This window comes from Rosa chinensis, chromosome 4 (assembly GCF_002994745.2).
Source record: "Rosa chinensis cultivar Old Blush chromosome 4, RchiOBHm-V2, whole genome shotgun sequence".
In the NCBI taxonomy this organism is placed as follows: domain Eukaryota; kingdom Viridiplantae; phylum Streptophyta; class Magnoliopsida; order Rosales; family Rosaceae; genus Rosa; species Rosa chinensis.
In genome coordinates this window covers 28,456,292-28,528,380 of record NC_037091.1, presented here as the reverse complement: position 1 = coordinate 28,528,380, position 72,089 = coordinate 28,456,292, and the positions used below count along the sequence as shown (strand labels likewise).

Sequence of the window (72,089 nt, the reverse complement as noted above, 5' to 3'; positions counted from 1 at the left end):
ATGAAATTGGACGACTTTTGAAGATACACCACAAGTTATTTACAGCACACCAACATCACAACAAAATTCTTCATTCGAATTAGATGATGATGTTGAACCTATCATCACAAGTTTCACCCATTCTCCACCAACAACTTCTCCATCTGAAAATCCTAGGCCAATTGGGCGAAATGCAGCAAGAAGAAGACTTGCCAAGAGAAAAGAAGCCGAAAGTAACATTGGAGAAGAAATGGTGGCACACCTAAATCAACTAAGAGAAGATCTCTAGAAATCAAAGGAGGAAAGAGCAAGAAGAGATCAACTCAAGAAAGAGAGAAGAGAACGTGATAGGGAAGAAACTATTTTAGTAATGCAAACCATCAATTTTACTCCTTTGAGTAAAGAGTATTATGACGGAAAGAAAAGGGAGATAATGGAGAAAATTCGGCGCTGTGAGTTGTTTCAGTCATCCGGTTCGACGTCGAATGAGTACCGCCCGGAAATGTCATTCAATGACTCGGATGAGTAATTAATGTTGCCCAAATAAATTGTTATAATCTATTAAAATTTCCTTGTAACTTTTATTTATTATGAATAAATTTTGCTTGTAACTTTTATCTTTTCTTACTTTGTCATGAATAAAATAAATATTAAAAATATGATTCCAGTTTTATTTCATTTCAAAATTAGCTAAAAATATTTTTAATTATCTTTAAAAAAAATACAACCGAAATTTTTTTTTTTATCATATAAATTATTTCAATTACTATAAGTCAATTGACTTTAAAAAAAAAGAAGTACATATATATATATATATATAACCAATCCAAAATGTTAAAATTGTTTTAGGGAATCAGAAATTGAGAGATAATTGCTGTGTATTCTCATTGATAATAGGGGCCTCTTTATATAGAGGATTACAATACATAGAGTCTGAATCATACAAGGAAAGATAATCATACAATGAATGGATATCTCTAAGATATTCTCCGAGATTCTCTCTAATTAAAACTCTATTACCACTAGGTCAAGTAACCTAGAGTTTGGGCTAAACACAAATAGAGATATCCTTAAACACTCTCCTTTGTGTTGTCCAAACTCGGTGCTTCTCTCGTTGCCTTGTTAAAAACCTTGCCGAGTAACAAAAACCCAGTGGGACAAAAATAACCTCGGTCGAAGGGGAAAAAGAGCACAACACACCCTTCACGATTCGAGACGAACATGTAGACATCTCCCCCTGATGTCTGTGCCGCCCCCTGATGACTACGATCATGGGAGTTTACATAATTTCCACAAGCCAATTCTTACCACATGTTTCTCGAACGTGAATTTCGGCAATGACTTAGTAACAAGTCTGCCTCATTGTCCTCAGATTGAACCTAATTCACTTTGATCTTGAGGAACTTTTCTTGTTGCTGATTATGCTTGGTGTTATAGCTTTTGATGTAGCCTTGCCTCATTTGTTCAAAACAAGCAGCATTATCCTAAATGCTCGTAGGCTCATCTGTAGTAGACTTCAAACCACAATTGTTCGAACATGCGTAATTATGGAACCAATCCATATACATTCACGAACCACTTTGTGAAGAGCAATGATCTCTGCATTGTTCGAAGATATAGCGACTAGGGTCTATTTTGTAGACCTCCAAGATGTCACGGTCTTTTCCCATGGTGAACACTTGACCGGATTGGTAATGACTTTTGTGTGGGTCAGAGAGATACCCAACATCAGCAAAACCTTCCAAAACACATGTCGTTTTGGGATGGGTATAGTGGACGCAGGCCAGTGTTGGCGGCGTACTTGGTGTGTGACGGGTCCGAATCCATCATCTCTTTGTAGGGATAGAATAAGCCCATATCAATCATACATCTCAAGTCTCGAAAGATATCTTTTATACCAGTTCAATGGCGTCGCGTTGGTGCAGAGCTATATCTAGCTAACAAGTTCATTGTAAACGAGATGTCCGGTCTTGTGCAGTTAGCTAAGTACAATAATGCACCTATTGTACTCAAGTAAGGCACTTCTGCTTCTAGCACATCTTCATTATCATCCTTCGAATGAAGAGGATTCTTTTCAGGAGCAAGACTACAAACGATCAAGGGGGTGCTTGAAGGTTTGACCTTGTCAAATGCCCAAGCATCTATCAACACGATGCTCAAGTTCCAAACCGAGACATAATCGTGTTCTCCCAAAATCCTTCATCTCAAACTCGGATTTCAAGTGTTTAGCGGTTTCCCTTAACTCTTTAAGAGCTTTTAATAAAGATCATGTCCAACATGAACCGCATAGAATCCAAAACTTGTTATAGAAACGCGTGGGCGTATCCCTTCCCAATCAAGTAGTCACTTTAGTCAGCGTTTCAATCTTATTGTAAATGCGCCCTGTGGTCTAGAGCCTCTTGATTTGGGTAAATAAAGTTCACTATGAACCTTCATGTATATTTCGTATCTAGATCCCCATAGAGATACGTAGTGACCACTTTTGTAAGCTGCATGTTCAGTTATTTGGAAACTACCAAACTGACAAGGTAGTGGAGTGCAATGACATCCATTACGAGAGAATATGTCTCATCGTAGTTGATTCCAGGGCGTTTTGTGAGAAGCCTTGCGCCATAAGGCAAGATTGCCATCTCTTTTTCTCATCACGCTTTCTAACGAAGACGCATTAGTCAATAGGTTTTATGTCAGGAGGTGTTGGCATTACTGGCTCAGAAAACCTTCCTCTTCGTTAGAAAATTCATCTTAACCTGGATCGCAGCTTTCCATTTAGGCCAAATTTCTCTACGTTGGCATTCATTCATCAACAGAGCGTGGTTCAATATCATTAGACTCAATAAACTCATGCGCAATGAAATGCGCAACTACATCATCAATTATGATGGAGTTTCTATCCCACGTCTCATGTACACTAGTATAAGTTTCATAGAGCTCTATATTCTCAGGAATAGGTTTTGACGTTGAGACGTCCCCCAACGATAACGATAACTTGGAAGATTCTCATGAGACGGATTTTGAGTGTCGATGATTCAAGGATTGGTTTGTGCCAATGTATCCTTCGAACATACGGGCCTCCCATGCATCATAGCTGGGGCCATGGCCTATAACGCCAGAGTGCCACTCTCTTTGGCGTTGGTGATGCAGCTCAAAAGCAAGCGCATAATTTAACCCTGAAATTATCGTTAGTAGTATAAGCAAATAGGGATCGTTCTATTCCGGGGATTGAGGGTACACCTGTAATTGCAAAAACAATTAATTAATTAGTAAAAGTAAAAAGTATTATTTACAAAAAGAATATATACAAATAACGAAATAAAAGGGGGGTTTAAGAATTATAAAATCAAAAGTTAAAGTAAATCAAATAAAGAAAACGTAAAAACATATATACAAGGGTGGAACGCAAGGAACAAAGATCAAAACCAATTCCATGTAATCAAATTCGATTCAAACCCTATAATTGTTCATCTAAGTCATGAGGAAGGAGTTGATCATGTGAAACATTCGAAAGCAAATGATTTCCCATATTTTACTTTTCAATGCTAATTAACCTAAGCGAAAGCACCTAGATCAATCCTATCAAACATGCATTCAAGCACTAGAAAGTTAGTTAATCATAACATGTTTAACGCATTCCACATAGAGAAAGGCTATCAACTCAAGTGTACAACTTAGTTATGGAAAAGTCCACCTAATTGCAATCCTCTTCAATTAAATTCGATTCTTGTCCAGAACCTTTACTACTTTTGATTCAAGTTACACAAAGCAAAAAGTTGATTCATGTTCTTAAACCTAGCACCAATTACATGCAAATCCTATAAGTGTCGACCCAAATAAGATAAACATATAAAAGTTTTCTGTAAAGCAAATTTAATCGAACAAACTCACATAAGCAACTTAGAATCTCAATTATAGAATTCGAAAACTTTATTTAAACATAGAAATTGGGCTTAAACTTTGCCCTAAACGTTATTGTTAACTAGAAACAAGTTCATACGAAATCAAACAAGGAAACCAAAAAGGTTACAAGGAAAAGGAACGAATTACACCGTGAGTGGAGATGGAGATGGAGATGGAGAGCTAGATGGTTGGATCTTGAATCTTGGAAGCAAGCCTTCAAGGTGGATGATGGAGGATATGATCTTCACGGCTCATTCTTCTTCTTCCTCTCCTTGCTTGAAAACGCAGAGCTTTGCAACTAGAGAATGGAGAGAATTTTTCTGAATGAAGAGGTGTTGTGGTGTTGTTCTTCTGTTTGATGGTGTGTTGGTGTGTAGAGAATGCTCCTATTTATAGGAGGATGGAAACTTAGTCTCCAAGTCTTCAAGATTGATCCACACAACATTAGCCAATCAGAGAACGCCACGTCAGCTCTACTATGTCATCCAACCAATAAGAAACCTCCAATTTAACACCTTGATTTAGGGAGATTATTTTTGAATTAATTGCATGATTATTTTCTGATTTATCTCCTCAAATAACTATCCAATCATGCCACATAGCTTCGACCAATCACAGAATGCCATGTCAGCTCTGCCATGTCACTCAACCAATCAAAAAGCTCCAAAATAAAACCATAATCTTTCCAAATATATTATTGCTGATTTTCCCAAGATTTAATCTGATTTTTCTCTTAATTTTCGGCCAAAATACTCTTGAGTGAAAATAGGAATGAATCTGGACTTGTTTTGGACTTTTTCTCCCTTAAATCTCTCCATGGCATCATTATCCTTGATCATCTCTTGATTTTTGACATTAACTCCATAATTTCCCATGGCAAAATCAGCTTTAATTCCCCATAATATCTCCCACGTCATCATGTGGTCTCCTCATGCCTTCAGGTTTCCTAGCCTCTTCAGGATTCCTGCGTTGACTTGGATTCCTAGTCGGACCAGGAAAACTCCATTTCTTCATTTCAGCTCATTTCTTCTCCATTTATTTCAATGTACCTATAAAATAAAAACTAAATTAAAAATGATTAAATAAAGGAAATAACTAAGAAAAATATGAGGAAATAATTATTAAAACGTCGCATAAATGTGAGGCCCTGATAGGAGCAAAAAGTGTGACGATATTATTGAATATGTGCCCCATTTTAGCCTTGTTTCTCCCTTAAGTTTAGTGTTTTTAGTCATTGAGTCGTTTTTAGAGTCTTGTTGAGTGTTTGGAGTGAAATAGGCGGAAAAAGTAAAATTCATGAAAAATCCTAGCTGGATCAGGATTCCTAACTGTCAACTGTTTTTGCGGTCTTTACATTTTATTTTCTCTAGAAAATTCTGATATTCTCCTGCTTGTTGTAGGAAACATTGCCTGGTTGAACTCTTGGAAACAGCAATGATGGAGTCATAAAATAAAGCATTAAGATATTTGACCAAGCAATGAAGAAGGGGAATAAAGGAGAAAGATGTTTTCAGTTGGGGAATAAAGGAGAAAGATGTTTTCAGTTGAAGAATAAAAGAGAAAGATGTTTCAACTGAAAAATAAATAAGAAAAAGATGTTTCAGCTTGGAAATTAAAGGAATTGCCCCATTATGAGAGGAGTTAAGGCCTTAAAGGAGAAAGATGTTTCAGCTGGAAAATTAAAGGAAATACGGTGCAATCTCATCCGTCCAATGATGAAGGGTATGATCGACAAAAGCCAACCAATGCTCCCCTATAAATAGACAACGTCCAGAACTGAATTTGCATCACTTCCCAGCTAAGATCATTCCAAGACTGCCCAATTCACTCCTTAAACTTCCATCTCCTACAAGACCGTGACCACCATCCATCCATCAATCTACGAAGCTCTTAGGCGCTGAGTCAAGGACGCTCCACCACCATAGTAGAGACAAGTTCATCACCTTGTTGCTAAGCCGCTGAGGAAAGCTTCAAAGTGTAACTATGACTCTACTTATAATTTTTGTTTCGGTTTTGTTTGTTTCAATTTGCGAGTTGTGTAATTGGAGACACGAAATTTTCAGAATATTTTTATTAATATTTTTGAGATTTTCAGTTTATTATTGAGTTAATTTCGAGAATTCTTTTATGATGCATGTTACAATCTTGTGCCCTTTTATGTGTTTTGGTAATTTTCAGAGTTAGGTTCATAAGTTTGCATGCTAGAATAACGGTGAGAGTTTTTGTGTGTTTGCTTAATTTGCCAAGAGTGATTGTTATTTGTTAAGGCGCTGAGTTAAACAAGTAGCAATTAGTTCTAAAAAAGTGGTAAAAACTATGTTCAATGGTTAAACGATTATGGAAATTACGTGTTAAATTCTATGTCTAATGGTTAATTTGCACGTGTGAGTTGATTCGAGGGTTAGATAATACTACTAGTTAAGAGAATTACGCTGAGTGTTTTCAAAAATTAGTAGTATTAGGCTTGGTAAGGACTTTTCCGATCCAATCCTACATTAGAACGAATCAGATAAATGGATTGATCCGCTGAGGCTTTTCATTTGAGCTCTTATCTAGGCATTTAAGATGGGCACATTTTTGTAGCATGTTGAAATGGATTTTCTGTTTTTACACTTAGTAATTTCTTAGTGGTATTGGTCAAGGTTAGGGAAGTCGATCATTGTAGATAATTTTATTTGTTTTGTATCTATTTTAAGTAGATTAGAAACCAAATTCAAAAACCCCCCATTTTATTCGTTTATTTGTTAATTGACCTTTTTGTGTAGGTGTACCCTACAATCCCCGGACTGAACGATCCCTGCTTATCCTATACTGACAACTACATTTTGCAGGGTTAAATTGTGAGGCTATTTCAGCCGCATCAATTTTTGGCGCCGTTGCCGGGGATATTATTGAATATTATTGAATAGTTGATAGGAGCAAAAAGTGTGACGATATTATTGAATATGTGCCCCATTTTAGCCTTGTTTCTCCCTTAAGTTTAGTGTTTTTAGTCATTGAGTCGTTTTTAGAGTCTTGTTGAGTGTTTGGAGTGAAATAGGCGGAAAAAGTAAAATTCATGAAAAATCCTAGCTGGATCAGGATTCCTAACTGTCAACTGTTTTTGCGGTCTTTACATTTTATTTTCTCTAGAAAATTCTGATATTCTCCTGCTTGTTGTAGGAAACATTGCCTGGTTGAACTCTTGGAAACAGCAATGATGGAGTCATAAAATAAAGCATTAAGATATTTGACCAAGCAATGAAGAAGGGGAATAAAGGAGAAAGATGTTTTCAGTTGGGGAATAAAGGAGAAAGATGTTTTCAGTTGAAGAATAAAAGAGAAAGATGTTTCAACTGAAAAATAAATAAGAAAAAGATGTTTCAGCTTGGAAATTAAAGGAATTGCCCCATTATGAGAGGAGTTAAGGCCTTAAAGGAGAAAGATGTTTCAGCTGGAAAATTAAAGGAAATACGGTGCAATCTCATCCGTCCAATGATGAAGGGTATGATCGACAAAAGCCAACCAATGCTCCCCTATAAATAGACAACGTCCAGAACTGAATTTGCATCACTTCCCAGCCAAGATCATTCCAAGACTGCCCAATTCACTCCTTAAACTTCCATCTCCTACAAGACCGTGACCACCATCCATCCATCAATCTACGAAGCTCTTAGGCGCTGAGTCAAGGACGCTCCACCACCATAGTAGAGACAAGTTCATCACCTTGTTGCTAAGCCGCTGAGGAAAGCTTCAAAGTGTAACTATGACTCTACTTATAATTTTTGTTTCGGTTTTGTTTGTTTCAATTTGCGAGTTGTGTAATTGGAGACACGAAATTTTCAGAATATTTTTATTAATATTTTTGAGATTTTCAGTTTATTATTGAGTTAATTTCGAGAATTCTTTTATGATGCATGTTACAATCTTGTGCCCTTTTATGTGTTTTGGTAATTTTCAGAGTTAGGTTCATAAGTTTGCATGCTAGAATAACGGTGAGAGTTTTTGTGTGTTTGCTTAATTTGCCAAGAGTGATTGTTATTTGTTAAGGCGCTGAGTTAAACAAGTAGCAATTAGTTCTAAAAAAGTGGTAAAAACTATGTTCAATGGTTAAACGATTATGAAAATTACGTGTTAAATTCTATGTCTAATGGTTAATTTGCACGTGTGAGTTGATTCGAGGGTTAGATAATACTACTAGTTAAGAGAATTACGCTGAGTGTTTTCAAAAATTAGTAGTATTAGGCTTGGTAAGGACTTTTCCGATCCAATCCTACATTAGAACGAATCAGATAAATGGATTGATCCGCTGAGGCTTTTCATTTGAGCTCTTATCTAGGCATTTAAGATGGGCACATTTTTGTAGCATGTTGAAATGGATTTTCTGTTTTTACACTTAGTAATTTCTTAGTGGTATTGGTCAAGGTTAGGGAAGTCGATCATTGTAGATAATTTTATTTGTTTTGTATCTATTTTAAGTAGATTAGAAACCAAATTCAAAAACCCCCCATTTTATTCGTTTATTTGTTAATTGACCTTTTTGTGTAGGTGTACCCTACAATCCCCGGACTGAACGATCCCTGCTTATCCTATACTGACAACTACATTTTGCAGGGTTAAATTGTGAGGCTATTTCAGCTGCATCAGGCCCCAGAAATTCGTAATTATTTTCCGAAGATTTTCCGGAATTAGTTTTATAACTATTGGACGGTTTCGTGACTCATGGATGGAGCGGAAGTGTTTCGGGCGAATAATTAATTGAAGAATATGGTTTTAGGGGGGTTGCCAAAGGTTGACTTTTTATTCGTTGGGATTCTCCAAAAACTTCCTTCACGAAAGTTGTAGAGCGCGTCGATACGAGTTCGTGGACATGTGGAACGCGAGAATCGGAGTTCGTATGAGGAAGTTATGGCTATTGGAAAAAGTTTCCATTTTAGTATATATAGGAAAAATCAGAAAATATTTTCATTTTCCTCATTTCCTTTTCCGGAAGCCATTTTTCTCTCTCTCTTCTCTCTCGTCCGCGCCCTCTGAGTCGAAGATTTTCGACTGACCCGACCCGAACCCGGCCGACCCGACCCGGATTTTCCGGCCAACTGCGGCGGTCTCTGGCCGTGAAACTTGGTCAGCAGGTTCGCCTCCTCCGTCTGGTCGTCCCTGTGGTGCCCTCTATTGCCGATTCATCTCCACGGCGGCGCTGCAAGGTGGTGCAGCCTTGTGTTTTCGGACCCGGCCGGAAAACTCAACTCCGGTGACCTCATGACTTCAGGCTTCTTGGGTTGAGTTCAGAACAAGCTCGCTGATCGATCCTTGGTGTTTGTTTCGACCGGTTTACGTGAAAATTCGATCAACTCAGTTGGGATTACTGTTCACGGCTTGTGAGGTAGTTTTCGACCCTTTATGCTTGTTTTCTGACTTCGAGCTAGTTATGAGTATTCACAAGCATGCTTAGATGAAGAACTTTGATGTTGGGAGTTTTGTGAAATATTGAGTTTTGGCCGGTGGCGGTGCGCCTCCGTCTGTGGCGGCGTTCCGGCGGTGTTCCGGCCACTTAAGGAACTGTTTTTGGTATTATATATGTTCTACTCGTTGATACGAGCGTTTCGATATATAATATGCAAATTTTGGAGTTCGTATGGAATTGTTATGATTTTTGCAGTTTCATACCGATCGATTTATTCTATCCGTGAGGATTTGAGCGTCCGATCGACTTGTGGTTTGGTCACATCGATCGTGGACGTATTCCAGAGACTTTGGAAGGTCTCGGATGTGGTTTTGCCTCGATTGGCGCCACTTTGGGGATTTTAGTTCAAAACAAGGGTTTCGAACTTAAATCAAATGTGAATCGTTACTGATTTTGATCATTGGTGATTAGGTGCTTCTAAAGGTGAATTGGACGAGTTGTTGGTGATAGTGTTAGTTCGGTTCTGTATAGAAGACGCAGCGGGAGTTTCGAGGTGAGTAATCTCACGAAGTTCATTTCACGAACGGGAATACCCTTATTGTTTTGAGAGTTATTTAGTTAACTGCAAACTATAGATGGTATTAATGACACTTTAGAGTAGATGATTACGTGTGTATATATATATATATTATGGGATGTATATATATACATACGTATTCATGTATTAGTAGATATATGTTTACGTGAAATATATATGTTTTGGGTGGTTTGTGGATTTGTGAAAACAATATGCATGAAATGATGCTTTTTATTGTTTTGGGGTGAGGCTTTTGGAAAACAAATGACTTGTGGAAATGATTGATTTCGATTTGTTTTGAAAAGCGTTGAGATTTGAGAAAAATGTTGAGATTTGGGTATGAAAACAATAGGCATGAATAGATGCTTTTTATTGTTTTGTGTTATGGCTTTTTCGGAAAACAATGATTATGGAAATGTTGATTTCGATTGTTTTCAAAAGCGTTGCGATTTGTGTAACATTTTGGGTCCTGTGCGACTCCTTTAATGTTTTGCTCCAAGGGACATTGCGGCCCGAGGATCGAAGGTCTGAGACCTTGGGCAGAATATCAGGTGACCACGTCTTTGGCCGGACGAGTGGTTACGTTTTTCAGTTAGAGCTCTAATCTGTCTGCCATATAGGTAATTCATGGGGTAACGGGAATTGGTTATTTACAACTCATGACATTACGTATTTTTAGGGAACAAGGTGTGAGTTGCTTCCTTATTAATGGTTTTTAAGGGGACAAGGTGTGAGTTGTTTTCCTTATTAACGTTTTGATAGAAATCAAGGTGTGAGTTGCTTTCTATGGTACGATTATGGTACATTTGATAGGAAACAAGGTGTGAGTTGTTTTCTATGTTTTATTGATAGAAATCAAGGTGTGAGTTGCTTTCTATGTTTTATTGATAGAATTCAAGTGCGGGTTGTTTTCTATGTTTCGTTTTAAAAGGAAACAAGGTGTGAGTTGCTTTCTTTTATTTCGATTTGAAAGGAAATTAAAGTGTGAGTTATTCTCCTTCATTTCGTGTTTTAAGGAATCAAAGCGTGAGTTGTTTTCCTTATTTTTGGCGTGAGTTGTGTGTGGTTTGAGTTACTCATACGGGCTTGCAAAAGCTTACCGGGTTTGTTGTGTGGCAACCCGGTGCACTATTCAAACGGTGTAGGGGTTAATCCTGCAGGTTAGGATAATCGGGGCTGAAGCTGAGGTAGCGCCTTTGCAGCTTTACGGTAGGAAGCCATTTTTGTAACTTTACCGTCGATAAGGACTTCTGTTGTATAGTTAACTCTGAGCTGTATTTACGTTTTATTTTGTTGTTGACAATTTAATTCGTATGCTTGTGTAATATAACTCTATGGACGAGTGTATATTAACTTTGAGGGTTCAGGGCATCAATATCTGTGTAAGTTAAAGGGAAAAAGATTCCAGGTATTTTGTATTGATGACTGGACGTTCACGCATATATAATTATGGGGTTATATATATCGATTTTCATGTGTGTAAAAATCAGGGGCGTGACAATAAAAATGCTCCTATCAGTTGGCGCCATGCCTAACTCTGTGTAGGGTGGCGTTACGTCCTCTCGTAGGGACGTCCTTCCTTGCAGGCATGTTTGCAGCATATTTGTGTGATCTCGTCACTTTAATAGGGATCAAGATGGGACATAGTGGGGACAGACCACAATAATTCCTATCGTTCCTGTTGAACATTTGTGTTCTTATCTCCCCCGAACGACGGGAAGACTGTTTCATCTTAGTGACATCCGCAAGTTTAGCAGTAAGGAGATCGCCTTACAAGGGCATTAAGTAGCGGACGATTGTGGGAGTCTCAAATCCAACTGAGTTACCCATTCGTCTGGAAGGACCTATCATAGTGTGCTGTGGCGGCGCAATGGACACATAAATGGCTCACTCAAATGTGCGTAAGTACAAACTACTTGTACCCAGTCACTAGCTGTAACGCAGGGGAACATTGAGTGGTGGTGGTCGTAGATGAATTAGCATAGCTGCATGCGATATTGCATTACCTCAAGCGGATATAAGGAGAGTGGTGCGCATTACCAATGTCCAAACTATCATCATAGTCGTTTCCGCGATACCAATTGGGTGTAGGGAATATGATGTCCAATATCAGTCCCAATGCAATAACCATCGAAAGTCTTCGATGTAAACTCTCCAGCATAGTCAAATCCAATTGACGGAATATGATGATTTGGGGAGTGAGTCCGTTGTCATATGATATGTACTAGGAGTGTAGCATAAGCAGCATTACAAGTGGAAAATGGCACGACACGTGACCAGCGTGTTTGCGTGTCAACCAACATCATGAGATATTTAAACGTCCGCAGGTTGGTTGAATCAGTCCATAGAATCCCCATGGATTTGATGTAAGAACAGAATGAGTATTTTCATATCCTTTGCGTAGGTCGGTCTCAGTCCTAAGTTCCCGAAGGAACTGGCTTTGCAAAATGAGCGAGAGGCTTTAGAAGCAACCAATGAGATTTTTGGTTGGGCCTGAGCAAAGGAACTCATCTCCATTCTCTACATGCGTTTTCGCATGGAATACGTTGGCTATTCATAGGGCAATTTGCCCTAAGAGCGTAGAAAAGCTCGTAATTAAAAAGGAGTCATAAAGAAGAGAACTCAACTTTTATTAATAAGCCAAACGGAATTACATCATCGCTTCTTTTAACCAAAGAAAATCTAATCCAATCACTACTAGAATTTTGTTCATAGACATCGGTTCTGGACCGATGTTAAACTAATTTTCAACCGGTGTCTTAGTGGGTGTAGAGAAAAGTATAGACATCAGTATAAGCACGGTTTCAACCGATGTCCCAGACAACAACCAACATCGGTTCTAAAAAAAAAATCGATGTATAATCGTTATAATCATCATATTTTTATATGTTAGGTATGTCTAATTCTTCATATTTTCACATTTTATGCTTAAAAAAGTATATGTCGAACAATACCTACTTGAACATTTGCATCGATTTCTATTCCAGAAGTGATGTCCAGTACACTTGTAGACATCAGTTCCCATGAGTATTGTTTGTTCGTGGCCATTTTTACATGTAGGTTGCCACATTATTTTCCTAGGAACGATGTCTGTATCTTTATTCTACATCGTTTTTTTATTCAGAAATGATGTTTCCTTTAAGACAGAACATCGTTTCCAATTAAGTAAACCGATGTTCAATGGTATTATGTACGTCGGCTATTTTTATTCAAACTGATGTGTTAGTTCATTGAAGACATCGTTTTTGCTTTCCAAAACCGATGTTCACCTTTTGACCACACATCGGTTTGCTCCATGGTAGGTGATTTGTATGTTCATAATAGATTACGGTTTGGTGATTAGAAATCGAGAAATCGATGTGCAGTAGTTTTGATTACATCGGTTTTGAGTTACAATTCGATATATTGATAATCATAGGACATCGATTTCATCTAGTTGTTGGAAAAAAAAATACATTTCTCATCACCCAAAAATTGGAGCTTTCCATTAATTTTCTTTCCAAATTCATGATTCGACATAATTCACAAAATAAAACCCAAAACCTACAAAGACTAGCTTAGAAACATATTAGCAACCAACTACAAAAGTACGTTCTACACCAAACTTTGCTTCAAAGCAAAAACTAGCCTTACTCAAAATCATGGAAGCCAAAAGTCTTACACCAAACTCTGTATATAATCAGCCACTTCAATGCACACCTCATCAATATCATTTTGGCTCTATGATTTGCGCGCCTTTACTGCCCACTAGAAATGTATAAAACAACATATAAGTCACAATCATTGGGTAAAATCCCACAGTTCACTCAAAGTAGGATAAAGTCTTACCTCTTTCCTTAAAACATGTGTTATCAATAAGGGACCCCATAAGTAATGTAACAAAATTCTTCAACCAGGGGTGCACAGATCTCCTCATATTTTCTGGAAATATAAAGTATTTTGTCAAAATCATGTGCCAAGTGTAAAAGAGAACAAAATATAAGATGAACAATGAATACATAAGTAATTTTAACACACTGCAAACAAAGAAGGATGTAAGTTCTTACGACCTTGTGATTAATTGTTTTCTTTGTTCTTTTTTCTTTCTCAGCCTTGTGCTTATACCAAACCCAAAGTCCAATCAACATCCCTTATTATTTTACTCAAATAGATATATCTCTCTCTAGAAGTCTATTAAAACCATAATTAAAATCTCCACCCCTCTTTTCACTTATGCACCTTGAAAGTATTTAATACAGTTGATCAGGATCACTGACCAGCAAATAAGTATATGGATATCAAATATATCGCAGTTGATCACAGTTGCTTAATTTCAATATTTCCACTTCAAGTGTACACACACATCTATCTTCTATTGACAAAACTTGAATGCTTAATATATGGCTGGGAGAAAATTACTGATTACTTGATTAGGGAACACAACATCTGCATGCACTAACCAAGTGATTCATTCCTCCTCATTATACCCATTCCAGATAATTTTCTAAAATAAATTATATGATATTAATATGATATTATGATATTACTTACTATAAAATTCTCAGATTCCTTGTTCTTCTGAGTCTCCAGCTTCTTCTGTAGCATGTTTACGATGGCCACATATATCAAACTCCATGAGCCTAAGAGCCACAGCAACTGTTGTAAGTGGTATCCATTGAAGCACAACAACGCTATCAGGAAAAGAAAAATTGCTAGTAACACGTACGTCCTTTTTCATTTGAGGAATATAGCAGCTCACCGGTAGTCTCAAAGTTTGAAGATAAATATTCTATCTTTATGGCACCGTCCAGCTATGCCAGAACCTGTAAAATATATATATATATATATATATATATATATATATAAAGAAAAGTAAATTACTTAAGGCACGCTGTACATGGCTCAAACTAGTACATGTTGTGCAAAAATAATTTCTGTAATTCATAATTAAGAAATAAAACTAGAAATCTGTTATTCTTTGACAGTTATTATGGTAGTTTTGTTGTCAAATGCCATGTGACGCTTATGCTGGTTAAGTGATTATAATGGCATTCCCAATACCAACACAGGGCACTTCCATCACCTAATTAAATGAAGGGATATGTGAACTGGACCAAATTGCAACAATTAATAAACTTTGAAACTACAGAAGTCCAAAGTGTAGGGTACTAAAAATATTACCCACGACTCTGATTAAATGAATCATCTTTAACAAGTTTACAGTAGCATTCTCAATTCCGAAGAAATTATTGTGTTTAAACATTAGTGGATGTAAACCTCCACTATGCATCGAGTCACTGACCTCTTAATGGTGCCTCTCTACATCTTATTTACACATGTTCCGAAAGAAAAAAGAAAAAGAAAAGAGTTTCATTAATAGTGAGCAATGCCAATATGTAACCAGGAGAAGGTCTTCAGCTGATGACGAGGAATGTAACTTTCTACCAAGATTTACGGTTCATGGAGGTCCAAAGAGGTTGAAGAGCTTCTAATGGAACAGAAACCTATCATATGGTGACAAAAATTATTATATATATATATATAAGTAGAACGAACTGCAGATTATGAAGCAAGAATGTCAAAAGCAGTTACCTCAGTCAAAGCTAATAGCACTTTCAGCAACTTGATCTTAAAGGGAGAAGAAGTTGAGCCACGTAAATTACAATCAGAATTCAACTTCAGTTTCTCTTTACACAGTACCTCATCAAGCTATCAACAAAGATCAATCACCTCCACAAGCCAGTCAACAAGTACTGCACGCATGCTCCGGTTAAGTCCTAGTATACTGATCATCAAAGTAACCTTACTACAAAACAAGAAGCCATATGCAACCATTTACAGTGTGCATCTTCCTCTATCAAAATGAACCAACACTAAGAAGAGTCATAAAGCAGATAATCCTTTATCCATAAGCAAATGATAATCAACAGTAACGTACCTTCGGGAAAAAAGAAGCCTTAAGAAAAGATTGGATAATGGGTTGACAAAATCAGGTAAAATAAGCTGATAAAGAACCAGTTGCAGGATTGCAACCCACAGGCTCTTTGTGATGCCCTCTTGATAGTGTCAAGCTACGGCATGCCCAACCTAGTTTTCAATCACAACACAAAGGACAAGTTTTATCGAATCCCCAACATATAACTAACACCTACACAGAACCAAAAAACTAAACAATAACTCATCATACCTCATGACCAATTATCATAGCTATATCGGCATATATCGCTTCTAAAATGCTTGAGCAACCCTATGAAGACCACAATCTTCCCACCCGGCAATCAAAACACATTGACATTCGGCGCATCCACCACCAAAATCTCCCAATCCAAATCAACCAAATACGAAGTGGCATCCTTAACACCACTATCCTTACCCTTCTTCCTACTATGCTCAATCCACTTATCATCAAGAATCTCATCCTCACGTGACCAATTCCCCTCCATTTTCCCCATCTCACCCTCCATCAATGACTGCACAGTCTTACTCCCCCAGCCTTCGAATTCCAGTCGACCTCTTCCGATGCATCCCCCATGTCAGTCCACTCCTGATCATGCCTCAACCCTCTCTTCAACGCATCAATAATATCCTTGGCAATCAGCCTAACCCTCACACTTTCCAGGTGTATAGGATGCCAAATCTTCCCCTTAAACTCGACTTTCAACTCCTCGAACTACTGCTCTCCGAGCAGATAAATCAAACAACTCACAGCTTAATCCCAAAATCTGCAGATTCAATTTCAAAAACTGAATACTTCATAATTGAAACGAAAAACCCAGCCCTCTCTATCCGTAAAGGAAGAACAACAACGAAGTGGAGCAGAGAAATTACCTGAAACGAAGGAGGAAACCAGAGGAGTAGAAGAAGCGGATCCCCCAGGGTTCCAAACTGTGACGTTTTTGGTAGTCAAGGTGGCGGCGGTGCTATCGGTGTCGGTGTTGCTGCAATCGGATAGAGGCTTCAGCTAATTTATAAATAGCCCACAGATCTATACAATAATTCCATGTAACTGACCTACCTGAGATGAGAAGCTGATTGATCTCGGTCGGAGGCAGAGAAAGGTGGGGACAGGGAGGGAGCTGAGGTTTCAACGACATTGTCGGGGTCTACGTTTCTTTGACTCTCCCGGTGCTTCAGATTTCGCCAGAGAATGGAGGAGGAATGATTGTTATGGTGAGAAGAAGGAGCTCGAGTTTGGGGAGGAGGAGCTCAAATCTGGGTTGAGAATTAAGGTCAAGACTGAGGTTAGGGTTTATGTTTCAGTTTTGGGTCGGGCGCTCTTTTTTTCTAAGTGTAAAAGTTTTAAGTTTTAGTCCCCGCTTCTTCATTTCACTTTAAAGACTTAGCGCTTTTTGCAAAAATAGGTTCCCGCAAATTTTCGAACTAAACTTTTAACACCGGTCATTTTAAGAACTGATGTTAATGACATACATTTAAATCGTTATTTTTCTAAAACGATATTAACTTACTTTTTTACATCATGTGCAAGTCTGACCGATTTAAATGATGTGATGTAAATGAACAGATTTCTAGTAGTGAATAAACTAGTTAATGCAAAACAATGGTAGTCGTCTAACTTCTTTCGGTAATTTCAATGTAAATGTGACCAGGTGAGTAGAGAGATGTCGGTGGAGCAAAGCTCGCTTAAGTACCATTTATCTCAAAACCTTTCTAGACATCACTTTTACATTGAGTACGCCTACTTTGAAGAAAGACTAATATCATTGGCATCTACTATAAAAGTAATATGGGAATAGCCTACATCTCTTGGAAAATAAAAACACTTAATCAAAATCGCCAATTTCTGGGTCTTGATCCTTGTAGTCTTCCACCATTAGATCGAGATCTCCATCTTAATCTTCTTGTTCCATGTAATTTGCTTCCCTTGCTTCACGATACGTCTTGTATGCATTTGCAACATTCTGGGGTGCTGTACATGCTTTGGCCCAATGTTCAGTTGATCCACATCGAAAACAAACATCATTATGGTCAGGCTCCCTTGATCGAGGCGCCATTGGGGCGCGATTTGGATGACCTATGCTCTTGGTGGCGTTACCACCATGGTCGGAGGCTCTGCCTCTCTCTCTCTCTTCACACGTTGACCTCCACGATTCCGTGCACTCCTCTCTTGGCGATTTCCTTCCTCTTTAGGGAGAACATATGGACCAGAATGTCCAGAATTGTCCCTACTCTTAGGGTTTCGCTCCTTGCGTCCTCCATTGGGGGCGCGACTATAGTTAGACTCCGAAATAGGCTTAGTTCCCACGGGTCTAGCATTATAGTTCTTCACAAGAATATTGTCGTGCTTTTCAGCTACGTTCATGGCGCCAATGAGCTCATGAAACCTTGTGATACGTACTGCATTTACATCAATATGATAATTCTTTGAAATCATCAGTCCAGAGATGGGGAAGGTAGAGAGAGTCTTCTCGATCAACATCGTATCAGTTATGGCTTGGCCACAAAACTCCATCAGAGACTTGATACGAAGAGCTTCCGAGTTATAATCAATCACAGACTTGAAATCACAAAAGCGGAGGCTATGCCATCACACTTCTAAATCAGGAAGTAGGGAGTCACGAACGTTGCCAAATCGCTGCTCAAGTTCTACCCATAGCTTTCTTGGGTCTTCCTCATTGAGGTATTCATTTTGGAGCGCGTCATTCATGTGCCTTGTCATGAGAATTATGGCTTTAGCTTGTTTTGCTTCAAAAGCAGTAGCTTGCTCAATGGAGAGCACGTTTTGACTAGGCTCTTGGATGGCTTCCAGAAGTCCATCAGCCTTAAGATGTTGGCGCACATCTCGGACCCACCTATGGTATCCTGTGCCAGTTGTCTCTAGTGGAACAAAGTTCAACTTGTTCAGGTAACTCATCCTGAAAAACAACACAAGATTAGGGTTAGTTCGGAGCGAAAAAAGGCTACTACGAAAAACTATTAAATTCCTGAGCGTAGTCGCTTCCAAGAAATTAGGGATTTTCTGAGCGTAGTCGCTTCCAAGAAAAATCTGATTCCAAGAGGGGTTTTGGATTAGATCGAAACAACGATGTATATGGTCGATCGTTTTCTTCTCAACAAACTCTAAGTTTGGAGGACTCTACAAGCTCCAAGCTTGGAGTGAGCACGAACCCCCACAGTTCAGCTTTTGGTCTCCCCTATGAAGAAGAAAGGGGGGGGGTAGAAGAAGGGATGTTGGAAGTCCCCGAGAAAAGAAGAACAAATTAAAAAAAACTTCAAAAACGGGAAGCTTTAGAAAAAAATTACCTTAAAAAGTGGTTGGAAAACTTGACCGAAAAGTTGGCCGGAAAAATGTCGCTGGAAAAGTGGCCGGAAAAATTGCTGGAAAGTCGCCGGAAATGGCCGGAAAAGTCGCCGGAAAGTGGCTGGAAAAGTTGCCGGCAAAGTGTTGACTAGCGTTGACTGGCCGTTGACCGGTGTTGATTGACAGTTGACCCGGGTGCTGACGTGGCGTCCGGTTGCTGACGTGGGAGATCGGTTGCTGACGCGGCAGGGCTGACTGGACGCCTGCGTGGACGCTGATGTGGCAGGGAACTTGGCGGCTTGGCTGGTGCATGTGGGCTCCTCTAGGGCCTGCTGCATGTGGGCTCGACTGTGGGCTCGACTGTGGGCTCGATTGTGGGCTCGTTTGTGGGTTCTCCCCCTTTTTTTTTTCTCCTGTCTCTGCCAGTTCAGGTCAGGCGGAAGCCGGTGGCCGGTTCGGTTGAATTTAGGCCGGTTCCAGTGGAGATTTTTCAGGTTCCGGATTCTGGGGACGAGGTGCAGCTACTAACAAAAGGTGGCAGTGAAGGGTGGACGGGAAGATGGCGAACCACACAAGAGATCTTCGGATTCTTCTTGGGAGGCCGGTTTGAACACTTCCGGTGGCCGGTTCAGGTTGATTCCGGCCGGTTTTGGGGGTGGTGCCGCCGGTTCTGGGTTCTTGGGATTGAGAGCTTCAAGATAGGCGGCAGTGGTTTCTGAGATTTGAAGGTTACGAATTTAGGGTTTCAGGGTTAGAGCTCGTGCTGATAACGTGTTTTAGGGAATCAGAAATTGAGAGATAATTGTTATGTATTCTCATTGATAATAGGGGCCTCTTTATATAGAGGATTACAATACATAGAGTCTGAATCATACAAGGAAAGATAATCATACAATGAATGGATATCTCTAAGATATTCTCTGAGATTCTCTCTAATTAAAACTCTATTACCACTAGGTCAAGTAACCTAGAGTTTGGGCTAAACACAAATAGAGATATCCTTAAACAAAAATATATTTTTGGGCTATAATTTAGCCTTGACGGATTGGAGACGGTTGATGTTAGATCAATAAATAGTACAGAATTTATGGCTAAAATTTAGCCCTAGGGCCATTTTTAGCCATTTGGGTTGGAGATGGCCTAAGGGATCCCTTTTTTTGTCTTTTATAGGGATAGGCATTAAACCAACTTTTCGATTATATTTTCACATCTTAACCGTTCAGTTTTTAGGTCCTAATATATAGATCATTTTTGCAAATTTTCAGCCAAATTGGTGATCGTTAAGGCATCCAAAACTGCAATTTACACGAACGGACCGAATCTATCGAACCTGAACCGTTCGTGTTTATGATGGTAAATTGCAGTTTTGGATGCCTTAACGATCATCAAATTGGCTGAAAATTTGCAGAACTGATCTATACATTTGGACCTAAAAAATGAACGGTTGAGATGTGAAAATATGATCGAAAAGTTGGTCTAATGCCCTATCCCTAGAAAATACCAAAAAAAGGGATCCCTCACTAGAAGGGCCCTATATATATATATATATATATATATATATATATATATATATATATATATATATATATATACACTTGGAATATATTTATTGGTGCAGTTACGTAGTGAGGTAGAATTAGTATGTTTTGTGATATCGATCATGCTATTGTTGGAATTTGATTTTCTAAAGAAATAAATGAGTTTTGGATGTTAATGATTGTTTTATTGACTTGCTATATATGAGAGTTATATGTGTCAATTCGTGTTGGGTATTATGGTGTGAAAATAATATTATTAAATTGATTTATATATTGTTGTGAGATTGGAATTGAGCTTTGAAAATAATATTTTGGTTGTAGTAAATTATATTGTTTTGATTTGGTTTTAGATTGTAAAACCGATTATTGTAAAGAGCACAATTTCGCTATGCGTTCATTGATGGTTTTGTGACCTGATTTTCGAGGGAAAACAATATACTTGAGAATGTTAATTTATATTGTTTTGAAAGGTATTTGGAGTTGTGGTGTAACATTTTGGGTCAAATGAGACCTCTTTAAATGTTTTGGTCTTCGTATCGAGAGAATCTTTTATAGAGATTGGTGTAACATTTTGTGAGGCCCCGAAAATTTTATTTAATTTCGAAGGTAATTTTTCGCTAAGAAGATTTTTCGCAAGGTGATCTAAGTGAAGGAATTGACTTTGGAGATTATTTTTGTCTCCAGATCAACCACCTATTAGGCCGACTATTTAAGTTTGGGTGAAGATTCTTCCAATTGGGCTCGGGAAATTGACAAATTGAGTTTGCGTTGAAAGTTCGAGAATTTCATTTGTCACGATTGAAGAGTTACCAGCCCAAAACATCAGAAGTGATCAGCTAGGAGAATTGCGTAATTTGTCATAGGGGTGAAACAGACATTTCACACTAGATAAATTAAAATAGGTTAGGAGAAACCCTAACACGAGACCTCTCTCGGCCGCGCCTCTCTCTTTTCTCCTCATCACCTTCTCTCTCTGCTAGAGCCAGAAATCCCATCTCTGGCCATTGCCTCTTGTCATCGCCACCATCAATCAAACCCACATCCAAATCCGATCAAAGCCCAACTAAAATCACCGACATGCACTGCCGGCAGCCTCCACACTCGATACCCGAAGACTACGCGCCACCTCAACCCTAGCTAGTTTCCAGCCATTTCTTCGCACTACCGCTACCATGAATCAAAGCACCAGGTTCAAGAGAGCAAAACCCGAACCATAGCCTCAAAATCCGATGCCAGAAAATGTTGTATGAGCTTGCCAGAACCCGGGGCTTCGCATGTCGTCGTTTTTCACTTCCCAGCCATGTTTGAGTTACACGACCACCATGGATGAAGTCAGCACCTCAATGTCTAGAATAACCCTCTAACTCCGACCTCCACCGGCAAGAGCCACCGTACTCGCCGGCGGCGGCATGTGAGCTGACCTAGCACCGCTGTGCATCATCGCTGGACTCCCAGACCTCCTTAACTAGGTAATTTTGTCGTCTCTCTTTGGATAAAGCCTGTTCATCATGAATCGAAAACCCTAATTTGCTGCTCTTTGATTTGGAATATGAGGTATTGTGGAGCCTGCAATCTTGAGATTTTTGGAGAGGAGAAGCTCCTGAGAGGCTGAGATAGTTTTGATTGAAATAGGGAAAAAGGTAAGGATTATGTGCAGATTCTCTGTGAAATAAGAAATTGGTTTAAGGTTGATTTTTATCTTATTTTGCGTACTAGGGAATCTGAATGAATAATGGTGGAAGAGGGCAGCTTCGATGATTTTAGCTTCTAATTTGGAAAAGAAGAATGGTAAGGGTCCAGGTATTTGGATTTGTTTTGCCGTGTGTTGTTCATACTTAGTGGAATTCTAGTTTTCTGGATTATTTGAAAAGATATTGATATGTGTTGGAAACTTTCCATGGTAGTGAACAAAGATCAGCGACGGAGGCAGGAACGTATATAAACGGGGGCAAAAACTTTTCTTTCCTTTCCGCCTCTCCTCTATCCGCAAAGCAACTTCGGGCCGGTTTTGAATGTGCAAACTGTAAAGATGATGACTAGGAGAAGGTCGATCTCTAGTTTTTGGAGGAGGAGCAAATGTGGGATTGACTGGTTGAGGAAGAAGAAGAAGAACTGAAGAAGTGAGAATTAAGAAGAAGAGAGAATGAGAGGAATCGTGTTGCTGAGGTAGAGGAATAATGGAATATTTATATTGCCACTTGGGAGGAGGAGCAAATTTGGGATTGACTGGCTGAGGAAGAAGAAGAACTGAAGAAGTGAGAATTAAGAAGAAGAGAGAAGGAGAGGAATCGTGTTGCTGAGGTAGAGGAATAATGGAATATTTATATTGCCACTTGGAGGAGGAGCAAATTTGGGATTGACTGGCTGAGGAAGAAGAAGAAGAACTGAAGAAGAGAGAAGGAGAGGAATCGTGCTGCTGAGGTAGAGGAATAATGGAATATTTATATTGCCACTTGGAGAAGGAGCAAATTTGGGATGGACTGGCTGAGGAAGAAGAAGATGAACTGAAGAAGTGAAAGAAAAAGGGAGAAGGAGAGGAATTGTGCGGAATCGTGCGTAGAGAAATAACAGAATACTTATATTGCCACTTGGAGGAGTACCCATATTAATTATTAATATATTATTAATATAACTTTTTTACTCCAGAACTTGTCCCTTCGGGGACATCTGATAAAAATACCAGAACTTGATGGGGGCAAAAAGAAGATCAATGAACAAAATATATAATTTTACTGGGGGCTGCTGCTCCCACTCAGCCTTAATTGGCTCCGTCCCTGACAAAGATGAAAGTGGTTGAATACTTGAATGTATAGAGAGAATTGGGTTGTCAATTAAATTGGTTTGTCTGTTATTAATTCTAAGAAAATGTTGTTTTGTAAGAATGGACAAAGAGAGACCAATTTTGTGGTTTTTGACAAGTTAACTAAAATTGTGTATGATGTTAAAGAAAGTGAGTAATTACCAATGTTGGAAGGGATTTGATAATGAGAATGGTGGATCTTAATCGAGTAGGTTAAATTAACTTTTCGATTAAAGTTATGAAACAATTACGAGTGAAGTACTTTAAAACTACCATATCATGGAATGACAAAGAACTATGATCCTTTGGGAATGGTCATTGTTACTTGCATGATGAGGAAATGCCAAACAAGTGAAGGCCAAAGTGCTAAATAATGAGGTCAAATAAGTTTACCCGAACTATAATATGAAAAGTTGTGCAATCACCATATCCTGAATGAGGTTATTATGTTAAGTGAATTGTTTGGGAATGACCACTATTAAATTCGATTATAAGTTTGTGACATATAAAGAAATTGAACAATGTGAAATTATAAATTGAGTACTTATTGGATTTAGTTTTGTTGATAAAGGACTAGAGTGTGTGAACTTGGAATTGGACGGACTATTGAAAAACGAGAACGAATGGTATTGACTTGACAAAAAAACCCAATAATATAATAGCATGTGTATACTTTACCAATTCGGTTACAGTCAGTTTAACCAGACTTATTATTATAGTATTTTATACTGAGTCATGTTTGGAACTGAACTTAATAATTGAATTCTAAAAAGAAAAAATTTTTACAAACAGTACCCGAACTAAGGCCGACTCCTAACTTCAGTACCCGACTATGCAAAACTATCACTTTGGTACCCCAAGTTTGAAGCTCGACCCAAGAATGGTACACGCCGTCCATCACAGCGTTAAGTCTTTGCTACGTGGCAAACCATGAGAGCCCTCAAATATGCCACGTGGTTAGCTAGTTAACGCCTTGATGGACGGCGTGTACCATTCTTAGGTCGGACTTCAAACTTGGGGTACCAAAGTGATAGTTTTGCATAGTCTGGTACTGAAGTTAAGAATGAGTCTTAGTTCAGGTACTGTTTGTAACATTTTCTCTTCTAAAAAATAAAACAATCAAAACAAAACTCATTATCTTTAATCTCATAGTGCACTTTATGATTGTATTTCCACCTATTATATATACTTTAATGAATATACTCTTCTTCTTTTTTTAACATGAAACGATATACCTTTGCAACCGTACAATTTGCACCCACCAAATTTACTATATACTAAGCGTCCTGCAACTGTTCCTAAGCACTGTTCATCACTGTTCACCTGCGAAATTCCGGTTCTGCCCTCGAGTTGCATACATAGAGAAAAAAAAAGGCATCAGTTATCTGGAAGCCTCCATCACGTTTTTGCTATCGATCTATTTTCCTCTTTCTCTCGCCAGTCGCTGTGAACCCTCTCGAATCAACAAATTTCTCTCGCTCTCCTCGCACACAAATCCAAAACCAAAGAACCCAATCCAAATCGCTCTTGCTCTCACTCGAATCAACAAATTGCTTTTATAATTCATGATTTGTTGCGTGGCTTCTAGAGAACTGAGAGAGAGAGAGAGAGAGAGAGAGAGAGAGAGAGACCTGCGTTTTGGAGGAAGACCTCCATCCATCTGGTTTTGTTTTGAGATCGATCTCAATTATTTAGGGATTGCTGATAGGTTTTCCATTCGATCGAGAGCACCTGGTACTCTTTCTTCAATCTTTGATCCTCCAAAATTTTAATTTGTTTTAGAATTGAAATCAATCTCTATTTGATGTTTGATTCTGGGTTCAATTATTTGGGATCGATCCTTCTTTTCTTTTGGGTTCAATCGATGTGATCGCTTTCCTTAAAAAGATTGTGGGAATTGATCATGGGCAATTGGGCAAATAACATGGCAGAGCTAATAGTTTTGTTGGTTTGATAGTTATCATGCTCTGAACCATTTTTAGCAGAGGATTCTGAGTAAGTGGGAGATATTCTTGCTAAAATTGGGTAGCAAAGCGGAAAAAAAAAATCGTGAAAAATTGTTGTTTAGTTTGTTCCCCATTAAATCATGGCAATAGAAATATTGAATTATTTTGTGTTCGTGATTGATCTGATCACTATTGTATTAAGCTAATTTTAACTATAAAGTTTTATCAGAGTGTTTGTTTATTGACTTTATGGTATCTACAACTTCAACTGTTGTTATTTTATGTTTGCAGATTTTGGAACCAGTTTGCAGTCAGATTCCTTGAATCTTTTGGATCCAGGTATAGGTTCTTTGAAAACTATGAGCCATCTATGAATTCCTTTGTTTTATTTACATTTCTGCATTTGGAATTTATCCATGATCAATATTTTGTAACTGCTTATTATTAATTTAACATTCACACACTAAAAGATAGCTAGCTTATATCGTTGATGCTGCAATTGCTTAATGATGTATGAGCTACAATAGATCAATCAATTTTATCTACTTCGGTTAATACTGTTTGTATAGGTGCGGTTTGTGAAATATTTTCATCCCAATCTTGCATATGTGGTTGGTGAATGAAAGTTTGTAGATACACTGATGATATATAGTGAATTATACCTGATGAATGATCATTTTAAAATTTAGTGATGGCTTCAAGCATCGCAAAAACAAAAGGCAAAAGATATTTGCAAGTTGATCATACGGAAGATCATAATAATCAAAAACTAATTGTCTTCCAATGTTTTTTTCCGATTGATGTAAACTTTAGGCACTTAGTTTCTATGGATGTATATTTTAGTTCATAGATTGTTTTGAGTTCTTCAAATTTATACTCTCAATTTTTCAAGCAAAGTTTTAGATTATAAACGTTAACCATTTTGAAAACTTGGTGACAGTTCAGTTTAGTAGAATCAATAAGAATACAGGGGCAACATCATAGATGGTTTTTTTCTATAGTAAAACTGACCTCACATAAAAAAGGTGGTAAAAAATGACAAGTGAATTGAATTATTAAAAACTGACCTCACATTTGGTGATTTTTAACCCAATCTAATCTGTAATTTCTTTTTCTGCTTTTGATGTAAATTTGGGTCATGCTTCTTATTGAATTGGTCTAATCTGTGGGATTTGGTTAATTGCAGTGAGTGCCCACAAACATAGAATTATCTCTACTGATTTTGCTGGTTTTCTGTTAAGGGAAAGAGATACATTGAGTCCGCAACTTTGATCGTGACTCTTTGACAGCCCGTTAGCTTTGTCTCCGTCAATAGTGCGAAGGTGAAATTTGAATTTGCTTTTGTGTTGTGGTTAGTTACTTTGAAGAAGATGTTTCTGCAGATTTATTAATGTCATATCTAACTATTAACAAATTAGATAGTGGCGATTAATGAAAAGAAGTCTGTTTCTACTATTAATGTTATTAAGGGTTCCTCGCATAATGGTGACTGATGACAACTATTGAATTCATTCTTACCCTCTGATTTCTTCATGCCTTTGGTAGTTTGACTAATTTTTTTATGGTTAAGTAAGAGCAAACAATTTTTGTGAGGTGGAGGGTTTTTTTTTTTTTTGGTGGCTTTTCAAGGTTAGAACTAAATTGTGCAGTCAAATTTTAAGTGAAGCTATTCATTAAGGATTGAAGCAAACATTGCAAGAGAAGATATAAACATTGCACTAAGTAAAACCTTATTTTTTCTCAAATATGAGATTCTGAACTAAAGCTATTCAAGCACAGAATATATACACATAGTAAAACCATTAAGAGAAAAAAGAATAAAGAAAAAAAAAAGCGAAGCTAATCATGCGCAGAAAATAGTGGTGCCTTTTGTATATACTAATTCATAAACTGCAATTATACTAATGCATTAGTGGGATGAGTATGCATTAAAAATATAATCAAGAGGTATTGTATTTAGGAACTGATGCATATAGTGGTCTTTTTTTTTTTTTTTTTTTGGGTTTTGAAGGTTAGAACTAAAGTGTGAGAGATTTTCATTTTATCGATGTTTGTTTCTAGATTAGTGATGCAGGGTTATCAATGTTTCTATAATTTGATTTTGTATGTTCTTTTAAGTTCGCACAGTTTATTTTAAAATTACAGCGTTATAAGACAAGATTTGTTGGTAGTTTTGTGATTAATTTCAAGATTTAATTGTTATTTTCTTTCGCTGTTATAGATTATATGCAGAAGCATTTACACGTCATTCTGCTGCCACTGTTCCTTTGTGTATTGGTTAATACTATCTTGATCATGGCTTTGCAGTGTCACATTATAGTTTCAGTTTTCTGCACATAATAGTCTCAGTTTGCTAATGGAATGGTTTACATACATTTTATTGCATTTTAGAGTTTAATGATGAAGTAATTTTACAGTTTAATTATGAAGTGGAAATGAAACAAGAATAATATCTTAAAAAGTTTGATCTAATTAACAATTTGTTCAGATAGTTCCATGTTTTACGTGAAAAAATTGTTTCTTTAATTTCTTTTCTGCAGTGTATATCCAAAAATGCTTTTTCGTTGTCTGTATATATGATACGCTCAAAGCAAGCATATAATTTAACCCTAGAAATATCATTAGTAGTATAAGCAAGTAGGGATCGTTCTATTCTGGGGATTGAGGGTACAGCTGTCAATGTAAGACAATTTAAACAATTAAAATAAAACAAAGTATAATATTTACACATAAACACTATTCACAAATTTAGGGGGGTTTTTGGTTTTTGGTTTTTCGAAAATTAAAAACAAGAATTAAAACTAAATATAAACAAAAACACAAATACAAGAATGAAATGTAAGAAACAAAGATTAAAACCAAGTCTATAATTGAATTCGAATGAACCCTACATTGTTCTTCCAAGTCATGTGAAAGGAGTTGATCATGTGAAACATTAGAAAGCAAACGATTTCCCATATTTTACTTTCAACGCTAATTAATCTAAGTGAAAGCACAAAGACTAATCCTATTAAACATGCATTCAAGCTCTAGAAACCTAGACAATCATACAAATTCAACGCAATAAACACATAGAAAGGCTATCAACTCAAGTGTACAACTTAGTATGAATAAGTTCATCTAATTGCAATCCTTTTCAATTGAATTCGATCTTTGTCCAAAGCCTTTACTACTTCCGATTTAAGTTCATAACACAAAAAGTTGAATCATGTTCTTAAATCTAGCACCACTCATACATAAACCGTAAAAGTTTCGAACCAATTAAGATTAACATACAAGAGATATCAATAAAGCAAATTCAATCGAACAATCACACATAAGCGACTTTGGAATCACAACATAGAATTCGAAATCCTTTATTCAATCATAAAATTTCAGATTATAAACCTTGTTCAAACATAAACGTTAACTAGAACAATCTTTAACAAAATCAAACAAGGAGAATCAAAAGTGATTACAAGAAAGAAGGTTGAATTACACCGTGAATGGAGAGGTGGATGAATAACTCGAATGATGAAACAATGAAACTTGAAAGCAAGCTACAAAGTGCACGGCTTCAAGGTGGAATGGTGGAGATGCTCACGGCTTGGTCTTGCTTCTTCCTTCCTTGCTTGAAAACGCCAAAGGTTGAACTAGAGAATGGAGAGAGCTTTTGCGCGTGGAGAGAATTTTCTGAATTGTAAGTTGTTCTTTGAGACGTCTAGGGTGTAGTATATATATGGAACGGCAAGACTTGGCCTCCAAGCCGTGATTTTCTGTTTTATTTCCCAAGGAATTAATTTAATAACTGCATATAGCTTCCACCAATGAGAAATTGCCAAGTAAGCCCTAGTGTGTCATCCAACCAATCACAAAACTCCAAGATGATTCCCTAATATATTCTTGCTGAAATTCCTTGAATATATTTCTGATTTTCTTCTCATATTTCGGCCAAAATACCATTAGGGTTTCTAGGAATGAATCTAGACGCCATTTGGTTCTTTTCTTGATTTCTTTCCTTAAATTCCACCCTAGAAAATCTCTTGGCGTAATCTTTTATTTTCTTCTTGATTTTCACTCCAACTTTCTCTCCTCCCTTTGTATTTCACGGCAAGGCATCCCTAGGGTTACATCTTTGCGTCACAAACCCTAATTCCATGGGCTTTCATGGGCCTTGATCCATTTTGCCGAAAATCCAACTCAAATCCATAGAGTTCTTGGGCCTTGTTGCTTCAACTTGAAGCCTTCTCATCCTCCAACGTCAAGACACTTCATTTTTCCATTTCTTTTTCATGGTTGCGTTGGAAACTTGCTTGGTAAGCCTTCCTCCATTTTGCAGGGTTTCCTGGTTGAAACAGGAAAGCTTATTTCCTCATTTCTACTCATTTCTGTGACCCATTGTGTCTCATATTTGTTCGCCTTAACGTTCGCAAGCTCCTCTTTCCATTCGTGAGTTCATTTCCACTTTTTAGCTCAGAGGTCCTGAAAATAGAAATTATTATGAAAATAGAAACTTCCCTAAAACGAAAATAGAAACTTTCTAAAAATGAAAAATAGAAACTTACTAAAAATGAAAAATAGAAACTTTCCTAAACTAAGAATGGAAACTTGCCAGAAATGAGAAATGGAAACTACAAAAATGGAAACTTTCTACAATAAGGAACTTTCCCAATCAAAGAATGGAAACTTTCCCAAACAGGGATTTTTCAAGGAAATGGCGCAGAAAAATGTAGGGAAATGCAGTTAAAACGTCGCATTAAAATGCTCCTATCAATATACTTTATTTTCTTTACATTCAATAATTCAAAATTGTTTCGTTCTTGCAGATTATATGCAAAAAACTTTTGGCAACATTTTTCTGCTGCTGTTCCTTTGTCTGCTGCTCAATATTATCTTGGTTTTGTATTGTTATTCAGGTATGAAGTATAAAGTACTGTCACAATATTCGTGTATTCCCTTTATAATATGTACAGCTAATGTAATATCAAATTTTTTTAACTGTTGTCATTTTATTTTGCAGATTTGGGGAACAGTTTGCAGTCAGATTCCTTAATTGTTATTGATCCAGGTAAATAAATTTTTGAGGCTATGCAGTACTGTACATCTTACTAATTGTATTTGGTTTCTTTTTTTCTTTCTTTTTTGTTTGATGAGAACTGATTTTATTTGGTTTGTAATTTTATTTTTGAATACCTGCTGGCTCAATCTGAATTTTTGCTTTTGTTTTTTTTGTTTGTAATTTTTTATTATTATTTTTTTGGTCATGCATTATCCGATTTAAAGAATTTTTTTTTTTTTTTGAAATAGATTTAAAGAGATTGTTATGTGTATTACTGATTTAGCACTCACTCTATAAAAGATAGGTGGTAATTATAGAAATCAATATTGATATTTGCTTTATCTATATATTATGCTGTGTGTTTGTACTCATGATAATGAACTGCAAATATAGTTGAAGCTGTAATAATATAATAATGAATGAACTATGATGTAACAGTAACGTTTATGTACTTTGTTTGACACTCTTTCAGACCTCTGTTTTACATGTGTGGTTAACGTTTCTAATTTATTTATTTTTTTCAATTCAGTTTGTTTGATTTTATTTTGATTTCAAGTTTTGCATTTATACCTAATAAATGATAGTTTTAAAATACAGTTATGCTGCCGAATATTGGAACAACAAAAGGAAAAAGATCCTTGCAACAGAGGGATCATTACATTAAGTCAGAAAGATGGAAGCAAGGTGAACATCGATTATCAAGCTTAAGATATGATTTGCATTTATAAATTTAAAACGAATAATGTTGTTAAATTTCTATTATAGTATCTCAACAAGACCCGGTGGAAGGGGAAGAGATTGTGCAGATCAACAATGAAGAAATCGATCATCAAGCTAAATCAAGAACATCAAAAAGAAGAAAACAAGGTCAGTATATATTTTTTTATATTTGTATTTACAAAACGAAAGAACTAACATTCTTTACATTTATATTTATAGTATCTCAACCAATAACGACAAGAGAGAATCAGCTTGGGGAAATGAGCAATCAGAATGTTCACATAATGGAAGATCGTGATCAACGAGAGGTTGTTCATATCAGAGGTATATCTATATCCATAGTGATTATATAACTGTTGTTTTAACAAATATTATAACTTTTTTTTTTTTCACATTATATACAGATGAATATCAACATTCATACGGTCAAGCATCATATCAAAGAAGTAAACAAGGTTAGTACTTTCAAATTCTATGAACCATTGTTAAAAAAAATTAATAATTGTGTATGTTATTTGACAAAAAGTAAAATTGTGTTTGCAGGATCCACCATTGCATATGAAGATTCAAGTGACAATATTTACACATGTGATTATTGCAGTGCATGTTTTTGGTTTGATGAAGATATTAAACAAACATCTACAAGAATATCACCTATCTACACAAATTGTTGCAAAAAAGGACAAATCAAACTTCCAAAGCCAAAACCAACTCCTGATTTTCTTAAAACACTATTGGATCCAAATAATGGTTCAGAAAGTAAACTTTTTAGAGAAAACATCAGAGTTTATAATTCAATGTTTTCTTTTACATCTATGGGAGCAACGATTGATCATCGAATAAATACTGGATCAGGTCCTTATGTTTTCAAAATCAGTGGTCAAGTACATCATTTAATGGGTTCTATATTACCTTCTGAATGTGAATCTCCTAAATATGCACAATTATACGTCTACGATACAAAAAATGAAATTTCAAATCGTATTAATGCTATTGATCCTACTCATGTTAATCAAAATATTAAACCAAACATTGTTGAAGGACTTATTAAAATGTTTGATGAAATCAATGAATTAGTGAAAAAATTTCGAACAGTGAGAGATAAATTTGAAAATCGTTCTATACCTTCATTTAATATGAGTATGATCAATTGTCAATCTACTGATGGTAAACAATATGAAATACCAACAAGTGAAGAAATAAGTGGTCTAATTGTTGGTGATATTGGAGAACATGATTCAAATAAAGACATAATTATTGAATCAAATAATGGATGTTTACAACGAATTTCAAAAATACATCCAAAATATATGTCATTACAATACCCAATTCTTTTTCCATATGGTGAAGATGGATATACGGTGGATTTATTAATGCAACGCACTGTAACAAGTCGTGAACAAAAACAAGAGAAAATGTTAATGAGAAGTTATATTGCATATCAAATTCAAGATAGACATAATCAAGAAAATACTTTATTAAAATGTGGACGATTATTTCAACAATTTTTAGTTGATTCATATGCAACTATAGAAGAAGATCGTTTAGATTGGATTAGAAAAAAATCAAAAGAATCTCAGAAGTGAAGTTTATAAAGACATTTGTGCTGCAGCTTTAGCTAGAATGAAAAAAGGACATGACTTAGGACAAAAAGTTATTTTACCAAGTTCTTATACTGGAAGTCCTAGAAATATAATTAATAATTATCAAGATGCTATGGCAATTTGTAGACAATATAGCAATCCTGACTTATTCATAACTTTTACTTGCAATGTTAAATGGCCAGAAATACTAAGATATTTTAAAGACAAACCTACATATAAAGCTGAAGATAGGCCTGATATAATTTCAAGGATATTTAAAATAAAATTACAAAATATGATTGCTTATATTAAATCTGATGAACCTTTCGGACAAATCGATGCAGATGTTTGCACAATAGAATTTCAAAAAAGAGGACTTCCTCATGCCCATATGTTATTCTGGTTAAAGAAAAATTTTAAATGTTATACAGCGATAGATATAGATTCTATTATTTCAGCAGAATTACCAGATAAAAATACTAACCCAGAGCTTTTTAAAATTGTTAGTGAATTTATGATACACGGACCGTGCGGACAAATAAATTCAAAATCTCCTTGCATGAAAGATGCAAAATGTTCTAAATTTTTTCCAAAACCATATAGTACAAATACTATATTTGAAAGAAATTTGCCTCTAACATATAGACGTCGTGATGATCACACAAAATTTATCATAAAAAATGGTGTACATATTGGTAATAATTTTGTTGTACAAATGCAAATTTATTATTAAAATATAATGCTCATATTAATGTTGAATCATGTTCACAATCTATGTTAATTAAGTATTTATTTAAATATATTAATAAATGACCAGATCGAGCTCGAATTTTGTTTTATGAAAACCTCAATGATGAAATTCAAACTTATCTTAATTGTCATTATTTAACTCCTCATGAATCTACGTGGAGGTTATTTGAATATCCAATTCATTCTCGATATCCTGCTGTTTTGCATTTACAAATTCATATGCTTTCAGAACAGAATATTATTTTTGATGAATCCGAATCTCTTCAATCAATAATAAGATATAAACATATGGAAGATACTATGCTTACTGGATGGTTTGAAGCAAATAAAAATTATCCTGAAGCACGTGAATTAACTTATGTAGAATTTCCAACAAAGTTCATTTGGCATGAGAAAAAATATTGGGCACCAAGAAAACAATGTGAAACTATCGGCCGAATAGTAAATGTACCTCCTACAGTAGGTGAATTATATTTTATGAGATTGTTATTAAATGTTCAAAAAGGTTGCGATAGTTTTAATTCAATCAAAACAATAAATGGTATTATATATTCTTCATATCAAGAAGCTTGCCGAGCTCTAGGTATATTAGGTGATGATAGAGAATGGATTGAAGCATTAGCAAATTCTTCACAAGTTGCAACAGCTCATGAAATACGTCAACTTTTTGTGACAATAATTTTATTTTGTGATGTAACAAATCCTCAAATGTTATTAGATTCATATTTGTCAAATATGTGTGATGATATATTATATAAAGCTAGAATGAAAATTGGAAATCCACATTTAACTTTATCTGAATTGGAATTAAAAAATAGACTATTATTTGAATTAGAAAAAATATTTAATGCATCATCAAGTTCATTAAAAGATCATCAATTACCAATGTCTGATACAAACAGAATGTTGGAATTAAACAACAGATTATTAAGAGAAGAATTAGATTATGATTGTTTTGAATTAAAACGTCAACACACAAATTTAGTGACTCAATTAAATACATGCCAAAAAATTGTTTATTGAAGCAATTGAAAAAAAGACATGTAATACTCTTTTTGTTTACGGTCATGGTGGAACTGGTAAAACTTTTTTATGGCATACAATAATAAGCAAATTAAGATCTGAAGGAAAAATTGTTTTAGCTGTTGCTTCATCTGGAATTGCTTCAATATTACTTCCAAATGGTAGAACTGCTCATTCGAGATTTAAAATACCTCTTACAGTAAATAATTTGTCGATATGCTCAATAAAAAAAGGTACCCATCTTGCAAAATTAATTGACAAAACAGAATTAATTATTTGGGATGAAGCTCCAATGTCTCATAAACACTGTTTACGCGATATCTTATCACATTCAAATAATGAAGACACTAATAAACCATTTGGTGGAAAACCCATTTTATTAGGTGGAGATTTCAGACAAATTTTACCTGTTATTACAGGAGGAAGCAAAGAACAAATAATTGAAGCTTCACTAAATCATTCATATCTTTGGCAATCATTTAAAATATTTCGATTAACAGAAAATATGAGACTATCAAAAAAAAATTTAATCGATCAAGATAAAAAAGATATTTCAACTTTTGCAAACTGGCTATTAGAAATTGGAGAAGGTCGAATACATTCACTTGATCATGAAAATGATAGAGATACATCTTGGATAGAAATTCCGAATGATATACTTATTCAAACTTATGTAAATCCAATAGAAGCAATTTTTCTTGCAACTTATTCAGATTTTAACACAAATTACAACAAATTTGATTACTTAAAAGAGCGTGCAATAGTAACACCATGAAATGCCATAGTTCAAGAGATAAATGATTATGCTATAAATTTATTACCTGGTAATATGACCACTTATCTAAGTTCAGACAGTATTTCACAAAATTCTAAAATGAATGAAAACATTGATGTTTTATATCCTACAGAAGTTTTAAATAAAATTGAATTTACAGGATTACCATCGCATAAATCAACTCTAAAAATTGGAATGCCTATCATATTATTAAGAAATTTAAATTAAGTATCTGGTTTATGCAATGGTACAAGATTAATTGTAACAAATTTATTTGATCGATTAATAGAAGCAAAAATTTTAACAGGAACCAATACAGGTCAAAAAATTTTTATACCTAGAATCATTCTTACAGCAATTGAAAACAAATGGCCATTTATTTTTAAAAGACGTCAATTTCCAATTAGACCATGCTATGCTATGACAATTAATAAAAGTCAAGGTCAATCACTAAATCAAGTTGGCATATATTTACCTGAGCCTGTTTTTACTCATGGACAATTATATGTTGCACTTTCAAGAGTTACATCAAAAAATGGTTTAAAAATTTTGATAAATAATAGCGATGATATACCAAATAAATATACAAAAAACATAGTTTACAAAGATGTTTTGCAAAATCTATGAAAAAATATATATATTACATTACATCTCAATATAATCGTGAACTCCAAATCTCAAATTGAATATTTGCTTGCCACTTGGTATGTTCTCTATACTACTTTATTTAAGTGTTTACATTGCATAATTTAGTTTATTTTAGGGGCTTGCTCTATTTACTACTATTTGGTTTTTGGTAACTATTTTACATTTTTACTCTGTGATATTGATAGGATGTATGTGACTTGGAGGTGGAAACAACTCTTTTGCAGTCAGAATGATGCCCCACAACTCTTCCTCCAAAACATACTGATTTCGTTATTTTTCAAAAACTGATGCTCAGGTATATGTGAGATTTTCCGTTTTTTGACTTTGTTTGTTTCATTAGACTTGATAAAAGCCTTTTTCTTTGCAAATAAGAAGAAGAGGAATTTGGGTAATTAGCTATTGATCTGAAGCACCTGCCTTTTTTTGGTTTTGAATCAGTGTATTGTGTTTGCTTGCAGATGTTTCTTCTACTCATATTCTCAATAAATACAGTATACTGCAGCACACTGGTCAAGTTTCTAGCAACAGACATGACAACTACAAGTCAAACCACCTAAGCTCCTGCAAAACAAGGTAATGAACAAGGTGATACTTGGACTTTTGTCCATCCCAAAAGCACTCATCAACAGATGTTGCAGCGCATACAACTCCAAAAATCAGGTTAGTTTTTATTCTTATTGCCATTTGTATCTATCATTGTAAATTTGAGGTAGAAAAGTTTCACTCGCTGAATTCTATTGGTTTCATTTTGAGTTAGGCAAAACTAGGTTTTGGCTATTCAATAGTGTGTACTTGCATCATGTTGGAACTACTTTGTACTCTGAATGGCAACTGGAACAAGATAAACTACTTGGCAAAGGTATACCAAGGTTTATGACCGTCCAGTTGACTTCACCATCAATGTATAGTCTTTCACAACCGTTAATTGTAAATATGTCACAAACCCATTTCTCACCTTTATTCTTCAGAGGGTTGATTCCTTAATTTTTCAGTCCTTACCTCTCTCTTTTACACCTACAGTCTTATGTTTATGAATTAATGCTTGCTTTCAATTCCTTCAAAAGCCTCCATCAATTTTCAGTTTTGACATATTTCCATCTGAACTTTCAGAAAGTGATAGAGATACATTGCAAGAAAGACAGAGTGTGAAGGCTAATTCGAGGGAGAGGAAGAGCAGGGAATGGGAAGAGCCTGATACCCCTCACCATGTTCATGCTGGGAATATGTGACAATTCGATTTTAGAATTTGTTTTTTCTTTTTCTCTGTTTGAGTTGAAAGCTCTGTGGGTTTTGAAGAAGAAAGAAGAACAAGAATATACGAGCTTTAAAATCTTCATTGATTGGTAAGGTTGGTAATTCAGTTCCATTTGTTTCTCATAATTGGAAGAGCTGGAGTCATCTGATTGGTAATATATAAAATTAACAAGTGAAGAAAGTAGATAACTCAGATAAAAGGAACAAGGGGACGGGAACAATCAGTTTTTTTTTTTTTTTCTCTTTCCAGAATCACAGCTTTAACTGAGCTCAATCACTCACTCAAGAAGCTGTTAATTTATCCTGAAAGTCAACAAATAATGTTCTCTGCAATGCTCTTTGTTTTTTTTTTTTTTTTTTTGTAGTTTAGAAGAGGTTAGCACATTCTCTGTTTTTCGTGTTTGTAATGTAAGTTTTAGTAGTAAAGTTATGGTTTTATTTTCGTTTTGTGATGGTCTGCAGATCTGGAAATCTAGGGCTACCAAAAGGGAGTAAGAAATGCAGACACAAACTAAACTCATGAAGAGGAACAACTCCATGATTTGGTAAGATTTTTACTGAGTGTTGCCTTTAGTTTACATTTTTTACTGAGCATAATCAAGTTTAAGGCCTGGTACTTGAATGTCTTTGGTTGTGATTTCACTTGAGTTATGCTAAAACCTTTCAAATTTTTCATGATTCCAGCTTTCTCTTTCTCACTGCCAATTTGAGAATAAACAGTCTTTGCTCCGCTCAAATGTATTTCCCTAGACTCCTTTATGCCAGCAAGAGTAACACTTTGTAGCTCATAAGTGAAAAAAAAAATTAATACCAAACAACGTGTGTACACTGCAATCATGATGAATATGTAAAGTAATCATCTAGATTTTGTCACAAAAATTGTTACGTCCCGAACCTAGAATTAACGATTTACTCATTATTTGGACGGTAATTGTCAAGTACTTTCAATTTTTACTTTTTATCGATATTTAGTGGCCCTAAAAGTTGACTTTTTGTTCGAGTCAAAATTTGAGAAAATGTTCTTCATGAAAGTCGTAGAGGACTTTAAACCGAGCGCGTGCATATGTGGTGCGTAAAAATTGGACTTAGTATGAGAGAGTTATGGCCAAAAATGTAGAAGTTACTGTTCATAGTAATTTATATATATATGGAAGTTACTGTTGGTAGATTTCCATTTTCGGAAAATCTACCTAGCCCCGGTAACTCTCTCTTCTCTTTCCCCGACCCTTCCTCCCTTTCAGCCCGATCCTTTCCTCTTCGATTTCTTCCTCCTTCGGCCGACCCAAGACGTAATCCGGCCACTCCCAAGCACGGTTCCTTCCCCTTGTCACGTCTGTGGAGGTATTTTACGGAGATTTGGCCGGAGAAGCTCGATTTGGAGCGGGGAAAGCTACGGTAGCAGTTAGTCATTATTGCCGATTTCCGGCGATTCCGGCGACCTCCGGGCACCATATCGGCATCGAAGGCTTGGTTTGCGACGGAGATCATTTCGCCCCTAGCCTCGAATCAAGATTTGACGTGTAGAGGCAGAATTGAAAACCTAGGGTTCTTGAATTTCTAGGTTATTTTCGCCGGCCGAATTTGACCATTTCCAGGTAAAATTGGGATGTGTTGTAGTTGAGAAAATTAATCAGTGGGTCGAGTTGTAGCTATACATGGAATTTGGTAGCCGGTGGTGGAGGTTGGTACCGGCGTGTGGGTGCCACGCGCCGCCACTATTGGTGGCGCGTGAGACTGTGTTTGGCCGGAATTTGACTTCTGTTGTTGATATAATTAGCCAATCATACATCTAGTTTCATAATTGCAGCTTTGTGATAGAATTGGAGATGGAATGAATGTGGATTTTGATGTTGTTCAATGGTGGAATTGTTAATTGAATTGCGAGGAATCCATCCACTGGATTTCCTTGATTCAGCCTTAAAGCCTATACCTTAAGGGATTGATATTAGTGAAGAAGATTGGATGTTTTGGGCATATAAAGAGAATGTTAGGGTTTGGTTTTGCTTTTCGTAATTTAGCTTTCTATCCAGTAATTATGGGTTTACGAACGTTATATTGTACAGGACGTGAGGAGGATTCCCTCGAGGAGGGTTCGGATCGACGGCAGGCTTAGCCGTACACTGTGAGTGGACTTTTGTTTTCGAATAAGTGATGCATGCATTTATTTATTAAAGCATGTTCTATTTAATTAATATATTATTTTCCGAGCATAGGAATTTGATTACGATTTATCTCGTGGATTTGATTCCAATAATGATTTTGTGAAGTATTTATGATTTATACCGGTGGTGAGCTTTGGTTATTAAGTTGTTATGCTCGGATTCGAATTTATATTTGATGTGATTTTTCAACGAATGGTTTTCGATGTGATTTCCGGATTTATACCATTTATATTATATTTATAATCGTCGATTTGAGACTTTTTTTTGTAAATTGAATTTTGTTGGAGTAAATCTCCATGTTTATTTATCGATTTTCGATTTTAGCATTGGGAATGCCTCATTGACAATCTACTTATTTCTGTAGCGTGTGGGACACGCTGTTAGTTTATACGACTTTACGAGAATTTCCGGGTACGGTTGGGAATCGTACCCGTGTTTCTTTTATTCGTGGGACATGGGGAAGCCTTAAGGATTTATTGGATTTTAATAGTGTTTACCCACCATACCTGGGTCGCTATATTTTATTGCTAGCTAGCCTATTAGTACTCCTCCCTGCTTACTATATGTTTGTGGGTGAGTAAGAGCAGAGCATGGGATGCTCCAGAGTGTGGGACACTCCGACCCGAGCCTGGGAGGCTCCCTTCTTTCGTATGGTGAAATATCTTCCCCATATTTTATCGTTACTTGACTAGCGGGGCTAGTCCATTTTCTTTTAACCAGCGAGGCTGGTATGTTTTTCACGAGTTTTGAATTTAAAGAAATACGTTTTATAACGTTGCATGCATTGAGATTTTTATAATGTAAATTTGTGGGAAAGTATGAACTTTTCTTCCTTTATACTTATTTATTTTGTCCACTCACACTAACGTTTTTATGTACTTTCCCCCTGGGCCCTTTGGTTTCAATTGCCCAGATCGCAGCGTTGCTGACCGGCTTAGGAGTGGAGGCTAGCACCACCTTTGCCATCTATCCTCAGTAGGTTATTTGTTAACCTACTTTATGTATTATATTTCGAGTGTGTTCTTTAGATTGCTCTGATGACTTAAAAGGGTGGATTTATACATTTGTATAATTATGAGTGTATGGGAGTTGTATAATATTGGAGAAAGTAGAAAGATTTGATTTGCTGGGTTGTAATTTATATAAATGGTTATGTTTGTGTAGTACGATGTTTATACTTGGAAATTTGCGGATTGTTGCTTGGAAGCAGGGTGGCTTCAAGCATAGAAATTACTATACTTAGAAGTGTTTTCAGCAGGTTTAGGGTTGTCCACTTTTAGGGGAAGTTCTGTCGAATTTTTTCGAAAAGTGGGCCCCGCAGGTCCATCTTGGAGTTTGGAGGGTAATTTCGGGGTGGGTCCTGACAGTTGGTATCAGAGCATTAGGTTTTCCGTTTCCTGTCATTTATACTACTTTATATATTTGAGGACGTGTAGTATCTTCCGAGTGATGGCCCGACCGCGGGGGATCTCCATCGTGTGCTCTTCGATGCTAGTATGTTCTTCAAGTGTATAAGGTAGTTATATTAGTACCTTCGATGTGAGTCATCTAATTCTTTTTCAATCTCAGGTGCTATGCCTCCTAGACGCTGGACTCGTGGGGAGACCCCTCCCATTCCAGGAGATGAGAATGCTCCTGGAGGAATATCGAAAGCTTTGGGACGTATTGTTCAGCAGTTGACTGCAGCGCTTCCGGGCTCCAGAACCGATTTTACCATGGAGCGAGCGAAGAGGCATGGAGCTTATAGCTTCTCCCATGCTCCTGATGCTATGGATACCCAGAATTGGTTGAACAAAATGGAGCGGGTCTTCACTCAAATCCATTGCCCAGAAGACCGGAAAATGGGTTTAGCAGTGGACTTTCTTGATGGTGTGGCTTTTGATTGGTGGGCTTATACTAGCAGGGAATTAGAGAATGATGGCCCAATCACTTGGGAACAGTTCAAGGAACATTTTACGGGGCGGTATTATGGTACAGCTATCCGTGACAGGATGAAATATGAGTTCCTACATTTAGAGAAGGGGGACATGACTGTTACGGAGTTTGAGCAGCGGTTCACCCAGTTAGCTCAGTTTGTGCCTGATCTGGTTGGCACTGAGAACGAACGGATCTACAGGTTTGTTTGTAACGTCCCGAACCTGAATCCACCGGTTTACTAGTCATTTGGATTGTAAACGACAACTACTTTCACTTTTACTTTCGTTTCCATACTTTTAGTGGCCCTAAAAGTTGACTTTTTATTCGGGTCAAAATTTGAGAAAATGTTCTTCATGAAAGTTGTAGGGGACGTTAAACCGAGCGCGTGGATATGTGGTATGTAAAAATCGGAGCTCGTATGCGAAAGTTACAAGCGAAATACTAAAGTTACTGTTCATGGTAAGTAGTATAAATTTAAAAAAGTTACTGTTGGGGTTAAATTTTTCTCACTCTCTCTCTCTCTCCGCGCGATTTTCTCTCTCTTCTTCCCCGGTTCTCTCCTTCCTCTGCAGCTCCGGCTAGCCTCCGTTTTCGGCCGCCTGGGGATGAACCGCGACCACCCCTAGCTTCGTCTCCTCTTTCCGGACTCGCTAGTGGTGGTGGGTAGCCGTGAATCGACCGGAAAATGCAGTTTCGACGCCGAGAAGCTTACGGTTACTGTAGCAGGTTGGGAGTTTTGTCGATTTCCGGCAATTCCGGCCGTCTCCGGCCACCAAACCGGCGTCGAAGGTTCGGTTTTTGACATAGATCATTTCCCCTAAGGTCTTTCATTTCAATTTGCAGTGTAGAGGTCGAATTAACGATTTGCAATTTCTAGGGTTCTTGGAGTTTTCTGGAAATTTTTCACCGGCCAAATTGGAGCTCTTCCAGGTAAAATTGGAACTTGTTGTAGTTGAGAAAGAGGTTGGGTTTGTTGAGTAGATGGTGTTGCCAAATTTTGGTGGCCATTGGTGGTGGTTGCCGCCGGCGCTTGGGGCCCACGCGCCGCCACTGTTGGTGGCGCGTGGAGGCATATAGGGCAGTGTTTTAATTTCAGTTTTTAGCCCATTAATTTGTATATATGTTGTAGAGCTTGTATGTGAAGTTTGGTGAATTTTGGAGGAGTTTGGAATTGTTTCCAAATATTCCGAAGTTTAGGGTTTCGATTAATGAATTATGAGAATCCGACCGTCGGATATCTCTCGGTTCGGACTTAGAACCTTTAAGATAATGAATTGGTATTAGTGGTATACTTTGGGTTGAATCCGAGAACAAGTGGAGAGTTGATTTGTGAGGTTTTGATTATGGAATTGGTATTAAATTGTCGAATGGTCGCTTACGGAATATAATTGTGTATAGGGCAATGTTGCGAGCTACGGCTAGATGAAGGAACTCGTTTGCGTGGTCGCCCAATAGTACTGTGAGTGGAATTTTGTTTTTTAAATAAGTGATGCATGCATTTATTTACTAAAGTACGTTCTATTTAATTAACCTATCACTTTCCAAGCATATGAATTGATTTTGGAATTTAATTATGATTTATCTCGGTATGACTTTCGGAATTGGTTTTGGAATATATGATTATTATTTGGAAATATGATTTACGTGATTTTTTTTCGACGACTTATTTTACCGAGATGATTTTTGGATTACATATTATATTTAGTAGTCAATTTTGAGATATTCTGGAATATTATTGGAAATGAGATTTTTCCGAAGGAATTTGTGCTCGTACTAATTTCCGGGTTTGATTCTGAATTTGAGAGTATTTGGCATGCGGGGTCACGTCATTGGAATATACTTATTTGTTTTCTCGTGAGATATTGGGAAAGCCTTTCGGATTTTTTGGATTTTATCTTGAGAGATTTTGGAGAAGCCTTATGGATTTACGGATTTACTGGTTTTCGATGGTTTCTCCTCACCATACGCGGGTCATGTGATTAGGTCTCCTCCTCACCGACTTTGTGTTGGTGAGTGGCAGTTGAGGTAGCTTATTCTCCTCCTCACTTACTTTGTGTTGGTGAGTGGCAGTAGAGGTGACGTATTCTCCTCCTCACGTGGGTGGCAGTCGAGGTAATGTTCTCCTCCTCACACAATCTATGTGTGAGTGGAAGTCGAGGTTATTAGTTCTCCTCCTCACACAATCTATGTGTGAGTGGTAGTCGAGGGTAGGTTGAGCTTAAGGGGCTCCTTTACCCGTATGGTGACATCCCTTCCCCATATCCTACTATTTGTTACTTGATTAGCGGGGCTAGTCTGATTCTTTTAGCCAGCGGGGACTGGTATGTTTTCACGAGACTCCGAGTTTTAAAGACATACGTTTTTTAAATGTTGCATGCATCGGGAATTTTTTTAAAGAAATAAATGTGGGAAAGTATGAAATCTTTTTCTTTTTAATTTGTTTATTTTTGTCCACTCACGCTAACGTTTTTCGACTACTTTCCCCTGGGCCTTTCGGTTTCTAATGCCCAGTTTGTAGGCGTTATTAGTTGAGGTCGGGCGTACGTGGTTCGAGGCATAGTTGACGAATAGCTTCCGCATTTCTTTGTTTGGCTCTGATCTATTGTGGGTTACTGTTTTGGGTAGTCCACTTTAGGGGTGACTCGACCAGTTCTCAGTAGAGTTATTACTAAGGTGGGCCCCGCAGGGCCACTCCGGATTTCGGGGTGAAATCCGGGGCAGGTCCTGTCATTGTTGATGGATTGGGGGGTAATTATCAGGTGCAGTTGACAGGAGTGCCATTTAATACTTATCCTGAGGCAGTTAATGCTGCTCTGCGACTGGAGACCATGTTTCTATCTAGTGTCCGACCTCGAGATTTGGGTGGCCCCAGTCAGGGTCCATCCAAGAAGGCTGCTTCTACCTCTGGGTCCGGATCTTCAGTAGGCAGTGAACAGAGTAGTGGATCTAGTGCCGGATCTCGTTTTAGACGCGGGGGGCGTATCAGGAGATTCACTCGGGGACAGTCTAGTGGACGCCAGTTTGGGCAGAGCAGGGCTGGTTTTAGTAGTCAGCATAGGACTCCAGCTAGTCAGCCAGCCCAGTTTGGGCAATACCAGCCAGTTGGGTGCTTTGAGTGTGGACAGCAGGGCCACTTTAGGAGGGATTGCCCTCTATTGACCCAGAGAGTTGCATCTACCCCTTTTCAGACCGCTGGTCAGTCATCTGCCGGTACTTCTACTGGTGGTACCGTTGCTTCTTCTAGAGGTACCCGTATCAGTTCAGCAGCTCGTGGCAGCCCGCAGCGGGGTAGGGGTCAGAGAGGACGTCCCACCACTCATGCTAGGTTACATGCCATGACTCAGCAGGAGGGTCGCGACTCATGTTATTATTGGTACGTTGTCTGTTTTTGGTCAGCCTGCTTATACTTTAATTGATCCTGGTGCTTCGCATTCTTTTATGTCGAGTAGATTTGCATGTTTTGCGAATGTGCCATCATCGCTTCTTATTGGTGAATGGTATGTATTATTGTCTGCGGGAGCATCGTTTAAGATAGAGTGGGTTTTTAGAGGTTGTGGTGTTTTGATTGAGGGTGTTAATTTGGAAGTTGATTTAATTCCTTTAGATCTTGTTGAATTTGATGTAATCTTGGGGATGGAGTTTTTAGCGACTCACCGGGCCAATATTGATTTCTTCCATAAGATTGTGGTTTTTCAAAGTCCAGGGAAGCCAATAATTACCTTTCAGGGTGATCGTAATGTTCTAGCTTCTTGTATGATTTCCGCGTTGACCGCTGAGAAGCTGTTGAATAAGGGGAGTCAGGCTTATTTGGCACATGTGGTGGATACCAACAGGGAAGAGTTGAGTATTAGAGAGATACCGGTGGTTAGGAAATTCCCAGATGTATTTCCTGACGAATTACCTGGTTTACCCCCTGTTAGGGAGATAGATTTTACTATCGATTTGCTCCCTAGCACCACCCCCATATCTTTGGCACCATACCGGATGGCTCCAGCTGAATTAAAAGAGTTGAAGACCCAGTTACAGGAATTAGTGGATAAAGGATTCATCCAATCTGGTGTGTCCCCTTGGGGTGCCCCAGTTTTATTTGTTAAGAAGAAGGATGGCTCTTTAAGGTTGTGCATTGATTATCGGAAGTTGAATAGGGTTACCGTGAAGAATAAATACCCTTTGCCTCGCATTGACGATCTCTTTGATCAGTTGAGAGGAGCCAAGGTCTTTTCTAAAATCGATTTGAGATCGGGTTATCATCAGTTGCGGATAAGGGAGTCTGATATACCCAAGACTGCTTTTCGATCATGTTATGGTCACTATGAATTCAAAGTAATGCCGTTTGGGTTAACTAATGCTCCTGCAGCTTTTATGGACCTCATGAATCGAGTGTTTCGTCCTTGCCTTGATCGTTTCGTGATTGTGTTCATCGATGATATCTTGGTGTATTCTAAGGACGATAGTCAACATGCCAAACATCTAAGAATTGTATTGCGAACCTTGAGGGAGGCCCAGTTGTATGTGAAGTTCAATAAATGTGAATTTTGGCTTAACAGCATAGGATTCTTGGGTCATATTGTTTCTGCAGAAGGTATTAGTGTGGACCCTCAAAAGGTAGAAGCAGTGTGAAATTGGGAAAGACCTACTTCAGTGACAGAGATTCGTAGTTTCTTGCGTTTGGCAGGTTATTACCTGCGATTCGTACAAGATTTCTCAAGGATTGCAACTCCTCTTACTAGGTTGACTAGGAAGGGTGTGAAGTTTGTTTGGTCAGAAGAGTGTGAGCAAAGTTTTCAAGAGCTCAAGAGACGTTTAACTAGTGCTCCGGTCCTAGCTTTGCCTGATGATTGTGGAGAGTATGTGGTATACAGTGACGCCTCAAGGCAAGGCTTGGGTTGTGTTCTGATGCAACATGGAAAAGTGATTGCCTATGCTTCTAGACAATTGAAGCCGCATGAGTTAAATTATCCGACACATGACCTTGAATTAGCTGCGGTAGTACTTGCACTTAAACTTTGGAGGCATTATTTATATGGGGCTCGATGTCAAATCTTTACGGACCACAAGAGTCTTCAATATTTACTTACACAAAAAGAGATAAATTTGAGGCAAAGAAGATGGTTGGAGTTGATTAAAGATTATGATTGTACGATCGAGTATCATCCGGGAAGGGCCAATGTGGTAGCTGATGCTCTTAGTAGGAAATCTTATCCTTCCCTGTTACCGTCCCCTTCCTTGTCACATTTGAGAACAGTCTGGGTTCCACTTCTTTATGAATTGCGAGCTACAGGAGTTAATTTGGAAGTGACTAATGAATCTGCAGCCTTAATAGCCAGTTTCCATGTGAGACCAATCCTTATTGACAAAGTATGAGAGGCGCAACTGCATGATGAAGCTCTACAAGAATTGAGAGAGGCAGTGGAGAATGGAGCTAGAGAAGACTTTATTGTCAGAGGGGATGGAGCTTTGATGTGCGGGAATAGAATCTGTGTACCCGATCAGGATGATCTTAAACAGGAGATACTAGAGGAGGCTCATAGTTCTGCTTATGCCATGCATCCTGGTGGAGCCAAAATGTATCGGACTCTTAAGGAATACTACTGGTGGCCTAACATGAAGAGGGAAATTGCAGCTTATGTAAGAAGATGTCTAGTGTGTCAACAAGTGAAAGCAGAAAGACAAAAGCCCTCAGGTTTGTTACAGCCATTACCGATACCAGAATGGAAGTGGGAGCACATTACTATGGACTTCGTATCAGGGTTACCACGTAGTCGTAATGGGCATGATAGCATTTGGGTAATTGTGGACCGGCTTACTAAATCCGCACATTTCTTACCTGTCAGCAAGACTTATAAAATGGATAAATATGCAGAGTTATACATGAATGAGATAGTGAAACTCCACGGCACACCCGTTTCTATTACTTCTGATCGTGATCCTCGTTTCACTTCAAAGTTCTGGCGTGAGCTGATGGAGGCTTTGGGCACTCAGTCTCAGTTTAGTACCGCGTTTCACCCGCAAACAGATGGACAGACGGAAAGGACCATTCAAACATTGGAAGACATGTTGAGAGCTTGTGTTTTGCAATTCAAGGGGAATTGGGATGATCATGTCGCATTGATAGAGTTTGCGTATAATAACAGTTATCACTCCAGCATTGGCATGGCTCCTTATGAAGCCCTTTATGGTAAGCAATGTCGTACCCCTCTATGTTGGAATGAAGTAGGAGAAAGGAAACTTATTGGTCTAGAATTGGTACAAATTACGACTGAAAAGGTCAAAGTGATCAAGGAAAAACTTAAAACGGCTCAGAGTAGACAAAAGAGTTATGCAGATAACAGAAGGAAAGATTTGGAGTTTCAAGTAGGTGACTAGGTATTCTTGAAGCTATCTCCATGGAAGGGTATTGTAAGATTTGGGAAACGCGGGAAGCTTAGCCCTAGATACATCGGACCATATGAAATCACGGAGCGAATTGGTGAAGTTGCTTATCGTTTAGCACTACCTCCAAGATTATCCAGAGTACATGATGTCTTCCATGTCTCAATGCTTCGTAAGTATGTTGCTGATCCCTCTCATGTTCTACAACAGCAACCTATTCGATTGAGGGAAGACTTGACATATGAAGAAAAACCGGTTCAAATACTTGATAGGAGGGAGCAGATACTCAGGAACAAAACAATACCCTTGGTCAAGGTGCTTTGGAGTAATCATATGGTAGAAGAAGCTACTTGGGAACCAGAAGAGCAAATGAGAAGGCAGTATCCTCACCTATTTTGCTAGCATGTATGTAATTTCGAGGTCGAAATTTTTTTTAACGGGGGGAGATTGTTACGTCCCGAACCTAGAATTAACGATTTACTCATTATTTGGACGGTAATTGTCGAGTACTTTTAATTTTTACTTTTTATCGATATTTAGTGGCCCTAAAAGTTGACTTTTTGTTCGGGTCAAAATTTGAGGAAATGTTCTTCATGAAAGTCGTAGAGCACTTTAAACCGAGCGCGTGCATATGTGGTGCGTAAAAATTGGACTTAGTATGTGAGAGTAGGGGTCATCATGGGCCGGGCTAGGGCCGGCCCTACCCTAAATTTTAGGGCTTAGGGTCGGGCCGGGCCGGGCCTAGTCAAAGTCAACAAAATTTAGGGGCGGGTAGGGTCGGGCCAGGGCTTAAATATGCTAACCCTTACCCGCCCGAAAAGCCCGATCCGTTAGGGCCAAAAGGGCCGGGTCGGGCCGGCCCTCAAATAGGGCCAAATAGGGCTGAAATGGGCCAAAAAGGGCCTTATTTTGTTTAACAAAAAAAAAAAATTATTTTTTTCTTCTCAAAATATGGCTTAATGGTATATATTGGTGATATAAGACTCATTGTTTTTTATTGAACATATTTTATATTAATATAATACTTGTAACTTATAACATTTATTAATATTACTTAAGGTGGTTATATTCAATTAACTATCTATATAAATCTCCCAATATTAATTGTTGTCTAACAAAGAAAATAGAAATTAAAGAAAACAAAACTTATGAAATTAATTACAAAGAAAGAGATAAATTGCATATTATAGAAAAAAGAGAAACGTAATTAAAAAATAGAAAAAAAAATATGGCTTATTCGGGCGGGCCAAAAATTTCGAAATGGAAATTGATCAATCTGACAATGCTCATGGAGGGTAACAAGCCTAATAAACTAGTTATACTACATTACAATGCATATAAGGATTATGTGCGATCCAAAAATTTTAAAATGAAAATCGACCAATCTGAAAATTCTTATATGTTTATACAATAGTGATAGGTATTGTGTAAAGAAATTAGGCCAATCCGCCGTGAATAAGGCGTCCAAAGTAGCGGTCAACGCTTTGCACAAGCAAACTTCCCTAAGGGGAGAGGCACCATGCGCGGACAAACGTTGCGGAATTTTGACATCCGTAAGTAGACCCCCTACCCATGAGAGTGTGGGAGCTGAAAGATCGAAAAAAATAAATTGCCAAGGACCGATTAAGAGCATATTTGTTTTATGTTCTATTTAGGGTATTGAGTTGACCGGGTAGATCGAGATCCAACCGAAGGCGGAAATTGCTGAAATTTCTACCACTAACATATATTCATATGAAAACAACATCCAGCGGTTCATTTTAAAAAATTCCATTTTGTCCCCCATTTTGCTCATGGAGGGTAACAAGCCTAATAAACTAGTTATACTACATTACAAGGCATATAAGGATTATGTGAGATCCAAAAATTTTGAAATGAAAATCGACCAATCTGAAAATTCTCATATGTTTATACAACATTGATAGGTATTGTGTAAAGAAATTAGGCCGATCCGCCGTGAATAAGGCGTCCAACGTAGCGGTCAACGCTTTGCACAAGCAAACTTCCCTAAGGGGAGCGGCACCATGCGCGGACAAACGTTGCGGAATTTTGACATCCATAAGTAGACCCCCTACCCATGAGAGTGTGGGAGCTGAAAGATCGAAAAAAGTGAATTGCCAAGGACCGGTTAAGAGCATATTTGTTTTATGTTCTATTAAGGGTATTGAGTTGACCGGGTAGATCGAGATCCAACCGAATGCGGAAATTGTTGAAATTTCTACCACTAACATATATTCATATGAAAAAAACATCCAGCGGTTCATTTTAAAAAATTCCATTTCGTCCCCCATTTTGCTCATGGAGGGTAACAAGCCTAATAAACTAGTTATACTACATTACAAGACATATAAGGATTATGTGCGATCCAAAAATTTTAAAATGAAAATCGATCAATCGGAAAATTCTTATATGTTTATACAATAGTGATAGGTATTGTGTAAAGAAATTAGGCCGATCCGCCTTGAATAAGGCACCTAACGGAGCGGTCAACGCTTTGCACAAGCAAACTTCCCTAAGGGGAGCGGCACCATGCGCGGACAAACGTTGCGGAATTTTGACATCCATAAGTAGACCCCCTACCCATGAGAGTGTGGGAGCTGAAAGATCGAAAAAAGTGAATTGCCAAGGACCGGTTAAGAGCATATTTGTTTTATGTTCTATTTAGGGTATTGAGTTGACCGGGTAGATCGAGGTCCAACCGAATGCGGAAATTATTGAAATTTCTACCACTAACATATATTCATATGAAAACAACATCCAGCGGTTCATTTTAAAAAATTCCATTTCGTCCCTCATTTTGCTCATGGAGGGTAACAAGCCTAATAAACTAGTTATACTACATTACAAGACATATAAGGATTATGTGCGATCCAAAAATTTTAAAATGAAAATCGATCAATCGGAAAATTCTTATATGTTTATACAATAGTGATAGGTATTGTGTAAAGAAATTAGGCCGATCCGCCTTGAATAAGGCACCTAACGGAGCGGTCAACGCTTTGCACAAGCAAACTTCCCTAAGGGGAGCGGCACCATGCGCGGACAAACGTTGCGGAATTTTGACATCCATAAGTAGACCCCCTACCCATGAGAGTGTGGGAGCTGAAAGATCGAAAAAAGTGAATTGCCAAGGACCGGTTAAGAGCATATTTGTTTTATGTTCTATTTAGGGTATTGAGTTGACCGGGTAGATCGAGGTCCAACCGAATGCGGAAATTATTGAAATTTCTACCACTAACATATATTCATATGAAAACAACATCCAGCGGTTCATTTTAAAAAATTCCATTTCGTCCCTCATTTTGCTCATGGAGGGTAACAAGCCTAATAAACTAGTTATACTACATTACAAGACATATAAGGATTATGTGCGATCCAAAAATTTTGAAATGAAAATCGATCAATCTGAAAATTCTTATATGTTTATACAATAGTGATAGGTATTGTGCAAAGAAATTAGGCCGATCCGCCGTGAATAAGGCACCTAATGGAGCGGTCAACGCTTTGCACAAGCAAACTTCCCTAAGGGGAGCGGCACCATGCGCGGACAAACGTTGCGGAATTTTGATATCCATAAGTAGACCCCCTACCCATGAGAGTGTGGGAGCTGAAAGATCGAAAAAAGTGAATTGCCAAGGACTGGTTAAGAACATATTTGTTTTATGTTCTATTTAGGGTATTAAGTTGACCGAGTAGATCGAGGTCCAACCGAATGCGGAAATTGTTGAAATTCCTACCACTAACATATATTCATATGCAAACAACATCCAGCGGTTCATTTTAAAAAATTCCATTTCGTCCCCCATTTTGCTCATTAAGAAGTTAACATTACATTGGTAAAAAGGTTTCAACTCGACCAATTGATTATTTTTAGTTATGTTGATTACTTGATTTATTTCAAAATTGGTATTACATGAATATATTGTCCAATTTGAAATAATAGCTTTGTAATTATTACAGTTAATTAGTTAACAGTAATTATTGGTAAATATTAAAATACCCATAAGATTATATTAAAACGGCGGCGTTTTTGCCGAATTAACGGTTAATTCTTTAAAAAAAATTATTTTTTCTTCTCAAAATATGGCTCAATTTAAAAGACTCATTTCCTAATATGGTAGATTGAAATAATTTTCTACACTTCCATAGTTTTATTACTTTTATACATATAACACATGTAATAGAAAATAACAAAAATAAAATATAAATTTTAGGGCCGGGTTAGGGCCGGGCTTTAAGGGCCGGGCCGGGCCTAGCCCTTACGGGCTTAATCGGGCCGGGCCGTAGGGTAGGGCCGGGCTTTATTTGTGTGACCCATACCCTACCCTAAATAAAAAAGGGTCGGGCCGGCCCGCCCTAATGGAAGGGCCGGGCCGGGCGGGCTTAGGGCCCAAGGGCCATATGATGAGGCCTATGTGAGAGTTATGGCCAAAAATGTAGAAGTTACTGTTCATGGTAATTTATATATATATGGAAGTTACTGTTGGTAGATTTCCATTTTCGGAAAATCTACCTAGCCCCGGTAACTCTCTCTTCTCTTTCCCCGACCCTTCCTCCCTTTCGGCCCGATCCTTTCCTCTTCGATTTCTTCCTCCTCCGGCCGACCCAAGACGTAATCCGGCCACCCCCAAGCTCGGTTCCTTCCCCTTGTCACGTCTGTGGAGGTATTTTACAGAGATTTGGCCGGAGAAGCTCGATTTGGAGCGGGGAAAGCTACGGTAGCAGTTAGTCATTATTGCCGGTTTTCGGCGATTCCTGCCACCTCCGGTCACCATATCGGCGTCGAAGACTTGGTTTGCGACGGAGATCATTTCGCCCCTAGCCTCGAATCAAGATTTGACGTGTAGAGGCAGAATTGAAAACCTAGGGTTCTTGAATTTCTGGGTTATTTTCGCCGGCCGAATTCGACCATTTCCAGGTAAAATTGGGATGTGTTGTAGTTGAGAAAATTAATCAGTGGGTCGAGTTGTAGCTATACATGGAATTTGGTAGCCGGTGGTGGAGGTTGGTACCGGCGCGTGGGTGCCACGCGCCGCCACTATTGGTGGCGCGTGAGACTGTGTTTGGCCGGAATTTGACTTCTGTTTTTGATATAATTAGCCAATCATACATCTAGTTTCATAATTGCAGCTTTGTGATAGAATTGGAGATGGAATGAATGTGGATTTTGATGTTGTTCAATGGTGGAATTGTTAATTGAATTGCGAGGAATCCATCCACCGGATTTCCTTGATTCAGCCTTAAAGCCTATACCTTAAGGGATTGATATTAGTGAAGAAGATTGGATGTTTTGGGCATATAAAGAGAATGTTAGGGTTTGGTTTTGCTTTTCGTAATTTAGCTTTCTATCCAGTAATTATGGGTTTACGAACGTTATATTGTACAGGACGTGAGGAGGATTCCCTCGAGGAGGGTTCGGATCGACGGCAGGCTTAGCCGTACACTGTGAGTGGACTTTTGTTTTCGAATAAGTGATGCATGCATTTATTTATTAAAGCATGTTCTATTTAATTAATATATTATTTTCCGAGCATAGGAATTTGATTACGATTTATCTCGTGGATTTGATTCCAATAATGATTTTGTGAAATATTTATGATTTATACCGGTGGTGAGCTTTGGTTATTAAGTTGTTATGCTCGGATTCGAATTTATATTTGATGTGATTTTTCAACGAATGGTTTTCGATGTGATTTCCGGATTTATACCATTTATATTATATTTATAATCGTCGATTTGAGACTTTTTTTGTAAATTGAATTTTGTTGGAGTAAATCTCCATGTTTATTTATCGATTTTCGATTTTAGCATTGGGAATGCCTCATTGACAATCTACTTATTTCTGTAGCGTGTGGGACACGCTGTTAGTTTATACGACTTTACGAGAATTTCCGGGTACGGTTGGGAATCGTACCCGTGTTTCTTTTATTCGTGGGACATGGGGAAGCCTTAAGGATTTATTGGATTTTAATAGTGTTTACCCACCATACCTGGGTCGCTATATTTTATTGCTAGCTAGCCTATTAGTACTCCTCCCTGCTTACTATGTGTTTGTGGGTGAGTAAGAGCAGAGCATGGGATGCTCCAGAGTGTGGGACACTCCGACCCGAGCCTGGGAGGCTCCCTTCTTTCGTATGGTGAAATCTCTTCCCCATATTTTATCGTTACTTGACTAGCGGGGCTAGTCCATTTTCTTTTAACCAGCGAGGCTGGTATGTTTTTCACGAGTTTTGAATTTAAAGAAATACGTTTTATAACGTTGCATGCATCGAGATTTTTATAATGTAAATTTGTGGGAAAGTATGAACTTTTCTTCCTTTATACTTATTTATTTTGTCCACTCACACTAACGTTTTTATGTACTTTCCCCCTGGGCCCTTTGGTTTCAATTGCCCAGATCGCAGCGTTGCTAACCGGCTTAGGAGTGGAGGCTAGCACCACCTTTGCCATCTATCCTCAGTAGGTTATTTGTTAACCTACTTTATGTATTATATTTCGAGTGTGTTCTTTAGATTGCTCTGATGACTTAAAAGGGTGGATTTATACATTTGTATAATTATGAGTGTATGGGAGTTGTATAATATTGGAGAAAGTAGAAAGATTTGATTTGCTGGGTTGTAATTTATATAAATGGTTATGTTTGTGTAGTACGATGTTTATACTTGGAAATTTGCGGATTGTTGCTTGGAAGCAGGGTGGCTTCAAGCATAGAAATTACTATACTTAGAAGTGTTTTCAGCAGGTTTAGGGTTGTCCACTTTTAGGGGAAGTTCTGTCGAATTTTTCCGAAAAGTGGGCCCCGCAGGTCCATCTTGAAGTTTGGAGGGTAATTTCGGGGTGGGTCCTGACAAAAATACCATGCTGAAAAGACTAATTTGCTCAAGCAAATCACCAATGCAGAGCCATTTATATGTGCAGTGATGCCAGGAGTAGCTCTACACAGGTTGAAAGAACAAAAAACAATACAAAAAGAAGTACTAATGATTAAAGACGTGTTCTGGAAGCCTTCATCGAGTGCAGTCAAGTGCAAACTGTTCATTCTACTTTCGGTTTTCCTCTTAGATAGAAACTCACCGTCAAACGCAACTATGAACTGTATTGATCAAGCTGTGAGATATAAAGGTTGGGCTTAAAGCAAATAGGAGGGGTTTTGTTATCATAGCTTCTGATTTTTGATTTGTTTTAGCGATTTGGATTGTGCATTTGGGTTTGTTTTGTGAACAGGAGAGATCCAAGATTGGGTTAGCATTTTGTTTTGTGAATTTCAATTTGGTTGCTATCAGAACGATTGACGAGGGTGAAAATTTGGGTTGTGATTTTGTTTTTGAAATTTGAAGTGTTTTTGATTGAATTGTTCATAGATTGAATTTTGCTTGGTAAGATTTCAACTTAGTAAAATCAACATTACTATCATAATTATTCATCTTTTGCTCATATACCCAAAACGATTACCTTTAATTCACCGTTTGCTTTCATGTTTTCAGCTGTAGTAACTGATTTCTCAACTTTCACAATCTTTCAAAACAAAAGCTTTCATTGTTTGTTTCTTTTGTTTATCGAAGTTCATCTAATTGCATGATTCATATACGAAATTTGGTTTTATTCTGTAGCCTTGGTTCTAGCTTTTGAATAGTTCCAAGAACCAAAGTTTTTTTTTTTTTTTAACACTCTTAGACAGAGAGAATAAAGTAGAACAAACAAAAGAAATCCGGTTCTTAATCTGGTTTTGGGCAATCAATTATAGAATTAATCATAATGTTACTTCGGTAATGTTGAAAGATTTTAGTTTTGTTTATCCTGTATTGAATGAATTTAATCATAATGTCAATTTCTTTTCAGTTTCTTTAGAGCTAATTGCCTTTTGGGGTTTTCTTTGCAGCTCAAAACTTGAAGGAAGGCCACCAAGTTGCAGGCTCTCACACAAAGTATGTTTTTCAGAGTCACTAATTGCATCAACAGATTTCATTTTGTAAGCTTATTTGCCAGATTTGAGATTTTCCATTTTTGATTTGATGTCATCATAGGTTGCTGGGGTGGGAAAGAGAAGAGGGTGGATTCAAGATTGTAGTGGACTTCGGGGGCAGGGTTTGGGTTTGTTTCTGGAGAGGTGGATTCAAAAATTTTGATCAAGTTTCGGGGATAGTTTTTAGCAGGAAAAGATGTATGTGTTTGATTTGGGTTGTTTAAAATTGTGGTTTTGATTAGGAAATTGATATGTATTTGTTGTTTTCTTTACAATCTCACTCTTTGTTTCTGCGAAATCGATTCATTTCAGTTGTTCGTATATATATGCAGGAAATAACCGCCTCTGTTATAGGAGATTGATATGTATTTGTGTTCTTAAAACATTACTAATTTGATGTATGATATATACTATTTTATCACTTTCATCAAATAGTACCTCATTTTGGTTTATGTTGATCACTGTGAATTCCTTTTGTAAACCTAAAATTTTCGCAAATTGAAAATCTATAACATTCCCAAATTTATATGTTTTGTCGGTAAACCTTACATACAAAATAGTTAACAATAACAAACCCCCGCGGCATAGCGCAGGCACTATTTCTAGTCATATGCTATAAGCCATCCAATTTGTGTATTGTTATTGTCTCCCTCAAAGCATGTTGACCATGGAAATGTTCCATTTTAGCACCCCTAATTAGCCATAAATCCTTGGTATACGAAGCCCCAAAAAGTATTTATATCACGTACGTTGGGTATTCTCATAACTGCCCTTATAGCTCAGTGGTAGAGCGTCAGTCTTGTAAACTGAAGGTCCGTAGTTCGATCCTGCGTGAGGGCATTATTCACTTAATTTTTTTTTTCATTGTTTCCTGAAACGATGCCAGAATTCATTATCAAAAGAAGCAAATCTACTTCACCACACTGTACTAAAACAGAAGATATGGGAGTAATATTCTCAAAAAAAAAAAAAACTACAAAGGATATATGGGAGTAACAAAAAATATAAAGTGGTAGCTGTCCAGGAAATTACAACCAAGAAATAAAGTAAATGCAATCCTGAGGTGAAGCAGCAGATTGATGCGGCATGGTTTGGTGACGAGTTTAAAAATTATGCTGCAAGAATAGCTTCTCTCGAGGTGAAGCTGGCCCAATCTCTTCCTCCAAACTCCTCAACCCATCACCACCATTCCCCATATTTCTAGCTTCCATGGAGCTCTTCCCATCAGCATCGGCATCTGAGACCGAGGATTTCCTCCTCTGGGAAGAAGCAACACTCGGAAATGTGATCCATGAAGGAGCTCTGAATTCAAACCTCTGATCCTCGGCATCTATAACATCAGTTTCCACTGACCTGTTTGAAGATCTCTGCGATGACTTCTTGTGCAATCTACTGCTTCCCAATACCACCTCAGTAGGCAGAATGGGTTGCTCATTACAGGGGCTGCCCATTAGCAGCGCAAGAGCTCGTTCAAGTGCTGTAGTCACTTTATCCATTGACGGCCTCTCCTTGCCTCTCATCCTCACACATTTGCAAGCAACATTTGCAATTCTTTTCAAGGCCTCAACATCAGGTGGGGGTTTCAAAAGTGGATCCAAAATTGCAAATATGTCTCCTGCCTTGATCAGAGGCACTGCCCATTCAACTATATTTCCTGATTCTTCATATTGCATATCAATGGCTTTTCTGCCACTAAGAATCTCCAACAGCAAAACACCAAAACTATAAACATCAGATTTGGTTGTCAGGTAGTGAAGTCTGTAGTACTCAGGATCAAGATACCCTAGAGTTCCCGCTGGTAGCTCGGCCAGTGGGGAACTACTATCTGCAGGTCCCAATAGTGACAAGCCAAAATCAGCTACTCTAGCATTGTGTTCCTCATCGATCAAGATATTAGAAGACTTAATATCTCGATGGATCACTGGTGGGCAAGCGTAACCATGCAAGTATTCAATTCCCCTAGCTGCCTGGACTGCAATTGTGACTCTTCGAACCCAGTCCAATTGCTCTCTCAAGGCTTTGTTCTTTCCATGGAGGTGCTGGTGCAATGATCCATGAGCCATGAACTCGTACACAAGAAGCCTCTCTCCACCTTCTTCACAATAGCCAAGAAGGTTGAGTAAATGAGCATGGTTTAATCTGGAGAGCAAGTCTAGCTCAGTATGGAACTCTTTCGAATTCTTTTGCATGTTAGGAGACATTATAGCCCTTTTGACAGCCACAACTGTTCCATCTTTCAAAACACCTCTAAAAACTGAGGAGAAGCTTCCCTTGCCCACAACAGACTCTTCTTCAAACCCCGAAGTTGCTCTTTCCAGTTCCTTATAAGTAAACATCTGAGCCCGCCTTATCTTCAGATCATCCAAGTCTGGACGAATCTTGCCAATGTCTTTCTGGAAAGTCGAACCACTGCGACCATTCTTTGTAGACTTTAAGTATTTTTCTGTGCAACGACAGTCACGTAACTTGTAGCGGACATATAAAACTGCAGTTAGAGACACAACACTGACCAATATCATAGCAAAGGCAATCTCAGCAATAATGACAGGTAATTGCAGAGACCAGAACCTTTCGTTCCTCTTTGAATTGGCGTACAATGAAGAACAGTTTGAGGAGCATCCAGCTGAGGAACAAATAGAACAGTTATAATCACACTGTCTATCAGATTTCAACGTACATTCAGTTTTTTGGTACATTTCAGCAGGACAGCCAGTGCTGCAGGGCATGCAAATGTGAGAGTTGGGATCTTTGCAAGAGGCACTGTCATGGCTGAGTTCATAGAAGCCAGGAGCACATGGAGTAGAGATGCAGGACCTGGGGGGAACAGGTAATGGAAGAGAAGTCGGAAATCCAAGACCCCAACAAACAGGCAAGAATGATTTGTCAGCACGAATCCCACAGGTGAAGTAATTTCCAGCAGCAATGTCATAAACCTTGACACCCTTGGGAACCGGTGTGCTTGGCTTCATAATAAATCCCCAGCAGATGACACCATGGTCATAGCTCTTGATTCCGCAGGCATGAAACTTCCCTCCCACAATTGAAAGCATTGGGTCCTTCGGAGCCAAATCAACATTGCCTTGACCCGAATATGCCACTGAGATTTCTTCTTCAATGTCCAAGCTTCTTCCCCAACAAAAGGTTCTAGAACTCACACCCTCTGAAATGCCACAGACATGATACCCACCAGCTGCAATCATCCGAAACCTCATGTCTGCGGGGATCAAATGGATAACCCTACTACTAGTCTCATCACCCCAGCAAAACACAGTCCTGTTTTGGGAAAACAATCCACAATTGAATTCTGACCCTGCTGTAATGGACTGCATCTGACCATCAAACACATAGTTTTTGGTCATGTTATAGCCCCAACAATCGACAAAAGACATGTTTCTGAGGCTCCCTGTTAGAGATTTTCTCAATCCACAGAGATGGTAATCACCAGCACTGATTTCTACATATTGGGCATCTTTAATAATGGGTTGAGGGACACCCATTTGAATATAACCACTGCTGCCCCAACAATATGGTTGGTTAGAATCCATGAGCAGACCACAAACAAAGCCATCACCAGCAGTCAGACCAATAAATGGGAAGTGAATTGGGGTTCCATATGTTATGGCCGAGTTTGATCCATAACAGCTCACAAGATTAGACCCATTCAAGTTTAAGCCACAGTAAACTGCACCTTTCTCACCATAAGAAACTGCAACGGAGGACATAGAACCTAGTCCTGAAACTAAACACCATAAATTTGATAAAGCTACTAGGTGAACAAGAATTCCAGCTCTCTGTGTGTTGTTGATATTAAGGACCCAGATCAGTAAACCTCCTAAAGAAACCACCATCACGTGTACGACGATCTGAATATTCAAATACACATGAATTTTTACTGACTTGTCCTATAACGTCGACCACCACAATTCAACAACACAAACCAGCGTAAAATGCAGAACAGAAACTCCATTGTACATGCTCCCCTTTTCTCCATGATTGAATGAAGAAAAAGGAAACAGTGAAACTAAAGTTCCATGATTGAACAGAAAACGTACAAGAGAGAGTAGAATTACCAGCAGGACCCAAATGAGGAAAGCCCTTCCTGAAACACAGCTTTGGCAACAAGTTTAAAAACCCAACCTCATTTCATGTGTTTCTGCTGAGAATACATGATTGGAGATCATGTGTCTACTCATCTCTCTTCCACCTTGCTCTACAATTATAACTCAAGAAACAGAGTAGTCTATCAAAATATTACTTGGGAGGGGAGGACTAATAGTGTTGGGTGGGTGGTGAGGTGAATTCTTGAAAGCAAATTAAAGAGAGATGGGATGTTGCATGTGGTTGCTGGAAGGAAGGCATCTATAGAGAGAGAGAGAGAGAGTATTGAATGCCATACAAATGCAGTTCCGAGTCTTGGTGAAGGCAATAAATGAGAAGTTAATGGCATTTCATCTTTTCATGCCTACCGTTCCCCAAATATTTAAAGTTTTAAACTCCCATCGACGGTGCATCCAAATTTCGCTCGTCCCCCCTACTCAGTACTTGCTCACTTCAACAAAATTGCCAACATTTCTTTTCTTATATATTTGTTTGTTTTTTCATGAATGGCTTGTAATTTAGTATCATTTCTTTCATCTCTTTTACACACCCTAACGAAGTTTTCTTGTTGACTTTCTTTACAAATATTGCCGCCATGACTTGTAGGAGGCTAGGACCCTTACCATATTTCCCAGTTTTACTCCACTAGTCCATGGGCAGTATTAAAAACTGAATTTTATAGTAAAGATAAATGTATGATTTTTTAATAAGGGATAAATGACAAAAAAAATAATAATAATAATTACCACCCTCGACTTTTTAATTTGGGAGGCTACAATTACTATTTTCTTCTAGCATATGTAGTGAGGTTGTCATATCATTCTATCCTGTGCTTTTAAAATAGAAAAGTTTTAAATACATACTCCTAATTACTTAGTACACACTTCATACTTAATACATTACCCATTTAATTTCTCATTTTAATATTTTACTAAATACACAATCCAAAACACCTAAAATATCCTTAATCCCAAAAATCATGAAATACCCTACTTTTTGACCATATTAACGTTACTATTTAATGTGATTAGTATATTCTAGTATATTGACATTTTGTAAATGACATATTGATTACTTGTATTAGTTATTGTGAAATCCATAAAGATTTATTATTGTTCCCTTTAAATAGATGCATATAAATAGGTTTTGTGTTATATGAGCTCTCATCCACCAAACACCATGTTAATCAAGTATAAAATTATGAGTTGAACATTCAATCAAAACTATATCAGTAGTTTCTCCACAGTGGCGAAACTAAAAAAGTTGTCATTAAAAGGGCCAAACAGATTAACAATTACAAAGTCTTTTCACCTATGATATTTTATATTAGAAAATAGGAGAAATATCACGAATGGTCACTAAGTTATTACTTATTCGACACTTAACTCACTGTATTTTCAACAATATCACTTAACTCACTCAGTTTTACATCCGTCTTTCACTTAACTCACTGCCGTTAATTCTACAGTTAGAAGCCATTAAAATTGAGAGTATATTTGTCGAAACACTTAAAAATCATTTTTAACTTAAAAAAACTACATTTATTATACTTTTTTTAAATTTCTAATAAAAAATAATTTTTTTAACTTAAATATAATTTGAAAAAAAAAATTGTCTTTTTAAAAATAATAAAAAAAAAACATTTTTTTAGTGTTTAGACAAATATACCCTCAATTTACATTTATTAGATTTTTTTAAATTTCTGAGATTTCTAATAAAAATGATTTTTTTTAACTTAGATATAATTTGAAAAAAAAATTGTCTTTTTTTTTTAATAAAAAAAGGTTAGAAATGCATTTTTTTTAGTGTTTAGACAAATATACCCTCAATTTTAATAGCTTTTAACGGTAGAATTAACGACAGTGAGTTAAGTGAAAGACAGATGTAAAACTGAATGAGTTAAGTGATATTGTTGAAAATACAGTGAGTTAAGTGTCAAATAAGTCAAAACTCAGTGACCATGGGTGATGTTTTCCCTAGAAAATAAATTGATTAATCATAACTCTTAGAACAAGAAAGGAAATTAACTAAAAAAAGGGTGTAAAGCGATATGTTTTAAAAACATTTAATGCCATTGATTTTGAAATTCTAAATATTATGGTTTCTAACCTCATTTAATTACAATTTATTTAAGGAAAAATTAAATTAGATAGTTTCTAACTTCATTCTTGTATTAAATTGGGAGACCATGTATAGAAATTTGTTGTGTTTATCTAACTATTTATACATAAATAGAATAATATAAGGAAAATATGACTATTTTTTTATTCTTCTAATGCATCAATGTCTGTTTTGGTCATTTAAGCTACCTACAAAATTTAATTTGAAATATAAAATAATAGGGATGTGTATTAAGTAATTATATATGAGTGTGTATTTAAAATTTCTCTTTAAAAAAAAAATAAAAAATAAATAAATAAATAAAAAACAAGGTCAATAGTGTAGAGCAAAGAAAAAAAATTTAAATGAGCTAACTTTCAAACTCCAGTATAAATAAAATTATTGTCTAAAACGAAGTTGTAATTGGCATAGTGGCCTGTCAATTAGGTTTAACGCTTTAATCCACCATTGAATGTGATAGTGTAGTTTTGCTCATAGTGCCATTCATTCTCTAAAGAGGGATTACACTAAAAAATGTAGGCCTTGTCAACGGGCCAGGACCGACCCATTCATAGCGGGCTTGTGCCGGGCCTTACTATATTTTTAAATAATGGCGGACTGGGCCAGGCCGGACTTTATTGTAAATCGAAGGATTCAAGCCCGTCCATATAAAGGGGGCCTTGCGAGCTTTTTCGGGACAAGCCTTGTGGGCTTTGTTTATAATACATATTTAAAGACACTAATTTTTTTTTTATAAATCTATATTTATATATCATACATTTCAAAGAGCAACCTCTATCAATTCAAAGAAAATGGGAAAACCGACCGTTGGATGTGATTATTACAATAAATTATCGGTGTGGTTAAAAATTTAGTCAATTTCACAGTAGTTTCAAACCCGATCAGATTGGTCAACCGTAGTCTTTTGTATGTTTTCTTGGTTGACTGATAGAGTGATGACCGCGAAACGTGCTTATTTTTTTACATCACATTTGTAAATATTTCATCAATGGATGTGCTTGGAAATAAGATAAAAATTTCAATTTTAATTACAAATATGTTGGTCTATACCAATTTGACTCCTAAAGTTGTATAACTTATACATTACATTTAAATTGTTGAGGTTCATTCTAAAGCAAACATGAAATGGAAAATAAATTTGGAGAAACCAACCGCTCGATGGAGAGATTGTAATATTTTATGGTGGTTGTAAAAATTTCAGCCAATTTGGTTCTCGTTTCGAATTCGATCAACTAGGTCAAACTTAGTTACTCTTATAAATCTATATTTATATATCATACACTTTAAAGAGCAACCTCTATCAATTCAAAGAAAATGGAAAAACCAACCGTTAGATATGAGTATTACAATAAATTATGAGTGTGGTAAAAAATTTAGCCAATTTCACCAGATTTTCGAATCCGATCGAATTGGTCAACCGTCATCACTTGTATGTCTTCTTAGTTGACCAATGGCATGACGACCGCGAAACGTGCTAATTTTTTCACATCACGTCTGTAAATATTCCATTGATGGATGTGCTTGAACATAAGATAAAAACTTTAATTTTAATTATAAAGACGTTGGCCTATACCAATTTGCCTCCTAAAGTTGTATTGACTTATACATTACATTTAAATTTTTAAGGTTCATTCTAAAACAACCATGAAATGGAAAATGAATTCGGAGAAACCAACCGCTCGATGGAGAGATTGTAATGTTTTATGGTGGTTGTAGAAAATCCAGCCACTTTGGTTCTCGTTTCGAATTCGATCAGTTAGGTCAAACTTAGTTACTCTTATAAACCTATATTTATATATCATACACTCCAAAGGGCAACCTCTATCAATTTAAATAAAATAGAAAAACCGACCGTTGGATGAGATTATTATAATAAATTATTAGTGTGGTAAAAAATTTAGCTAATTTCACCATATTTTCGACTCCGGTTGAATTGGTTAACCGTAGTCATGACATGTAGAATATACATGCACATATTCTATATAGAAGTATGAGAACATCCAATTTCACCATAAGCCAAATTTCAACAAATTCACACTCACACAAAGAGATGCACACACACATATAATGATAATGTGGCACACTGAAGATTTCCAAATATATGTGCTGGACCTTCTAGACATAAACTTGTAAAAAATATTGCAGATTCCCGTCCAAGCTGAACTCCCTTCACTTAAATTGCCATAACTCCTTCTAGAAAAGTCGGAATCGCAAACCGTAAAATCCTTCAGAAACTAGATACATGGGGCTTTCCGTGCATATAGGGTATAACTCCTAATTCTATCCAAGCAGTTCCCAGTAATTCAGCCAAGTTCGGTTCTAGATATGAACTTGTAAAAGATGTTGCAGATTCCCATCAAAGCAGAACTGCCTTCACTTAAATTGCCATAAATCATTCTAGAAAAGTCTAAATCGCAAACTGTAAAATTGTTCAGAAACTAGACACATGGGGCTTTCCGTGCATATAGGGTACAACTCTTAATTCTATCTGAGCAATTCCCAGTAATTCAGCGAAGTTAGGTGTTTTGCACAACAGTTTCTGTGTTGCAGATTCTCATTCAAGCTGAACTGTCTTCCCTTAAATTGTCATAAATCCTTCTAGAAATGTCAGAATTGCAAACCGTAAAATTTCTCAGAAACTAGACACATGGGGCTTTCTGTGCCATCTCCTAATTCCATCCGAGTAATTCAGCGAAGTTAGGTGTTCTGCAAAATAGTTTCTGTGTTATTTATATAATATTTTTGTTTGCGGGCTTTTACGGGCCTGACCTAATTGGCTTTTGGCGGGCCGGGCCGGGTTTCAAACCCCTAAACCAAGCCTGGCCCTCTACCCACTAGGCCGGGCCTATGGTGGGCTTTTTAACAGGTCGGGCCGGGATTTTGGCCCTCCGGGCCGGCAGGCCTCCATCAGCTCACTTGATCCGCGGGCTTTTTGATGACGCCTAAAAAAATGTCTCTTAATGATGATTTATTAGTCTCTTTAGGCGCTTGTTGTTTAGAATCATTCTCATCATCTCCTAAGCTCTCTAGTTTGGTTGGTTTGTCATGGTCTCTTGTTAGAGTTTTACTTGTAATGTCTCTGCAACATATTCTTCCCTCTTCGCTAGGCTGCTATTTGGCCCTATTTGTTAGTCAGGGAATCAAATCTGGAATGTGAAATAATTTCTCATTCCATTAAATTGTCGTGTTTGGTTAAGTCATAAGTCTGAAAAAGAAAGTAAAATAAATGAGTTGACCGGAGTTCAATTCCATAAAAGAGGCGGAATAGAAATACCATCTAGGGTGTGGTATTTCAATTCCTTCACTCAATAGAATTGAAAATTTACTTGTTTAGCCCTTCATAAAATCTGGTCAATTAATAATTCTTATCTCCACTCATTCATTTTTAATCTTCCATATTTAATTTGATTGGGCATTATTGGAAAATCATTGACAAATCAATTCTCTCAAACCATTTTCTAATCTCAAGTCTTTGAATCCTTCCAAACACCACAAATGGAAATGTTAAATCAATTCTATTCCATCCTTGAAAGGAAAATTAGTACAATTCCTTTTCCCATCGTAACATTTTGGTCAAACAAAACGGGGACTTTGGGTACTTTGATTGGGCTTACCTGATTTGGGCTTGCATGTCGTTGATCTTTGTGTCATTTTGTTGGGTTTTTGGTTATACTGATTTTTTCTTTTTACTATAAATATTCTCTTTGCTAAAAAATAAAATAAAAACAATAATAAAACCTCTCTATAGTAATAAAATTAGGACTTCAATATTATGACTATAAGGTGGTGATTCCATAATAAATATAATAATTAAAAAAATAGTAATGCTAGAGACACCAAAATTTTTACCAAATTCTAATTGTGAATGATGTCACATCATTAGTTTGTGTTGATGTAAAAACCAACTAATTACTTAAGTAAATTTCTTTTAAAAAAAATTATTACTTATATTCTCATTTAGAAAAAAAAAAATCTTTTTTATAAAAAAAATTTAATCGAACAATCATGTTGAATAAATTCTTAAAATGTAAAGCAAAAATAAACATCTTTTTTATGAATTACCATAAATATTGATTGGTTTATGCATGTTTGGTGGGTTTAGGCCTTTGGGGTTTGACGAAAGAATTTTGTTAACAGAATTTGCCTCAGAGTCCACCTTAAAATCTGAAGTGGGCTTGCGGAATCCACCTTAGGATAAATCTTACCAAAATTTTGACAGAATAACCCATAAACTAGATTACACAAAAGCATGTGAAACCAATTTGAATACTTCTAGAATTACCAACAATAAACTCAAATCCAATAAGCCTACATACTCTCATCAAAATTATAATTTCCACAATATAATACAATGAGCCACTGACCCTTAAAATTTAAACATCAAGTTACATTACAACTATAAAGTTGGCAGTCAATTAACAGGAAAATAATAGACAAGTAGGTTAAAACCTATAGACAAGAATAGAAGCGGTGGGCACTATGTCTCAAGATCCTATGCATGCCCCACTTCAACTAATCTGCAGACTGGGCAATGAAAAACAGAAGGGTCTAGGAAAAAATGTTAGAGTCGGTGGACAAAATAAATACTTTCAAGGAACTATAATAAAACTTTATTGTTTTCCTGAAACGTTTCTTCAGTGAAAACCATGCGTGCAACATGATTTCATAGAAAACACTTTCAGATCATCAATATGAATATATACCCAGCAGTTAACTAACATGAGCAATAGCTGGTACCCTACTTGCAACTCTCACCAAGCAGCCGCTAGGTTCATCTAACCTGTAGCACTCACTCGATGGCCACTGAAAATCATATAACAGAAGGGAGGGTCATTGGAATATATAAATAATATTGTTGACTACTCATACAACAGGGCGATGACTAGAGGGTACGGCCGACTAGTCATATCATGTCATTTAGAGGGTACTACCAACTAGATGACGCATCAGACGGTACTGCCGACCATGTAATGCATGCATACACTGATAATATAATTAACCTCCTACTGATAACTATTAACTCGATGACCGAAGATTAAATTTGAATATAAATAAACCCATAAATGTTAATGTCACGCCTCTGATTTTACACACATGAAAATCGATATATAATCCCATAATTATATATGCGTGAACGTTCAGCCATCAATACAAAATACCTAGAAACCTTTTCCCGTTTAACCCAAGTACATAATGATGCCCTGAACCCACTATGTCAATATTGACCTGCTCCATAGAGTTATATATTACATAAGCTTACAAATTAAATTGTCAACAACAAAATAAACGTAAATACTGCTCAGAGTTAACTATACAACGGAAGTCCTTATCAATGGTAAAGTCATAAAAATAGCTTCCTACCGTAAAGCTGCAAGCACGCTACCTCAGCTTCAGCCACGATTACCCTGACCTGCAGGATTAACCCCTACACCGTTTGAATGGTGTACCGGGTTGCCACACAACAAACCCGGTAAGCTTTTGCAAGCCCGTATGAGTAACTCAAAACCACACATGCATAACTCGCCCAACGAGAAAACCCATCAACTCGTAAAAAGGGACACACACCATGTTTTCCCAAAACAGCACATTATTTTCCCAAAAGAAACAATAAAGGTCATACCATGACCAAATCATATAAATTGAAACTCTGACAATTAAATATGATAAACAAGTCCTCCCAGGACATTTAAAAGAAAGAATCCCCGAAACTCTCTTTTAAAAACACATTCTCAAATCAACACAAGTCACCCCGTGACAAAATCATAATAATTGAAACTCTGACAATTAAATATGATAAACAAGTCCTCCCAGGACATTTAAAAGAAAAAATCCCCGAAACTCCCTTTTAAAACACATTCTCAAATCAACACAAGTCACCCAATGACAAAATCATAATAATTGAAACTCTGATAATTAAATATGATAAACAAGTCCTCCCAGGACATTTAAAAGAAAGAATCCCCGAAACTCCCTTTAAAAACACGTACTCATGAGCATCAGATAGCTCTCTGCTACCCCCCATGATGTACCATGGTAACAGACTAGAGCTCTAACTGATCATATCCACAAACCTGGCCAAAGGCATGAAGTCCCGATATATATGCCTGAGGTCACTCCCAGCAACCCCGAATCCTCAGACCTCCCCGGTCATCAGATCAAAACCTTTCAAAACAGTCACCCAGGACCCAAAAGTTACTCAACTCACACAAAAGGAGATGTCACCCCATGACCTCCAATCATCAGACCTCCCCGGTCGTCAGATCAAAACCTTTAATCAAACCAAAAGGAGAAATCACAACCTGTGACTCTCACATCCTCAGACCACCTGTCGTCGGATCAAAACGTTAAATCAAACCGAAAGGAGAAATCACAACCTGTGACTCTCAGATCTTCCGACCGGTCGTTAGATCAAAACATTCAAATCACATCAAAGCAACTCACACCAAATCTTGACACTTTTCAAACAATAGAAATTCTCAATTCTCACACAATGTTTCCCTAAAAGGCAAGCCCCAAAACAATAGAATGAAACCCAGCAATACCTATTGCTTCAATTCACTCATCAACCCACAAGAATATACATATTCCACGTAAATATATATATACGTGGTCATTCACTCAGGAATGCCACTAATACCAACTATAGTTTGCAGTTAACTAAATAACTCTCAAAACAATAAGGTCAACCCGTTCGTGAATGAACTTCGTGAGATTACTCACCTCGAACTCCCGCTGCGTCGTCAATACAGAACAAGGCAGCCAATCCACAAAATAGCCATCCAAATACTTCGTCAAGTACCTAATCACATACGGTTCCAACTTAGTAACGATTCACATTTGATTTAAGTTCGAAACCCCTGTTTTGAACTAAAATCCCCAAAGTGACGCCAATCGAGGTGAAACCACATCCGAGACCACCCAATGTCTCCGGAACACTTCTTCGATCGATATGTCCAAACCACAAGTCGATCGGACGCTCGGATCCTCACGGATCGAAGCATCAAACAGTCCGAAACCGTAAAAATCACAATATATTCATACGATCTCCAAAAATTGCGTATTATATATCAAAACGCTCGTATCGACGAGTGGATGATATACAATACCAGAAACTAACCATTCCATGGCCGGAAGGCCACCGTAACGCCACCACAGTCGGCGGTGCAACCACCACAACCACCACCGGCCAAAACTCAAAACCACAACAATCAAGCCAACTAGAAATGTTCATCATGAAGAGTAGAGCAACTTTCATACAAGCTAAGTCTGGTTCGGCCTAGATCGTCCTAAATCAAGCTTGCAAGATCGACCAATCGCAGCCGTCTGATCAAACCCCAGATTCGTTGTGCACCGCAGATTTTCAAACCTAGATCTTCCACTCCACAGGCAAAATAGTCCTTCAAGGCGGGCATGAGGATGATCAGAAGGAGGAGGAGATTCCAAAACCAAGAAGGATCGGCCGAGAAGTCACCGGAAAAGTGTATTTCCGGTCGGGTCCCGATTGCGTCTATTGTAGCGGCTCCGATCTCTACCTTCCGGTGAACCGCCGTGCAAACCAACACCACAGGGAGGAGCGCACGGAGGAGGCGAACTGATTTGGGCTTGTCTGGTGGTCTGCCCTCGCCAGAGCTCGTAGGAAAATCCGGGTCGGATACACCGAGTCTGGGTCGGGTCAGTCGAAAATCAGGAGAGAGAACGGAGAGAAAAAAGAGTTAAAGAGTTTCCGAAAATGGAAACTTACCAAAATGAAAATAGTAACTTTCCCGAAAGGGAAACCCCTATATATAGTAACTTTCCAACATTTTCAATCGCTCATAACTTTCTCATACGAACTCCGATTTCCGCGTTCCACATGTCCACGAACTCGTATCGACGCGCTCTACAACTTTCGTGAAGGAAGTTTTTAGAGAATCTCAACGTATCAAAAGTCAACCTTGAACCCCCCCTAAAGTCATACTTTTCAAATAATTAATTCGTCCGAAACACTTCCGCTCCGTCCACGAGCCACGAAACCGTCCAACAACCATACATTAGATTCTGGAAATTCCTCAGAAAATAATTACGAATTTCCGGGGCATCACAGTTAAAATAATAATTTGTTGGAAACCTGAAAATCAAATTCACATCGGAACAGGCTTAAATTTTAAGGGTTATCGCCTCGATAACTCTAATAACCTATTGAAAAATGATGATGATCCAATGATTAGATCATCAAAAATCGAAATCTGAAAATCCAAAACGAAATTTCCAATCAACGATCAATCGATCAAATATTGCATAACAAATTATACCAAGAACTTCTATATATATATATATATATAGAGAGAGAGAGAGAGAGAGAGAGAGAGAGAGAGAGAGAGAGAGAGAGAGAGAGAGAGAGGGCAAAACAGTAAAAAAAAAATTTGAAAAGAAAAAAAAAAGATTGTTGGGGAAAAAATATATAGACTTATGGGAAAAATTAGATATTATGTAGATTGTTAGCTAGAGAATAATTTAACTAGAGTTAGACTTATTGAACATTATCCTTTAAATTAAAGGCAAACTGTTTGAAAATAATGTCATTTTTATAAATAACTAGTCTGCAATTACATGCTCTGCATGTGTACGAAAAATTTCGTTGTTAAAATAAAAATAAAAAAGTAGGTAGTTATTGCAGAAGAAATAGATTCAGTGATAGTTGATGCAGAGAGAAAATAGTGGTAGAGAAAAGTGGGAGTTGTAGAATCATTTCTTTTTTATTTTCTTAATAAAAATCTATTTTATAATTGTCCTATTTATCCTTGTGATTTAATTTATTGTCAAAGTTTTTTAATTTTTTAAGGTTAAATCTGTCAAAATTTTCATTTTTGGCTAATAAAGTCTCTTCTCTTAATAATAGTATAGATGAAAACTAAAAATGCGGTGATATTTTTATATATTAATATTTTTTATGTGTACGTAGTTGGCCTTATAAGTAAAATTATTAGGTGATCTGGAGATTTATAAAATTAGTAGAACAAGGTTTGTACAAGTGGTCTTCAAAATAATAAAAGCTGATATATTACTGACAATAAGAGCTTTTTTAATAATGCTAGCAATTTTTTAGTCAAATTTTAACCAAAGTATTTAAAAAGTTATTTTGACTAGCCACTTTTAGAAAACGTCTACATCAGTTCTCTCTATTTTAGCTAGTTTTGAATTTATATTATTTTTTGAATGAAGATTAAATAGTTTAAATGTATTTATAAATTACATAAAATAACTCAAAAGAAATGTTTTAAATTATAGAGAGCTTCATTTCTCTCTTTATATTTAGGAGTGAAATAGTTAAAAATTATAATGGAGAGCTACTTAAGAGTCTGGTGCAGCTGCTAATTAAATTACATAAAAAGAAAAACATGCTTTTCAAAATAGCTAAGGAGCCAAAATAGAGAGTCTGTTAAAGATGCTCTAATCCTAGGATATGGTCCATAATAACTTAAATGACGTAATCAACGAAATCTTGTCTTTAGGGATTATTAAAATTCTGTTTTATTTTTATCTTTTATTATTTATAAATAAATTAGTGACCGAACATGTAGCCGCTTCTCGTCCAGATTTACATATAACATGTTCTGAATGAAAACAAAATTGAACTTTCATTTCTCGCGAGAAACTTCTTCTTTTATGGAACATTGTTTCCTATAACCGGCAACCCTGGATTTTTTTTTCCTTACATTATATTGCCAAACCCTAGCTAGCCTATTCATCAGACCGAAAACAATTTCCCCTCACACACCACACTACCACCCCGCCCCCCCCCCCCCCCCCCCCCCCCACCAAGCCTATTCTCATGCAGGGGCGGCCTTGGGGTGTTCAAATGGAGCAGCCGCACAAGGCCTCCGGTTCTCGAAGGCCTCTTAGTTCAATTTTTTAATGGCTTTAACAAATATATACACCAAGAATGTTAGAAGTTACAGAATTGCTGTCCAGTTCAGTTGGCAACTCTGCTTTAAGTTGTTAGGCTTGATTGGTTTTGGGTTCAACACCGTCTGTTTAATTTTTTCTTTGCCTTTTTTTGTGATCTTCTCTTCTTTTAATTTTTTTTTATTTTTTCTTTTCATTCCTAAGGCCTCTCTACTTTCTTCTTTGATCTTGTGTTATGTTTCTTGACTTTTTTTTTTGTCTTTATATTTTTCCTTCCTTGTTTATGTTTTTAGGCCTCCACTATTTTTTCCTTCTATTTATACAAGACATTTTTCTTAGTTCTTCTAATTGAGGTCTTGATTAATAAGGCATTATTTAAATTTTCGCACTAGGCCTCTTAATTTTCAGGACCGGCCATGTTCTCA

At 37.2% G+C, this 72,089-nt stretch overlaps 2 protein-coding genes, 4 long non-coding RNA genes and 1 other non-coding gene across 8 annotated transcripts; 4 read left to right on the top strand and 3 right to left on the bottom strand.

Moving 5' to 3' along the window:
- Positions 1–13,357: 13,357 nt before the first annotated feature.
- On the bottom strand, positions 13,358–14,641 carry LOC112195990. Of its 2 annotated transcripts, none has more exons than XR_002934873.2 (4): positions 14,539–14,641; positions 14,364–14,452; positions 13,662–13,754; positions 13,358–13,580 (listed from the first exon to the last, which is right to left on the bottom strand). It is a non-coding gene; the product is annotated as an uncharacterized LOC112195990 (long non-coding RNA). The 2 variants fall into 2 exon arrangements; XR_005810505.1 differs by having other exon boundaries at positions 13,358–13,573.
- Positions 14,642–15,417: 776 nt separating this feature from the next.
- LOC112195991 lies at positions 15,418–16,012 on the bottom strand. The gene is made up of 3 exons (XR_002934874.2): positions 16,000–16,012; positions 15,751–15,899; positions 15,418–15,618 (listed from the first exon to the last, which is right to left on the bottom strand). It is a non-coding gene; the product is annotated as an uncharacterized LOC112195991 (long non-coding RNA).
- Positions 16,013–24,777: 8,765 nt separating this feature from the next.
- On the top strand, positions 24,778–33,055 carry LOC112195989. The gene is made up of 11 exons (XM_040518707.1): positions 24,778–25,143; positions 25,647–25,694; positions 26,542–26,677; positions 30,161–30,250; positions 30,355–30,402; positions 30,991–31,077; positions 31,159–31,260; positions 31,333–31,437; positions 31,518–31,568; positions 31,657–31,997; positions 33,041–33,055. The coding sequence occupies exons 4-11, from the start codon at positions 30,166–30,168 to the stop codon at positions 33,053–33,055; spliced, it is 834 nt and encodes a 277-aa protein (XP_040374641.1). The 5' UTR covers positions 24,778–25,143; positions 25,647–25,694; positions 26,542–26,677; positions 30,161–30,165.
- A 2,376-nt stretch (positions 33,056–35,431) lies between these two features.
- Positions 35,432–37,520, top strand: LOC121052613. The gene is made up of 3 exons (XR_005809629.1): positions 35,432–36,187; positions 36,351–36,552; positions 37,003–37,520. It is a non-coding gene; the product is annotated as an uncharacterized LOC121052613 (long non-coding RNA).
- Positions 37,521–54,450: 16,930 nt separating this feature from the next.
- LOC121052614 lies at positions 54,451–56,000 on the top strand. The gene is made up of 3 exons (XR_005809630.1): positions 54,451–54,719; positions 55,477–55,522; positions 55,622–56,000. It is a non-coding gene; the product is annotated as an uncharacterized LOC121052614 (long non-coding RNA).
- Positions 56,001–56,328: 328 nt separating this feature from the next.
- On the top strand, positions 56,329–56,400 carry TRNAT-UGU. The gene has a single exon. It is a non-coding gene; the product is annotated as a tRNA-Thr (tRNA).
- Positions 56,401–56,545: 145 nt separating this feature from the next.
- Positions 56,546–59,893, bottom strand: LOC112196216 (serine/threonine-protein kinase-like protein ACR4). The gene has a single exon (XM_040518861.1). It carries the CDS (start codon positions 59,406–59,408, stop codon positions 56,664–56,666), a length of 2,745 nt encoding a protein of 914 aa, XP_040374795.1. The 5' UTR covers positions 59,409–59,893; the 3' UTR covers positions 56,546–56,663.
- Positions 59,894–72,089: the final 12,196 nt, after the last annotated feature.

What these genes read in the sequence shown, in the direction of transcription:
- LOC112195989 (XM_040518707.1), top strand. Translation starts at nt 30,166, where the DNA reads ATGCAAAAAACTTTTGGCAACATTTTTCTGCTGCTGTTCCTTTGTCTG. An exon ending in CTTAATTGTTATTGATCCAG is followed by an intron (nt 30,403 to 30,990) that starts GTAAATAAATTT and finishes TTTAAAATACAG; the next exon opens with TTATGCTGCCGAATATTGGA. An exon ending in AGAGGTTGTTCATATCAGAG is followed by an intron (nt 31,438 to 31,517) that starts GTATATCTATAT and finishes CATTATATACAG; the next exon opens with ATGAATATCAACATTCATAC.
- LOC112196216 (XM_040518861.1), bottom strand. Translation starts at nt 59,408, where the DNA reads ATGGTGGTTTCTTTAGGAGGTTTACTGATCTGGGTCCTTAATATCAAC.